The 72,089-nt window shown below is 41.8% G+C and overlaps 4 protein-coding genes across 4 annotated transcripts in view; all 4 read right to left on the bottom strand.

Annotated features, from left to right (window-relative positions):
* The window catches only part of LOC124113545 (methionine-rich protein-like), a 10,349-nt gene extending 4,211 nt beyond the window's left edge, over positions 1–6,138 (bottom strand). The window contains exons 1-2 of the mRNA XM_046473937.2: positions 5,924–6,138; positions 429–803 (exon numbers count right to left, since the gene is read on the bottom strand). Coding sequence (XP_046329893.2) covers positions 429–803; positions 5,924–6,044 — 496 coding nt within the window. The 5' untranslated portion in view covers positions 6,045–6,138. The remainder of the gene's footprint in view (positions 1–428; positions 804–5,923) is intronic.
* A 30,471-nt stretch (positions 6,139–36,609) lies between these two features.
* On the bottom strand, positions 36,610–40,115 carry LOC124113521. The gene is made up of 2 exons (XM_046473906.2): positions 39,311–40,115; positions 36,610–36,674 (listed from the first exon to the last, which is right to left on the bottom strand). Exons 1-2 carry the CDS (start codon positions 40,113–40,115, stop codon positions 36,610–36,612), a joined length of 870 nt encoding a protein of 289 aa, XP_046329862.2.
* A 13,445-nt stretch (positions 40,116–53,560) lies between these two features.
* On the bottom strand, positions 53,561–55,368 carry LOC124113522. Its single transcript, XM_046473907.2, has 2 exons — positions 54,565–55,368; positions 53,561–53,782 (listed from the first exon to the last, which is right to left on the bottom strand). The coding sequence occupies exons 1-2, from the start codon at positions 55,274–55,276 to the stop codon at positions 53,718–53,720; spliced, it is 777 nt and encodes a 258-aa protein (XP_046329863.2). The 5' UTR covers positions 55,277–55,368; the 3' UTR covers positions 53,561–53,717.
* Positions 55,314–71,433, bottom strand: LOC124113517 (flocculation protein FLO11-like). Its single transcript, XM_048401866.1, has 5 exons — positions 71,313–71,433; positions 66,736–68,475; positions 56,221–59,418; positions 55,462–56,066; positions 55,314–55,355 (listed from the first exon to the last, which is right to left on the bottom strand). Exons 1-5 carry the CDS (start codon positions 71,368–71,370, stop codon positions 55,314–55,316), a joined length of 5,643 nt encoding a protein of 1,880 aa, XP_048257823.1. The 5' UTR covers positions 71,371–71,433.
* Between the last annotated feature and the right edge of the window lie 656 nt (positions 71,434–72,089).

Genomic DNA, 72,089 nt, shown 5'->3' with positions numbered 1-72,089 from the left:
TTCGGGGCTTGAAAGCACAGTACGCGATGACACTATAAGGGTAACGCTATCTTTCAGGGCATTATCATTGGCAAAAGCCAGAGGTCTTCCAGAGGTTACCTTTATTTTAGCTAAAATGGATGGAATTTTGTATCAAATAAAAAGAAACAACAACATCGGTTTTGAAACATTTACTGCAATCAACACAAATGTCACTGACCCACGTTTACAAATATGGAAACGTCATAGAACAAACCAGATGACGTCACTATTTAACGTGACGTCACCTATGCCTATCCTATGACGTCACATAACAACGGGCGTGATAATGGCCCGTCGTCAAGCCATATGAGGGCATTATCAAGTTACAGTGGCCCACTGAGTCTTGATAACATGCGGGCGGTTTACTGATAATTCAATCCATTTTAGCTATAATGACAGTTACGCACCGTATGAAGGGCAGCACATGCCGATGGGTCCTGCTTGTACACATCTTCTTCCTGGGTACTTGAAAGGGCAGAAGTCATTGGCCGGGGAACACCCTCGGGGTAGGAGGTACCGCAGCATGGATTCCACGTCTATCCCGTAGGAACACCCCAGCTGCTTTGCCCCGAGGTATGATGGCGACCTTCGGAAGCTTGGCCTTCGTCTCCCAATCATACCAGCCATCATCCCCCCTGGCATACCGCCAATCATACCTCCTGGCATACTGCCCATCATACCTCCTGGCATACCGCCCATCATACCCGATGGCATACCTCCCATCATACCACCTGGCATACCGCCCATCATTGGGGAGGGGAATCCTGGCATCTGTGCTTCGACTGAAAGCAAGAACAAAAGTAATGATTAGCATATGACTACAGATCAACGTATTTATCATATGATGGGTGGGTTTCTCGGCAGGATAAAGCCAACGGTTAAAATCGATATCCGTTGGGGTTAATGCGGATAGAGATGCAAATATCAAAGGTCAAGTAGGGACTACTTTCAGTGTTATAATCAAACATGGCGTCGCCCTTGTCATTCGGCGATCGAGTCAGAATGAACCATCGGGAATCCTCAGAAACTACTGGGATAATTGCTATCATAATCAAAAGAACTGTCTAATATACTGAAAATCAGTGTCTAACTGTGACGTAACTAAGGCATTTTACAACTTTTGGCAACTTTTTAGATATAAATTGCGAAACAATCCCACATCAAGCTGACACGCCGTGATAGAACTGAAATACGTTTCAAAGCAGCATTAAACCCAACTCAATCACTCACTCCTCCTACATCAAGCTGACACACCGTGATATAACTGTAATACTGTTCAAAGCAGCGTTAAACCCCATTTATGCTTCCAGGTGTAACAGTGAATATTTTATGACCGTTTCAGCTACTTTTATCACCTCTCATATGTTCACATCAAGATGGAAAGGGGTAAATGTTTCAAACCCTGAACTGGGTTACATACTACGTCCATTAGCTACGTTGGTTATACACATACATTCCAGGGTGTATCCGGCGATAGACCAAGCGGCGTGAGTTATCCACGCCGAAACCGAATGTGTACTTGCGTTTGTTCATGCCAAAATGATGCAGAAAAGTATACACGTTCTTTTTCTAGACGTAGTTAATTCATCCTCCCGAGGCTAACTGTAAAAGTCCAGTTTTCTCCCTTGCCGAACTAGCCCGTAATTTCTGGGTTCAATCGTAGCGCCACCAGTGAATATTCCGAGTTATGTCCCTTATATATCCCTCTTATTGACCAATCAGATTTCACCTTTGATATTACATGCATTTTCTCCAAACAAAATGCCGGCGCCCGATCAAGACGATCGGATCGATAATCAAGATATGTAATGTAAAACACAGGTCTTACTTCGCGAAGTGCATCAAATCACGTGCGTTGCTAGATTAAAAACATGAAAAGATTTGGTATATACCTGCTGACGCTAAGTTGACGGTGCACATGCTTTGCAAATCCTGCAATCGACCGATATCTGCACGGAAGTTTACGAACCGGATGGGGATTTCGTTACGCGATTTTGTAGCCAAACTATATAACTCCATAATTCCTTCCTAGTTCGACAAGGGTGGAAACTGGACCTTTATGGTCAGTTAATTCCCTTGCCTCGGGAAGATGTAGTTAACTGTGTGATGAATTCCGAAAAGACCGCGGATCCAGGAACGATGCAAATCGTCCTGTTTCAACGAACAGTAACCTACCCTACAGCCAGTTGTTTGCCATGCCTTGTTGTTAACGCCCTTCTGGTTGGTTGAACTGGGTGCATTCGATAGTAATAACTGTACCTTGTCAACAGACATGACGTAAAGGTGGAGTCTTATCAACTGAGATAATCAAAACTTTTGAATTTGTGAAAATAATTCAGGAGTATTCATACTTTCAAACATATAGAGCCCCATACGTTTATCACGTTAATATATTTACATACATCTAAAATCTTATTCAGCAGGGCAATATGGTCAAAAACATCGTATAGAAGAAGAAGTCTTTTATTTGTACTATGGCCACTGGCCCAGGTACAATACATACATTTGAAAAAGTGTGGTATATTAAAAAAAGGTAATGTCAGGTACAAATTTACAGATTTACAGGCTTTTCATAATTACGTCTTCTTTCATAGCTGTAATACGGGTATTTACATAGTTTTCCAAGTAATTGTTAACATGAGGATGACAGCAGTTTTTTTAATTTATGCATATTTGATTTATGCAAAAAGTTGTTGGTAAGTATATTTGTCTAATATCGTTGTAATATTCACTTTCTAAAGTAAAATGATATTCATTCTCTATACTTGTTTCATATATAGGGCATGTTTATCTTTAGTCTTAGTAGCCCGGCTCTAAGCCTTAACATAATATTCGATATTTCAGCAACAAGGGAAAGGTATTTTTCTGGTTCCAGGAGACTTTTAAACTCTTTATACAGGATGTACCTAGAACTAGCCTAGATAGTACTATTCCATGATTGATAGAACATACTTATCAAAACGTTTTTAAAACTATTCATGAATGATGGTTTGACAGCTTGACTGAGCCAAACTACTCCAAATCCGTGAGAAAATAATATTGAACGAATAGAAGAAGCATAGTTATGATGACCACACTTGTCGTTATATACAAGCATATTATAAGATTTTCTTGGTATCCTATCTTGGTCCATTTCAATCACTTTTAGCCAATACTTTACACAATGACACATAGCATTCACATATAGTGGGTATTGACCGCATTCCCCATACACAATAGCATTTGGTGTTTGCAAACCAACGTTAAAAACTTCTTACAAGCCATAATATGCACTTGTTCGATTTTTTCAAATCTGTCTACACCCCATATTTTCGCACCATATAAAAGAATAGGTTGAATCTGAGTATCGGATATTTTAAAGAAAACAGAAGTGTCAACAAAACCAATCTTCCGTAGATTGCGAATATTGCATATGAATGTACAGTTACGTCAGGGAATGTAATAACGAGGTATCTCCAGAGAGATCCTCGTTATTACGCGCATGTCAATTACATTCTGTAACCTTTTATCGTAAATAGGATGAAGATATCGGTATCGTGATACAAGAGTGAGTGAGTGAGTGAGTGAGTGAGTGAGTGAGTGAGTGAGTGAGTTTGGTTTAACGTGTCAGCTTAATGTGGGAGGAAAGCCCGAAGCGATGCAGGTCTCAGACGTTTACCACTTCGGTGAAACCCACGAGCACGGGTATGGTGCTGACAAACCTAGAAACAAAATCGGGGCGAACCGGGATTCGAACCCACGATCAAAGGTTTCTGGCGTCCCCAAGGGACGCAACTCTGCACAGCGAATCGCGGGGCCTTAGTCGACTGGGACCCCTATAGTTATACAAGAAAGAGAGCGACCTTTAAATATACAGCAGAGTGTTTCAATAGTTTAAATGTACATTCCACAAACTACACTGAACAGAAAAAAGTTATATATCATGAGGTGAGGTGAAATGGGGATTAACGTCGCGTCCAAGATTATTGCACTTATATAGCGACGTGCATGTACGAGTATGTGTTTGTGTGGCTGCTTGTACTAGTCCAGACTGATGGCGATTTATAGTGCTAGCTCACTGAGATACCATGCCGCAGTTTAACATGAATACCCCACTCAGACACAGTATACTGACTCCGAGCCGACCAGTCCTTGTTTTAGCCCCTTAATGCCGAGCGCCAGACAGGGTAACAACAAGTACCATCTTTTAACGTCTGTCTTTTATGACGCGGTCGGGGATCGTACCCCGGACCTTGCGCTCTCCGGTCGGACGCTCTACCACTAGACCACGGAGGCGGTCTTGTAAATCAGGAATATGTTTGGAGATCTGTTACGTGGCGAAGACTGAGCAGACAATCTCATAAAAAATATCCCCCAGTTGATGATGTGATTGGGACAGTTGATGATATGGTCCGAGATGGCTGAGCATAAAACCTCCACCATCAAATCCGACAGCAAATCAGCCATCTCGGACCATATCATCAACTGTCCCAATCACATCATCAACTGGGACAACGTCCAAATCCTCGCCAACAACCTCCATGATTTCACCAAAAGAAAACTAACAGAAGCAGTCCACATTCGCCGCCACAACCCAACAATCAACAGAGATCAAGGCTATTTCATCCCATCCGCCTACTATGAACTCATCAAACAATAATCACCTGTTTATTGGCTTCATGCCCCATTGGCTTCTAGCTATGTGTTTTCTGTCCATCGTGTTGTGATAGCATCATCCTTGTTGTCACACCTACCTATGTTATCCCACTCATGTATGCCCTGTTAATCCTCTACTGTTAACCCTCCACTTGCTATATATATTCTGCACTCAGAATATATCCCTCCCGTGTGCGAAATACGCATCAGTCGGAAAGCGCACGTTAAATCTCCAAAGTAAGTAAGTAAGTAAGTATATCCCTCATTCAGTCTTGCTTGACAACGGTATAAGGATCTATACCGAAACGTCGCTTTTTTACAGTATTAAAGAAGTTGTTATCCATAAAATTGTGTCTATCTTGTCATCCGCCAACTTCTAAGTAATGCCTATCAAACAAGTTACTCTCTTTCGCGTCGTGCGTAGTCCCTTATTGAATCGGTTGGTCAGGTCTGGTCCCTTGGTCGATTGCCATGGTATCAAGTTGTTCATACTATCGACCTCTGGTTTGTCAGACATATTTGAACATGCAGCCGTGATACAGTTGAATCAAAACAGCAGGATCGATCAACTAGACTATCAAAAATACTAATTACATTCAATGTTATGTTCATTGTAATGTTAACTGTTAATGTTAACAATTCTGACGTCATACACTTTGGATAAGAGCCACAGCAGCATATTTGACAGTGGCAATACAATATAAAGTCACCACACAACAACATACGTGTATGTCACTTTTCACAGTACAGAAAACTTCTTTCTTCAACAAGAACTGTTATGTTAGCATCAGCCTCTGCATTCTTTCATATGTATTGTAAAAGTCGGTAAGAAGTATAAACTTAGTGCAAAAATATAATGTAGAGTCGCAATCCATTATTAAAAAACAACGAGGGCGTCGGAATAACTCTTGGTCAGTGTAAAATACATCTTTGTATGGTCAGCTTTGTCAAGGACAACTATTTTCTAAATACTTGTAAAATACATCTTCAATTTCGAAATTTAATGTTCTTTTCTTTTTCTTTTATGAAGCTTCACAATTACAATGATGTGTTATCTTTATTCCCAACAGCATCGTGTTTGTAACAAAAATATAATATTAATAAATGTCCATTGATTTTATTTATTCATTTTTTTAAATACCGTCGATTCGTCATATTTTTTTTTTCAAATTATGAATAATATACAAATATGTGTCATTTTTTTGTGCATTTAAAAGACCAGGTCTCAAACAATGTTTGATTCGTATAAATCCGGCAGTATTCTTACCTATGCATGCTGAGACCACGACGACCAAAATGAATGCGGAGAAAGACATCTTCCTTGCTGTGATCCGGCTGAAGTCAGTGGGCGGAATAACTTGTGACTCGCCATCCGGTCCTTTTATCATGGGGGTCGTACTCCCCTGTCACCGCCACGTCAGGCATGCGTCGTACGAAACCGGACCAACTTACCTACACATGCACAACCAACCTCACACGCCACGGGTTTCACGAAAACACAACTCTTAAGGAAACGTGGACATACGGATTTACGGTTTTCACATCAGTGGTTAGAGGGGGATTCATGGCGTCCATGGCAATTTACAGTCCTAACAGTCGTTAAACTCTCAAGTCGTTTAGGGGAGATTACGTGTCTCCAAACTCATTTATTTTTACATCAATCAAGCTAGAAGTATGTGACTGCAGTCATTAAATTTAATGCGGTGTGTCATTTTCACACGGATGCAGCATCTTCCTGACCTAGTCACGATTCTGTCTTATTTTTTGTGTCGTGTTTATTGTTTAAAAGACAGCGACATTCCAGTAACATGACGGCGGTTTATAGATAATCGAGTCTGCATCAGACAATCCAGTGATTGATGCACACACGAGGTTGGTTTGTTTGTTGTTTAACGCCGCACTCAGCAATATTCCAGCTATATGACGGCGGTCCGTAAATAATCGAGCCTGGACCAGACAATCCAGTGATTGATATCATGGGCATCGATCCACGCAATTGGGATCAATGACATGCATCAACCAAGTCAGCGAGCCTGACCACCCGATCCCGTTAGTCGCCTTTTACGACAAGCATAGTCGCCTTTTACGGCAAGCATGGGTTGCTGAAGACCTATTCTACCCCGGAATCTTCACGGGGCGCACACCCGAGGTACAATAACAGCAATCAACCAAGTCACAGTGCCTGATCACCGAGTACCCATGTCATTCCCTCGCACGACCTCGTTAATCTCCGACTAATGAAGTAGCAAAATGCAGTAATACCCATGAGGGTTAAAATATCGTCTTTAAGTTGTACTCAATATTTGCACATAAATATCATATGAAGAGCTCAGAGCCAAAAGGGGCCAAATGCTCTTTGGCCCTTTTAGCATATTATTGCATAAATAGCATCTATGACTTGTTGTCTACCTGTAAAAAAATATTGTATGTTTTCATGGATAATCTTTTGAAATGTAGCGACTTCAAATTCTGTAAAAGGGCCAAAGTCAAGTTCCAAAAGGGCCAAAGTTACTTTAATGGATTTTGGCCCTTTTAGCTCTCATTTCCGTGTGTGGTTGAGACTGGTTGATTTTGTCATCTTATTATTATGTTTCAACTATTTCAAGTTGGCATTAGTTTAAATCATTTAAAAGAGCTTTAATGGTATGTGTTTGTACTTTAAGTAGTAGTTTATCAATCTCACATGTTAAATCTCATGCAAATCCCTGAGGGTATAAAGAGCCAAAATACAGACATTGACCCTTTCCTACCTCAAACAAATTATAAACGTTAGTTTATGTCCCCTTTTGAATGTTTTTTTATAACAGCATTTATGTCTTTGCTGTCAGAATATGTTAATGTCTAGGAATTTATCGCTGAATAAAAAATATTCATGAACATACATATGGTTATTGTTTTCATCACTTTTCTCCAGTCAGACTCCACGTGACATTGGTCCTTATGCCCCTCAGCTCTTCATGAGCACTTTACTGATTCTCAAACCTAATTGGTTGAACTGTTCTGACGTCATACTGTAGCACGGTAGGAGTGAGTGAGTGAATATGGTTTTACGCCGCTTTTAGCAATATTCCAGCAACATCACGGCGGGGGACACCAGAAATGCCCTCTTACACATTGTACCCATGTCGGGAATCGAACCCGGATCTTCAGCGTGACGAGCGAACGCTTTAACCACTAGGCTACCCGACCACCCCAGCACCGTAAGACATGATGTCATCGGAACAGCTTTTCTTAAAAAAACTTTCATTTAATAAATTTAATAATGAGTGAGTGAGTTTGATTTTACGCCGCTTTTAGCAATATTCCAGCAATATCACGGCGGGGGACACCAGAAATGGGCTTCACACATTGTACCCATGTCGGGAATCGAACCCGGTTCTTCGGCTTGACGATCGAACGCTTTAACCACTAGGCTACCCGACCGCCCCTTAATAAATTTAATAAGTTAAAAATGTATATGTTTAAGTTTCTTATAATCACCGTGGATAATAAAAAAAATAACTTACCTTCTTGCATAAGGCGACCGCTGTCCCACACAAATAACTGGAGATGCTCCCTCGTTATAGGATCGAACTTACACCCTTATTTCTTGACGCTCATTGGCTATTCTCTATATTGTTTACAGGCAACGGTATACCCACAGCCTATCATTTCTCTTGTGTGTACTATATCATCAGCATTGCAGTTCTTTGATTAATTGACCGCCTCCTTGGTCTAGTGGTAGAGCCTCCGACCGGAGAGCGGAAGGTCCGGGGTTCGATCCCAGGCCGCGTCATACCAAAAGACGTTAAAAGATGGTACTTGTTGTTACCCTGTCTGGCGCTCGGCATTAAGGGGCTAAAACAAGGACTGGTCGGCTCGGAGTCAGTATACTGTGTCTGAGTGGGGTATTCATGTTCAACTGCGGCATGGTATCTCAGTGAGCTAGCACTATAAATCGGCATCAGTTCGGACTAGTACAAGCAGCCACACACACACGTACATACACGTCGCTATATAAGTGCAATAACTTTGGACGCGACGTTAAACCTAATTTCACCTCACCTCATCACCTCTTTGATTAATTATGGTAATGTACTCTCTACAAGGCAGGGCATAATGAAATATGAGTGTTGTCAGTCGTCAGAAGAAGGATAAGCTTGGATTAACTGATCCTCGTTTAAAAGGTGTTCGGCAACGAGGCTCACTTACACCTTGCCCATTATTAAAGTTTGCTAAATTCTAGAAATGTTATAAAGTAGAGAAACTTCTACAGACATTGACAATAACAAGGATTACATTCTGCTGAACTTCATGGCGAACGGTATTCTCCGAGCAATCACAGGTCAATATGAAGAGACTCCTTTATAAACTTACATTGATTTACATAATTTTTACAATGCAGTAAACAATGAGCCACATTGTTAAATTGAAAAAATAAGTTTTTACAAAATGTACAATTTGCAGAAATGTCTTTATTAAGAATATTGAGATGCCCGCCGAGACCCCAATGTCCGAGACGAAGTTTGGATAAGAGAAACTCTTCTCTTCAATTAGTTCATATCAGAGATATGTAATGTATTAATAAAAAGCTCGAAGCCATGAATATGGCGTCCTTTTAAGAATGATGCCCATGTCTGTTGCCATTGTGTTTTATCATGGCGATTTTTAACGAGGCCTTATTCTGCAGGAGAGTGAGTGAGTGAGTGAGTGTGGTTTTACGCCGCTTTTAGCAATATTCAAGCAATATCAAGGCGGGGGACACCAGAAATGGTCTTCACACATTGTACCCATGTCGGGAATATTTGTACAAGTATCACTTGTCCCCAACTTGATTTAATAAAGCTGTTTTCTATCAAAAATCAAGGGGGGACAAGTGTATGAGAAGTGTATGCACTATACCTAGTAACGGTATGTATGCAACTACCTGCCACCTTGCATGGTTCGCAAACACTCTCAACGTTACCATGACAGAGAAGTGTATGCCCTATACCTTGTAACGGTATGTATGCAACTACCTGCGGCCTTGCATGGTTCGCAAACACTCTCAACGTTACCATGACAGAGAAGTGTATGCACTATACCTAGTAACGGTATGTATGCAACTACCTGTCACCTTGCATGGTTCGCAAACACTCTCAACGTTACCATGACAGAGAAGTGTATGCACTCTACCTAGTAACGGTATGTATGCAACTACCTGCCATCTTGCATGGTTCGCAAACACTCTCAACGTTACCATGACAGAGAAGTGTATGCACTCTACCTAGTAACGGTATGTATGCAACTACCTGCAACCTTGCATGGTTCGCAAACACTCTCAACGTTACCATGACAGAGAAGTGTATGCACTCTACCTAGTAACGGTATTCATGCAACTACCTGCCACCTTGCATGGTTCGCAAACACTCTCAACGTTACCATGACAGAGAAGTGTATGCACTATACCTAGTAACGGTATGTATGCAACTACCTGTCACCTTGCATGGTTCGCAAACACTCTCAACGTTACCATGACAGAGAAGTGTATGCACTCTACCTAGTAACGGTATGTGTGCAACTCTGCCACCTTGCATGGTTCGCAAACACTCTCAACGTTACCATGACAGAGAAGTGTATGCACTCTACCTAGTAACGGTATGTGTGCAACTACCTGCCACCTTGCATGATTCGCAAACACTCTCAACGTTACCATAACAGAGAAGTGTTTGCACTCTACCTAGTAACGGTATGTATGCAACTACCTGCCACCTTGCATGGTTCACAAACAGTCTCAACGTTACCATGACAGAGAAGTGTATGCACTCTACCTAGTAACGGTATTCATGCAACTACCTGCCACCTTGCATGGTTCGCAAACACTCTCAACGTTACCATGACAGAGAAGTGTATGCACTCCACGTAGTAACGGTATGTATGCAACTACCTGTCACCTTGCATGGTTCGCAAACACTCTCAACGTTACCATGACAGAGAAGTGTATGCACTCTACCTAGTAACGGTATGTATGCAACTACCTGCCACCTTGCATGGTTCACAAACACTCTCAACGTTACCATGACAGAGAAGTGTATGCACTCTACCTAGTAACGGTATGTATGTAACTACCTGCCACCTTGCATGGTTCGCAAACACACTCAACGTTACCATGACAGAGAAGTGTATGTACTCTACCTAGTAACGGTATTCATGCAACTACCTGCCACCTTGCATGGTTCGCAAACACTCTCAACGTTACCATGACAGAGAAGTGTATGCACTCCACCTAGTAACGGTATGTATGCAACTACCTGTCACCTTGCATGGTTCGCAAACACTCTCAACGTTACCATGACAGAGAAGTGTATGCACTCTACCTAGTAACGGTATGTATGCAACTACCTGCCACCTCGCATGGTTCACAAACACTCTCAACGTTACCATGACAGAGAAGTGTATGCACTCTACCTAGTAACGGTATGTATGCAACTACCTGCCACATTGCATGGTTCGCAAACACTCTCAATGTTACCATGACAGAGAAGTGTATGCACTCTACCTAGTAACGGTATGTATGCAACTACCTGTCACCTTGCATGGTTCGCAAACACACTCAACGTTACCATGACAGAGAAGTGTATGTACTCTACCTAGTAACGGTATTCATGCAACTACCTGCCACCTTGCATGGTTCGCAAACACTCTCAACGTTACCATGACAGAGAAGTGTATGCACTCCACCTAGTAACGGTATGTATGCAACTACCTGTCACCTTGCATGGTTCGCAAACACTCTCAACGTTACCATGACAGAGAAGTGTATGCACTCTACCTAGTAACGGTATGTATGCAACTACCTGCCACCTTGCATGGTTCACAAACACTCTCAACGTTACCATGACAGAGAAGTGTATGCACTCTACCTAGTAACGGTATGTATGTAACTACCTGCCACCTTGCATGGTTCGCAAACACTCTCAACGTTACCATGACAGAGAAGTGTATGCACTCTACCTAGTAACGGTATGTATGCAACTACCTGTCACCTTGCATGGTTCGCTAACACTCTCAACGTTACCATGACAGAGAAGTGTATGCACTCTACCTAGTAACGGTATGTATGCAACTACCTGCCACCTTGCATGGTTTGCAAACACTCTCAACGTTACCATGACAGAGAAGTGTATGCACTATACCTAGTAACGGTATGTATGCAACTACCCGCCACATTGCATGGTTCGCAAACACACTCAACGTTACTGTGACAGAGAAGTGTATGCACTATACCTAGTAACGGTATGTATGCTACTACCTGCCACCTTGCATGGTTCGCAAACACTCTCAACGTTACCATGACAGAGAAGTGTATGCACTCTACCTAGTAACGGTATGTGTGCAACTCTGCCACCTTGCATAGTTCGCTAACACTCTCAACGTTACCATGACAGAGAAGTGTATGCACTCTACCTAGTAACGGTATGTGTGCAACTACCTGCCACCTTGCATGATTCGCAAACACTCTCAACGTTACCATAACAGAGAAGTGTTTGCACTCTACCTAGTAACGGTATGTATGCAACTACCTGTCACCTTGCATGGTTCGCAAACACACTCAACGTTACCATGACAGAGAAGTGTATGCACTCTACCTAGTAACGGTATTCATGCAACTACCTGCCACCTTGCATGGTTCGCAAACACTCTCAACGTTACCATGACAGAGAAGTGTATGCAATCTACCTAGTAACGGTATGTATGCAACTACCTGCCACCTTGCATGGTTCGCAAACACTCTCAACGCTACCAGACAGAGAAGTGTATGCACTCTACCTAGTAACGGTATGTATGCAACTACCTGTCACCTTGTATGGTTCGCAAACACTCTCAACGTTACCATGACAGAGAAGTGTTTGCACTCTACCTAGTAACGGTATGTACGCAACTACCTGCCACCTTGCATGGTTCGCAAACACTCTCAACGTTACCATGACAGAGAAGTGTATGTACTCTACCTAGTAACGGTATGTATGCAACTACCTGCCACCTTGCATGGTTCACAAACACTCTCAACGTTACCATGACAGAGAAGTGTATGCACTCTACCTAGTAACGGTATGTATGCAACTACCTGTCACCTTGCATGGTTCGCAAACACTCTCAACGTTACCATGACAGAGAAGTGTATGCACTCTACCTAGTAACGGTATGTATGCAACTACCTGCCACATTGCATGGTTCGCAAACACTCTCAACGTTACCATGACAGAGAAGTGTATGCACTCTACCTAGTAACGGTATGTATGCAACTACCTGTCACCTTGCATGGTTCGCAAACACTCTCAACGTTACCATGACAGAGAAGTGTATGCACTCTACCTAGTAACGGTATGTACGCAACTACCTGCCACCTTGCATGATTCGCAAACACTCTGAACGTTACCATGACAGAGAAGTGTATGCACTCTACCTAGTAACGGTATGTATGCAACTACCCGCCACATTGCATGGTTCGCAAACACTCTCAACGTTACCATGACAGAGAAGTGTATGCACTCTACCTAGTAACGGTATGTGTGCAACTACCTGCCACCTTGCATGATTCGCAAACACTCTGAACGTTACCATAACAGAGAAGTGTTTGCACTCTACCTAGTAACGGTATGTAAGCAACTACCTGCCACCTTGCATGGTCCGCAAACACTCTCAACGTTACCATGACAGAGAAGTGTATGCACTCTACCTAGTAACGGTATGTATGCAACTACCTGCCACATTGCATGGTTCGCAAACACTCTCAACGTTACCATGACAGAGAAGTGTATGCACTCTACCTAGTAACGGTATGTGTGCAACTACCTGCCACCTTGCATGGTTCGCTAACACTCTCAACGTTACCATGACAGACAAGTGTATGCACTCTACCTAGTAACGGTATTTATGCAACTCTGCCACCTTGCATAGTTCGCTAACACTCTCAACGTTACCATGACAGAGAAGTGTATGCACTCTACCTAGTAACGGTATGTGTGCAACTCTGCCACCTTGCATGGTTTGCTAACACTCTCAACGTTACCATGACAGAGAAGTGTATGCACTCTACCTAGTAACGGTATGTGTGCAACTACCTGCCACATTGCATGGTTCGCAAACACTCTCAATGTTACCATGACAGAGAAGTGTATGCACTCTACCTAGTAACGGTATGTATGCAACTACCCGCCACCTTGCATGGTTCGCAAACTCTCTCAATGTTACCATGACAGAGAAGTGTATGCACTCTACCTAGTAACGGTATGTATGCAACTACCCGCCACATTGCATGGTTCGCAAACACTCTCAATGTTACCATGACAGAGAAGTGTATGCACTCTACCTAGTAACGGTATGTATGCAACTACCCGCCACCTTGCATGGTTCGCAAACTCTCTCAATGTTACCATGACAGAGAAGTGTATGCACTCTACCTAGTAACGGTATGTATGCAACTACCCGCCACATTGCATGGTTCGCAAACACTCTCAATGTTACCATGACAGAGAAGTGTATGCACTCTACCTAGTAACGGTATGTATGCAACTCTGCCACCTTGCATGGTTCGCAAACACTCTCAATGTTACCATGACAGAGAAGTGTATGCACTATACCTAGTAACGGTATGTGTGCAACTACCCGCCACATTGCATGGTTCGCAAACACTCTCAATGTGACCATGAAAGAGAGGTGTATGCACTATACCTAGCAACAGTATGTATGCAACTACCTGCGGCCTTGCATGGTTCGCAATCACTCTCAACGTTACTGTGGCCCTTGTTGCTGTCTAGTCTGTACGAGCTATTGCCCTCACAAAGCGATAAACCAGCGTGGGAAGAACAGTCTGGCAAACCGAAGGATGAGTGTTGTGAAACACCGGCTCGGCGGTGATGAATGCGGCCCCCTAGGGGACATCAAGCAGCACGGATGCTGCTCTAGAACATTCACTTATAAATAGAATGGTTAATGTTGAGCCACACTGGAAAGGACTGATGTGTCTCTGTACATGTTCTGACTTAAGAGACCGCCTCCGTGGTCTAGGGGTAGAGCGTCCGCCCGGAGAGCGGAAGGTTCGATCCCCGACCGCGTCATACCAAAAGACGTTCAAAGATGGTACTTGTTGTTACCCTGTCTGGCACTCGGCTTTAAGAGGCTAAAATAAGGAATGGTCGGCTCGGAGTCAGTAAACTGTGCCTGGGTGGGGTATTCATGTTAAACTGCGACATGGTATCTCAGTGAGCTAGCACTATAAATCGGCAACAGTCCGGACTAGTACAAGCAACCACACAAGCACACATACGTACATGCACGTCGCTATATAAGTGCAATAATCTTGGACGCGACGTTAAACCCCATTTCACCTCACCTCTGACTTAAGTATGTACTCGTCTATTTTAAACCGTTTGGCCTTCCTTTGACAATAACTATAATGTAACAAAGTATTTTGTAATCATTATTTTGAATTGGTCAATAATATAAGCATTTAACCTAAAGCGCTGGGTTCCCAATTCAAATACAGTAAACTCCGGTTATAACGAACTCAAAGGGACCACTAATTTTAATTCGTTATAACCGTAGTTCGTTATAAGTTCGGAATATATACAGCAAATGGACAGGATAAAAAAAATAGTTCGTTATATCCACCAGTTCGTTATAAGCGTGTTCGTTATAATCGTACTTTACTGTAAGTGGTATTGTGAGTGAGTGAATATGGCTTTACGCCGCTTTAGCAATATTCCAGCAAAATCACGACGGGGGACACCAGAAATGGGCTTCACGCATTGGGGGAATAGTTACGGGTAGAGTACTACACATGTTGTTTGTTTGTTTGTTTATTTATTTATTGTTTTACGCCACATTCGGCAATAGTCCAGCTATATGACGGCTTTCTGTAAATAATCGAGTCTGGACCAGACAATCCAAAGGCGACTAACGGGATCGGGTGGTCATGTTCGCTAACTTGGTTGATGCATGTCATCGTGTCCCAACTGCGTGGATCGATGCTCATGATGTCAACCACTGTATTGTCTGTCCCAGACTCGATTAATGACAGACCGCCGTCATTCAGCTGGAATATTGCTGAGTGTGGCGTTAAACAACAAACAAACAAGACATACATGCATGGTAGTATCATGTGTCATATCTCTGTGATAGAAACACAATGCCGTAAACAGTCAGATACTCAGGTTCTTACAGAAGACGTCTAGTGGTGTGTCACGCTGTGTCATAGAAATACTCAAATCTTGAGCTATGATGGTTCTCTCTGGCCGACAGACGTAGGGCGATGTGGCTCTCATTCATGGATGTTATGTCAGGATCCGTGGCGACAAACAACGTAGGATTAACTTGTCCGGTGACGTGAGTTAAACCGTCACAGCCGGTGTCACCGACAACCACTTTGTCTCCTAAATAATTCATGAACAAATGATAATGGCACCCTCACGACACATCGCGCATAACACAATGCTGCATGATTCAAATACCCCAAGGTTTCACAAAACACCGATCAAACAAATATTACTATTTTTAACCTTATTTCTAATTAAGGTGAGGCGAAACGGAATTTACGTCGCGTCCAAGATTGTTGCACTTTTATAGTGACGTGCATGCACGTGTGTGTGTGTGTGTGTGTGAGTGTGTGTGTGTGTGTGTGTGTGTGTGTGTGTGTGTGTGTGTGTGTGTGTGTGTGTGTGTGTGTGTGTGTGTGTGTGTGTGTGTGTGTGTGTGTGTGTGCGTGCGTGTGTGTGTGTCTGCTTGTACTAGTCCGAGCTGATGCCGATCTATAGTGCTAGCCCACTGAGATACCATGCCGCAGTTTAACATGAATACCCTACTCAGACACAGTATACTGACTCCGAGCCGGCCAGTCCTTGTTTTAGCTCCTTAATGCTGAGCGCCAGACAGGGTAACAACAAGTACCATCTTTTAACGTCTTTTGACGCAGCCGGGGATCGAACCCCGGACCTTCTGTCCTACAACGGATGCTCTGCCCCTGTGGTTTTGACACAGAGGTCCATCCATGGTACGACCCAGAATATGTTGAGGGCGTCATTGAAAATGATAATTACAAAATTCTTTGGAATAAGCTCATATACAGCCTCAGACCTATCCTGCCAATAAACCTGATCTTGTCTTTTTTGATAAATCCAATGAAATCATTCATATTATTGAATTTTCTGTCCCTTTTGACACTAATGTGATTGACAAGATTTAGGAAAAGACATGGCAAATATGCGGACCTCGCTTTCGAAATGTCACGCTTGCATCCCAAGTTCCAAGTTGTCCGACTCTCCATTGTCCTCGGTGCCTTAGGTTTGGTACCTCCCAATCTGTTGACTGACATTGGCAGAGTACCCGGGTTTGCTACCAGGAATACAGCCCTTCTGACAATCTGGGTAATGCAGAAGACTGCAGTGTTGGGGAGTCTTCACATTCTCCGAAAAGTTCTGGGTAGGTTTGACTAGGCAGCGCTTCCTGGGAGAAGTCCCATTCACTGTCTGGGCTGCGTGTAGAGGGGGCAAAACCCCTGAGCTGATGATAAGCCTTACCATGACTGTGCCAGGATCACCCAAACCCTCCTTGCTGCATTTTTTATTTTAATCTGTAAATAATAATAATAATAATAATAATAACAACAACAACTACAACAATACTAATACTAATACTACTAATAATAATAACCAAACCCTCTTTGCTGCATTTTATATTTTAATCTGTAAATGATAATGATAATATTAATAACAATAATAATAACAACAAGAACAACAACAATAACAATAATACCAAAACCATCTTTGCTGCATTGTTTATTTTAATCTGTAAATGATAGTGATGGGGATGAGTAGATTTGCATGACACTAATTCCACATAAAGCATGCTAACATATCGTAAACGATGATGTTGAAAAGACACATATGTCACTTCATATTTCGTTTTGTGAAATGATAAGTTTATCAGCAACCGGTATTGAAAAGAACATTGTCATTTACGTGGTACGAAATATCCTAAAACTCTTTGTCCCAGGACATAACTCGAGCTACAAACTCCCCAGCTCGGCTGATGAATTGCAGGTTTCACAACACGGTCCGCCGTAATGGAAGTCTCTACTTCATCCCCGTTGGCTACTTTGTCATCCTTACGACTACCCCATGTCAGACAAACACGACCCAGACACGAGTCTTTCGTGTTGACATCAACTGCTGAGGTCCCATTACGATGTTTAATATGGAAACTCATTTGCATATTTTTTTATGATCAGTGTAATATATGTTGACCCATAGAACGTGTTGTAAAGCAATAATTAAAGAAGATATATAAGGTTTTATGACCCCTGCGGGAATTCCTGATGAGAATGGTTCGCCTCTTATCTTTGGGCTACAATGGGATCTCTTACAGTAACACTGAAACCTCTTTAGCTCTGTGTTCTGTGCGCCATCAGAACCACACTGAGTCCTCCGTTGTACGATACAAAAAGATTGCTGTCATTTGACGATGATGTCAGTGAGAATTGTATTGGGACAATAACTTACGAGAGAAAATATATAATGGGCTTAAAAGATCAGGAGTAGAATAGGTCTTCAGCAACCCATGCTTGCCGTAAAAGGCGACTATGCTTGTCGTAAAAGGCGACTAACGGTATCGGGTGGTCAGGCTCGCTGACTTCATGCTTGGTTGATGCAATGTCATCGATCCCAATTGCGTGGATCGATGCTCATGATATCAATCACTGGATTGATTGGTCCAGATTTACAGACCGCCGTCATTATTGAATATATGGAATATGCGGCGTAAAACAACAAAAACGCAGACAAAACAGATGTTATAAACAACTGCTTATTTCGGAAACCATTTCGTTCTTCTGCCAGTATATTTTTCATACCACACAAGTCACTCAACCTTGCATTGATGCGACGGAGGTGAGGTGAATTCGGGCTTAACGTCGCGTCCAAGATTATTGCACTTATATAGCGACGTGCATTCACGTGTGTGTGTGGCTGCTTGTACTAGTCCGAATTGATGCCGATTTATAGTGCTAGCTCACTGAGATACCATGCCACAGTTTAACATGAATACCCCACTCAGACACAGTATACTGAATCTGAGCCGACCAGTCCTTGTTTTAGCCCCTTAATGCCGAGCGCCAGACAGGGTACAAGTACCATCTTTTAACGTCTCTAGGTATGACGCGGCCGGGGATCGAACCTCGGACCTTGCGCTCTCCGGGCGGACACTCTACCACTAGACCACGGAGACGGTCGGTATACAGTACAATGAAAAGACATAAGTGTACAGATTGTTGGCATCAGGGCAGGGCTCAGCTATATTGACACAAAGGGATAGTATCTGAAACAGAACAGTCACACTCTCATCCGTGGTGTGTCCAACCAATACCTATCTAATCCCCTAATGCCGAGCGAGAGGCAGGGTGGCCACAAGTACCATCTCTGACTTCTTTTGGTATGACGCGGCCGGGGACGGAACCACTATCAGAACTTTTGACAGATGCTCTATCCACTAGACCAAGGAGGCTGTTTTTTGCTTATTTAACAATCCAGTTTCCTGTAACTGCTGGGTAGTGATTACGGGTCAGAATTTGTCCCCTGCAATCTTTCCTGGGTCCCATAAGGTCTGAAGAAAACGAATAATATGTACACAAACACTAGCCTCAAACAGTCAATTTGCTTCACTGAATGATCAGATCTCTCAAAATGTCATACTATTTCTGTCTCATGCATGCACACTTGCAAAAATCACTTGTCCTTGCTGTTTGATGGGATTACATCCGGGTAGAGAGATCTTGATGTCGCCGTCGCTGTTGTACCGTGAGGCGAGGGACGTTGCTGATAACATCACTGGTTTATCTGGGTGCCGTTATACAGAACAAGTTTAGCACAACGACTGTCGCAACTCTGTTATATTAAGATATTGGAGTTACGATCACCTTATCGCTAAGACCACTTCGCACAACGGATCCCTTGTCTTGAATAGATTACTTAGAGGCAGTACCAATAGAGCTGAAATGTTGCTGACTGCGGCGTAAAACAACCCACTATTTAAAGTATTATATCAATGTGATTATATATTAATGTGTTTGAGAACAGGGCGAACAGTGTGTGGCTGTGAATAGGCACCAAGAAGACTGGGACAGTTCACGTGCCAACGCGTGAATAATGATGACGATAGGTGGCCAACCTCGTACCAACACACTAATCAGACCTTCTGAACGTTATTGTCCTTTCTTTTATTGTTTATAAAAAGAAGTACCTGTTACATAAAATGGGCTTCCGACCAGGGCAGCAGAAAGCCCATGACGTGTATCACAACTTATCTGTACATCCTAGTTTTTTTATGGAAAATAACATACTTCTCACTCACACATTCACTGTAGTAGGTGAGGTGAGGTGAAATTGGGTTTAACGTCGCGTCCAAGATTACTGCACTTATATAGCGACGTTTCACTGTAGTAATACAAACATACTGCATATATCAAGTATGCATAAACTATTAAAGTGTCTATAGCATATTGCAGTACAGGAAAGAACATGGTCCAAAACAGTGAAGTCTTTAGTATAAAACTAAAATTATAATGAAAGCTGCCCCTCACTTTCGAAAATTTTATGATACAGCATCCAAGGTCCATGGAGTTTCTGCTGATTACCTGTCTTGAAAACAATATCTTTTTCTATGCTGTATCGTTAAAAAGCTTCAGTTTTCTAAACATGAAAACAAGGTTTTGTATTTGGGAATTTGCATCTATAAATATAGAATTTTACAATGAGTAAAAGTGAAATGAACACTTCGTCTGTTTTTATGTTCTCTTTAACTCCAAAAGGAATCAATTCTGCACAAAAATGTCATATAATAAATAAGAACACTAGTTTTTCCACAATGACACTTCATCCCAAAATTGTTTTATTATGTCACAGTCTCGTAACAAGAGATGCTATTTATTCACCATATAACAAAAACTGTCAGAAGGCACCTATGGAAACATATTCCTTGATGGCTGTAGACGCTGCAGTAAACTGTGTTATACAGCCCTACCTGTCATCTCAACATACCTCATCGTTTGTCATACTAAACTATGTAAATGTGGCGGATTTGTTCTCGTTTCCAAATCTGAATTTCAAAACAAATTCCTAAACCAAATGTATCGCTTTATTACGGGCCAGGTAAATAAATCAGACTCACGAGTAGTACGTCATGTGGTGTGACATGTAGTATGTCATGTTGTATGTCATGTAGTACGTCATGTGGTATATCATGTAGTACGTCATGTGGCATGTCATGTAGTACGTCATGTGGTATGTCATGTGGTATGTCATGTAGTACGTCATGTTGTATGTCATGTAGTATGTCATGTGGTATGTCATGTAGTACGTCATGTGGTATATCATGTGGAACATCATGTGGTACGTCATGTAGTACGTCATGTGGTATGCCATGTAGTATGTCATGTGGTATGTCATGTAGTACGTCATGTGGTATGTCATGTAGTACGTCATGTGGTATGTCATGTAGTACGTCATGTGGTATGTCATGTAGTACGTCATGTTGTATGTCATGTAGTACGTCATGTGGTATGTCATGTGGTATGTCATGTAGTACGTCATGTTGTATGTCATGTGGTATGTCATGTAGTACGTCATGTGGTATATAATGTGGAACGTCATGTGGTACGTCATGTAGTACGTCATGTGGTATGCCATGTAGTATGTCATGTGGTATGTCATGTAGTACTTCATGTGGTATGTCATTTAGTACGTCATGTGGTATGTCATGTAGTATGTCATGTGGTATGTCATGTAGTACGTCATGTGGTATATCATGTGGAACGTCATGTGGTACGTCATGTAGTACGTCATGTGGTATGCCATGTAGTACGTCATGTGGTATGTCATGTAGTACGTCATGTGGTATGTCATGTAGTACGTCATGTGGTTTGTCATGTAGTACGTCATGTGGTATGTCATGTAGCACGTCATGTGGTATGCCATGTAGTATGTCATCTGGTATGTCATGGTGTACGTCATCTGGTATGTCATGTAGTACGTCATGTAGTACGTCATGTGGTATGTCATGTAATACGTCATGTGGTATGTCATGTAGTACTTCATGTGGTATGTCATGTAGTACATCGTGTGGCATGTCATGTAGTACGTCATGTGGTATTCATGTAGTAGGTCAAATGGTCTGTCATGTAGTACGTCAAGTGGTATGTCATGTAGTACGTCATGTGGTATGTCATGTAGTACGCCATGTGGTATGGCATGTAGTACGTCATTTTGTATGTCATTTGGTATGTCATGTAGTACGTCATGTGGTGTGTCATGTAGTACGTTCTGTGGTATGTCATGTAGTACGTCATGTGGTATGTCATGTGGTATGTCATGTAGTACGTCATTGGTATGTCATGTGGTATGACATGTAGTACGTCATGTGGTATGTCATTTGGTATGTCATGTAGTACGTCATGTGGTGTGTCATGTAGTACGTTCTGTGGTATGTCATGTAGTACGTCATGTGGTATGTCATGTGGTATGTCATGTAGTACGTCATTGGTATGTCATGTGGTATGACATGTAGTACGTCATGTGGTATGCTATGTAGTACGTCATGTAGTACGTCATTTGGTATGTCATGTAGTACGTCATGTGGTATGCCATGTAGTACGTCATGTGGTATGACATGTAGTACGTCATGTGGTATGCTATGTAGTACGTCATGTGGTATGTCATTTGGTATGTCATGTAGTACGTCATGTGGTGTGTCATGTAGTACGTTCTGTGGTATGTCATGTAGTACGTCATTTGGTATGTTATGTAGTACGTCATTGGAATGTCATGTAGTACGTCATTGGTATGTCATGTAGTACGTCATGTGGTATACCATGTAGTATGTTATGTGGTATGCCATGTAGTACGTCATGTGGTATGCCATGTAGTACGTCTTGTGGTATGTCATTTGGTATGTCATGTAGTACGTCATGTGGTGTGTCATGTAGTACATTCTGTGGTATTTCATGTAGTACGTCATGTGGTATGTCATGTGGTATGTCATGTAGTACGTCATTGGTATGTCATGTAGTACGTCATTGGTATGTCATGTAGTACGTCATGTGGTATGTCATGTAGTACGTCATGTGGTATGTTATGTATTATTTACGTTACTTCAAGAAGAGACAGATATTAACAATCTCAGTCATGAATGCATTCTACCAAATTAAAATCATCTACTTTTTACAATACATAATATTATCAAAATGTATCTATAAACTCAATCTCTTTTCTAAAAAACAAGAAATAAATGTGTGATTCTTCTCCTATTAATGCTTGACACTGAATGTCGATATAGCCATGTGTGATTCTTCTGCTATTAATGCATGACACTGAATGTCGATATAACCATGTGTGATCCTTCTCCTATTAATGCATGACATTGAAGGTCGATATAACCATGTGTGATTCTTCTCCTATTAATTCAATGCATGACACTGAATGTCGATATAACCATGTGTGGTTCTTCTCATATTAATGCATGACATTGAAGGTCGATATAAACTCGTGTGATCCTTTTTTATGAATGCATGACACTGAAGGTCGATATAACCACGTGTGATTCTTCTCCTATTAATGCATGGCACTGAATGTCGATATAACCATGGATGATTCTTCTCCTAATAATGCATGACACTGAATGTCGATATAACCATGTGTGATCCTTCTCCTATTAAAGCATGACATTGAAGGTCGATATAACCATGGATGATTCTTCTCCTATTAATGCATGACACTGAATGTCGACATAACCATATGTGATTCTTCTGCTATTAATGCAATGCATGACACTGAATGTCGATATAACCATGGATGATTCTTCTCCTATTAATGCATGACACTGAATGTCGATATAACCATGTGTGATCCTTCTCCTATTAAAGCATGACATTGAAGGTCGATATAACCATGGATGATTCTTCTCCTATTAATGCATGACACTGAATGTCGATATAACCATGTGTGATCCTTCTCCTATTAAAGCATGACATTGAAGGTCGATATAACCATGTGTGATCCTTCTCCTATTAATTCAATTCATGCCACTGAATGTCGATATAACCATGTGTGATTCTTCTCCTATTAATTCAATGCATGAGACTGAATGTCGATATAACCATGTGTGATTCTTCTCCTATTAATGCTTGATATTGAAGCTCGATATAAAAACTCGTGTGATCCTTTTTTATGAATGCATGACACTGAATGTCGCTATAACCATGTGTGATTCTTCTCCTATTAATGCATGGCACTGAATGTCGATATAACCATGTGTGATTCTTCTCATATTAATGCATGGCACTGAAGGTCGATATAATCATGTGTGATTCTTCTCCTATTAATGGATGACACGGAATGTCGATATAATCATGTGCGATTCTTCTCCTATTAATGGATGACACGGAATGTCGATATAATCATGCGGTGATTCTTCTCCTATTAATGCATGACATTGAAGGTCGATATAACCATGTGTGATTCTTCTCCTGTTAATGGATGACACTGAATGTCGATATAATCATGTGCGATTCTTCTCCTATTAATGCATGACATTGAAGGTCGATATAAACTCGCGTGATCCTTCTCCTAATAATGCAATGCATGACACTGAATGTCGATATAACCATGTGTGATTCATCTCCTATTAATGCAATGCATGACATTGAAGGTCGCTATAACCATTTGTGATTCTTCTCCTATTAATGCAATGCATGACACTGAATGTCGATATAACATGTGTGATCCTTCTCCTATTAATGCAATGCATGACACTGATTGTCGACATAACCATATGTGATTCTTCTGCTATTAATGCAATGCATGACACTGAATGTCGATATAACCATGCGTGATTCTTCTCCTATTAATGCATGACATTGAAGGTCGATATAACCTTGCGTGATCCTTCTCCTAATAATGCAATGCATGACACTGAATGTCGATATAACCATGTGTGATTCTTCTCCTATTAATGCATGACATTGAAGGTCGATATAAACTCACGTGATCCTTCTCCTAATAATGCAATGCATGACACTGAATGTCGATATAACCATGCGTGATTCGTCTCCTATTAATGCAATGCATGACACTGAATGTCGCTATAACCATGTGTTATTCTTCTCCTATTAATGCATGGCACTGAATGTCGATAGAACCATGGATGATTCTTCCCCTATTAAGGCATGGCACTGAATGTCGATATAACCATGTGTGATTCTTCTCCTATTAATGGATGACACGGAATGTCGATATAATCATGTTCGATTCTTCTCCTATTAATGCATGACACTGAATGTCGATATAATCATGTGTGATTCTTCTCCTATTAATGCATGACACTGAATGTCGATATAATCATGTGCGATTGTTCTCCCATTAATGCATGACACTGAATGTCGATATAACCATATGTGATTCTTCTGCTATTAATGCAATGCATGACACTGAATGTCGATATAACCATGCGTGATTCTTCTCCTATTAATGCATGACATTGAAGGTCGATATAACCTTGCGTGATCCTTCTCCTAATAATGCAATGCATGACACTGAATGTCGATATAACCATGTGTGATTCTTCTCCTATTAATGCATGACATTGAAGGTCGATATAAACTCACGTGATCCTTCTCCTAATAATGCAATGCATGACACTGAATGTCGATATAACCATGCGTGATTCGTCTCCTATTAATGCAATGCATGACACTGAATGTCGCTATAACCATGTGTTATTCTTCTCCTATTAATGCATGGCACTGAATGTCGATAGAACCATGGATGATTCTTCCCCTATTAAGGCATGGCACTGAATGTCGATATAACCATGTGTGATTCTTCTCCTATTAATGGATGACACGGAATGTCGATATAATCATGTTCGATTCTTCTCCTATTAATGCATGACACTGAATGTCGATATAATCATGTGTGATTCTTCTCCTATTAATGCATGACACTGAATGTCGATATAATCATGTGCGATTGTTCTCCCATTAATGCATGACACTGAATGTCGATATAACAATGTGTGATTCTTCTCCTATTAATGCATGACACTGAATGTCCATATAACCATGTGAGATTCTTCTCCTATTAATGCATGACACTGAATGTCGATATAATCATGTGCGATTGTTCTCCCATTAATGCATGACACTGAATGTCCATATAACCATGTGTGATTCTTCTCCTATTAATGCATGACACTGAATGTCCATATAACCATGTGTGATTCTTCTCCTATTAATGCATGACATTGAAGGTCGATATAACTTGTGTGATCCTTTTTTAGGAATGCATGACACTGAATGTCGATATAACCATGTGTGATCCTTCTCCTATTATTGCAATGCATGACACTGAATGTCGAGATAACTATGTGTGATTCTCCTCCTATTAATGCATGACGTTGAAGGTCGATATAATCATGTGTGATTCTTCTCCTGTTAATGCATGGCACTGAATGTCGATATAACCATGTGTGATTCTTCTCCTATTAATGGATGACACTGAATGTCGATATAATCATGTGTGATTCTTCTCCTATTAATGCATGACACTGAATGTCGATATAACCATGTGTGATTCTTCTCCTATTAATGCATGACACTGAATGTCGAGATAACCATGCGGTGATTCTTCTCCTATTAATGCATGACATTGAAGGTCGATATAACCATGTGTGATTCTTCTCCTATTAATGCATGACACGGAATGTCGATATAATCATGTGTGATTCTTCTCCTATTAATGCATGGCACTGAAGGTCGATATAACCATGTGTGATTCTTCTCCTATTAATGCATGACACTGAATGTCGATATAACCATGTGTGATTCTTCTCCTATTAATGCATGACATTGAATGTCGATATAACCATGTGTGATTCTTCTCCTATTAATGCATGACACTGAATGTCGAGATAACCATGCGGTGATTCTTCTCCTATTAATGCATGACATTGAAGGTCGATATAACCATGTGTGATTCTTCTCCTATTAATGGATGACATTGAAGGTCGATATAACCATGTGTGATTCTTCTCCTATTAATGCATGACACTGAATGTCGATATAACCATGGATGATTCTTCTCCTATTAATGCATGACACTGAATGTCGATATAACCATGTGTGATTCTTCTCCTATTAATGCATGACACTGAATGTCGATATAACCATGTGAGATTCTTCTCCTATTAATGCATGACATTGAATGTCGATATAACCATGTGTGGTTTTTCTCCTATTAATGCATTACACTGAAGGTCGATATAACTTGTGTGATCCTTTTTTAGGAATGCATGAAACTGAATGTCGATATAACCATGTGTGATCCTTCTCCTATTATTGCAATGCATGACACTGAAAGTCGAGATAACCATGTGTGATTCTCCTCCTATTAATGCATGACGTTGAAGGTCGATATAACCATGTGTGATTCTTCTCCTATTAATGCATGGCACTGAAGGTCGATATAACCATGTGTGATTCTTCTCCTATTAATGCATGACGTTGAAGGTCGATATAATCATGTGTGATTCTTCTCCTATTAATGCATGGCACTGAATGTCGAGATAACCATGTGTGATTCTCCTCCTATTAATGCATGACGTTGAAGGTCGATATAATCATGTGTGATTCTTCTCCTATTAATGCATGGCACTGAATGTCGAGATAACCATGTGTGATTCTCCTCCTATTAATGCATGACGTTGAAGGTCGATATAACCATGTGTGATTCTTCTCCTATTAATGGATGACACGGAATGTCGATATAATCATGTGTGATTCTTCTCCTATTAATGGATGACATTGAAGGTCGATATAACCATGTGTGATTCTTCTCCTATTAATGGATGACACGGAATGTCGATATAATCATGTGTGATTCTTCTCCTATTAATGCATGGCACTGAATGTCGCTATAACCATGGATGATTCTTCTCCTATTAATGCATGACACTGAATGTCGAGATAGCCATGTGTGATTCTTCTCCTATTAATGCATGACACTGAATGTCGATATAACCATGTGTGATTCTTCTCCTATTAATGCATGACATTGAAGGTCGTTATAACCATGTGTGATTCTTCTCCTCTTAATGCATGACACTGAATGTCGATATAACCATGTGTGATTCTTCTCCTATTAATGCATGACATTGAAGGTCGATATAACCACGTGTGATTCTTCTCCTATTAATGCATGGCACTGAATGTCGATATAACCATGTGTGATTCTTCTCCTATTAATGCATGACACTGAATGTCGATATAACCATGTGTGATTCTTCTCCTATTAATGCATGACATTGAAGGTCGATATAACCATGTGTGATTCTTCTCCTATTAATGCATGACATTGAAGGTCGATATAACCATGTGAGATCCTTCTCCTATTAATGCATGACACTGAATGTCGATATAACCATGTGAGATTCTTCTCCTATTAATGCATGACATTGAAGGTCGATATAACCATGTGAGATCCTTCTCCTATTAATGCATGACATTGAAGGTCGATATAACCACGTGTGATTCTTCTCCTATTAATGGATGACATGGAATGTCGATATATCCACGTGTGATCCTTCGCCTTATAATGCAAAGATACACCACCTTGGTTTTGATATTGTTTATGAATTTATCCACAACCTAACATATACTTCTACAGTCATATTTTGTAAGGGTTAACTGAGGTCATGCTTCAGGGCCTGTATCAGTCAACGAGGTGAAACGTTAGTACTGAGATAAAAGGAACTTGCCTCAGATTACCTGTCGGATTAAACTGTCACGTTGACGGGAACTGTTCCACTGTCAACACTGGCTACTATCCTATAAAGACATCCAGTCTGATGATACTAAACACCATGTAATAGTCCCCAAGTATTAAATCTACTGTATCGTGATGAAGTGTTTGTGTCTTGAGGTGTGACAGACCGCTCGATAACACTGGTCTTTCGGGACAGGAATAAAATACACCACATGTTTATTCGGCAAGACAGCTACTGCTGTTAGCAGGTTAACAAATAATATCTTAAAACTACCACATTTGCTAAGTATGGTATTAATACTATTATTACTGCTGCAACATATGTGGTGTCCATATTAAACGTTTTGGTACTAAACACAAAAGCATTGTCAACTTAAACTATTATTAACCGAAGTGATTGTCAAACGTTCAGCTGTAATACATATATCGCCTTAAAACAATTTCCATCTATTATTATACAGATGAAAATAAATAAATGCAGGTTTGGGTGATCCTGGTACAGTCAGGCTGGTTAGGCTCATCATCAGCTCAGGGACCCTGCCCCCTCTACACGCAGCCCAGACAGCCAGTGAGATACTATGTTTGTGTCAAAACACTGTGTCCACTGACAATGTGTTTGATAACCATCATATCCATCAACAAGTATGACCTCCTGAACACATATATTTGTGATATTGTGCAAATTATACTTTGTGATATATTTATCAACAAAACTGTCCTTGTTACGACATGGATGAGGTTCTAGGGGTGTGACGTTAACTTTTAACTCATTCATTCACTCCGGAATGCAAACAATGCCCATTATCATTACGTTCTGACCACCAATATAGGCGAAGCATTAACAACCAGAGGCGGAGGACATTATACAAAGAAAAACGCCAGATTCTAAATCAGCCATAAAGAGCTCACAATCCTGTTCCCCCTCCATCACAGTCATATATTCTTACGTCTTCCAACAATTTCAGGCCACTCAGACCGTAAACCGGATGTATTAAGCATATGGACCTCTGTGTCAAAACCACAAGCATGCGAGGACAGCAATAAAATGATCGAGCCACTCTTTCAGGTAGATATATATGTTCTCTGCCTCACAACATTTATTCACCTGATGAAGGAGTAAGTATATACATTAAAGTACGGTTATAACGAACTCAAAGGGACTACTAATTTTAGTTCGTTATAACCGTAGTTCGTTATAAGCATACATGCAGTATAATAACAGCAAATTGTCGGGACCAAAAAGTAAGTTCGTTATATCAGTCAGTTCGTTATAAGCGTGTTCGTTATAACCGTAGTTTACTGTACTACGAAACGTTATGCTCCTCATAATAAAGAAGTTGACATCCATAAATTTATTTGGCTTGTTTGACCAGATCGTGTTTCATTCATGTCCGTGTTCTTATACATTGTTTACTGGGCTTGCTTGACCAGATCTTGTTTCAGATACGTCTGTGTCAGTGTACATAAGTCTCAACCCTAGTTATACAGGGGTCATGGTAAACAGATGTTCTTGTTTGAGGAACGAGGCACGGATTCAGATTTATGTCTCTTAATTACCATGTATTTTACACAATGCTCTGGGTGCCGTTGTACAAAACAACCTTAGAGCTAAGGTTACCTTATATCCTAAAGTTTTAACCTTAGGCCTTTACTAAGGTTGACCCCCTGTTGCATGAAACTACCTTACGCTAAGGTAGCCTTAGTTAAGGTGAAAATTTTAAGGTTGGTCAGACCCAACCTTAGCCACGCTAAGGTTGATACTTCATTGAATTTCAACATGGCTACTTTCTTGTTGATGTGTGAGGAAACTGAGAGAAGTTTGAGGAAACAGCGTGTTTTCCGAGATCGCACCATGCAGCTTGAGACACTGACAGACTTGGACCTGATATCGCGTTATCGCCTCACTCGCGAAGCCATTTTCTGTCTCGTAGACAAAGTTCGTCCTTTGGTCGAAAGACCAACACAGCGTTCGTACGCTATGACAGTGGAATCTCAAGTTTTGTTTACGCTGAGATATTTAGGAAAAGGGGGATTTCTTTCTGAAATTGGAGATTTGCATGGTTTGGATAAATCAAGTGTGTCGAGAGGTTTTCATTCAACGGTAAATGCAATATGCACGGTTTTAGACAATATTACTTTTCCCTGGTTGTCCAAAGGTAGTTTTGTGCAACGGGCGTAACTTTTTGATAAGGTTACCTTAAGATTAACCTTAGTAACTAAGTTCAACCTTAGTAAAGGTTGATTTGTACAACGGCACCCTGGTTGATATATATCGTCAACACAAATTGTGTGACACAATTGTCAATCTCAAACTCATTTATTCTCAGAAAAAAAACACCCACGGTGGTACATGAAATACAATTATATGCAATGTTTATTATGTACAAAATGACAGCATTTAACAAGAATAATAAAAATAGGATACGTGGTTACTAACACAATTTACCAATTGTATTGTACACCTTGTTAAGGAATTTAGATAGTCCTTTTAGATCTCTTACACTGTTAGTGGTCATAATTTTCTTAAATTGGAATATGTTTGGAAACTTAAGATATTGCTTATTTAAGAGTTGAAATCGATGTTGGTGGAAAGCTTCACGTCGGATTAATAGAGAAATTAATCTCCCACAGCGATAGAATCACAGAGTGGACACTGTCGGTCTTCCCTGGGAATGTTCAGCTATCGACCAGTTTCAACGGGTAATCTATGGCTGTTCTGACGGAATTGAGATTTATATATATTTTCAACCATTAAGGCCAATCATGGCGTGAAACATACCGATGGGTTTTGAAATACATATGATAGACCGCAATTATCTCATACGTTCTTTATAAATTCAACCACAGGACATTTTCAACTTCTAAATGGATAGTATACATGTATTTGTAAAGTATTTGGGATGGTTTATGATATACTTCTGAGGTAGCAAGCTTATGCCAAAAGGAGATAAATCGTGTATAAACGTTTATACTTAGTGGTTCTCTTCCCAATTCGCCATATAACATAAAGTTTGGAGTTGCGTTTTTCAGTCCAGTGGCTAATTTAAGACATTTTAGATGAACTCTTTTTTTAATAGTTAGATTCTCGTATCCCCAGATCTCGACACAATATAATAGTATAGGGACGACGATGCATCAAATGAAGATAAGAGGCAATGTAATGGCAAAGAAACATTTCGGGACTTCATGAGTAGGCTGAACATGGCTTTAGTTGCGTTTTCTGACAGAGATTTGACTGCTTGTATACATCGTATATTCCTGTGTAGTCTTAGGTTATATGAATCTACAGTTTCGACAGGGTCGGGCCAATAGTGAAACATAGTTTCGACTTGTTTGCAGGTCCGGCACCAAAGATCACAACTTTTGTTTTTGTTAGATTAACATTTAGCTTCCATAAAAAAACCGGATTTAACGATTTTTATAGGTCTTAAGAGTTATCACTTATTATAACAGTGTCATCAGCACAGAGCAGTATTAGGAGCTGGCAAAATACAATCAGGTAAGTATCGTTTAGATTTCCAAGGTCAACACCTTTACATTCATTGTTGAGCAGATATTGTTCAAGATCAATAATGTAAACAGGAGAGGGGAAAGGTTTTCACCCTGTCGGACACCATCATGACAAATGAAATCGTCAGAGAACTGATTATTAATGCTAAAATTGGATTTGATGTTGTGGTATATATTCTTGACCAGGGTGAAAAACCTTCCTTTAATTCCATGTTTTTGAAGTTTATGCCATAGATCAACTCTCCATACTTTATCGAATGCTTTAGTGAGGTCTATAAAAGGAATATAATTTCCTTTTTGATATTTTCATTACTTGCATGCGCAGCATTTAAAAACGTATTATCATCAACAAATTTACTTAATCTGTTATTTAATATTCGGGTGAAAAGTTTGCCGAAGAACATCAATATAGTTATAGGTCTGTATGAATTTGGGTCAAGCCATCGTGTCCTCACCAGCACTTCATCCTTGATGTGTCCGGTCTCTGGGGAGCCAGGTGATGTAGGAGGGAGGCAGAGGACTAGCACCCTACTCCAACGCTTCATCAGTGATGTATCATCAGCATCAAACACACTATGATGGACGCGTGGGATGAAGTTACACACGTAACTAGGCCTTCCTGTTTTTGATCGCGAGCAATGTTTCGGAAACTGGAGTTACTTATACGCTTTTAGATGCACGCGCATACACGCGTTTTTAAGCAATTGTTGGTAAGATGAATTAAAGTTTTTTCGGAGGTAAAGACAAGTCAGAGTGAGTGAGTGAGTGTATGAGTGAGTGAGTGAGTGAGTGAGTGAGTGAGTGAGTGTATGAGTGAGTGAGTGAGTGAGTGAGTGAGTGAGTGAGTGAGTGAGTGAGTGAGTGAGTGAGTGAGTGAGTGAGTGTATGAGTGAGTGAGTGAGTGAGTGAGTGAGTGAGTGAGTGAGTGAGTGAGTGAGTGAGTGAGTTTATGAGTTTATGAGTGAGTGAGTGAGTGAGTGAGTGAGTGAGTGTATGAGTGAGTGAGTGAGTGAGTGAGTGAGTGAGTGAGTGAGTGAGTGAGTGAGTGAGTGAGTGAGTGAGTGAGTGTATGAGTGGTGAGTGAGTGAGTGAGTGAGTGAGTGAGTGAGTGAGTGAGTGTATGAGTGAGTGAGTGAGTGAGTGTATGAGTGAGTGAGTGAGTGAGTGAGTGAGTGAGTGTATGAGTGAGTGAGTGAGTGAGTGAGTGAGTGAGTGAGTGAGTGAGTGAGTTGGGTTTAACGACGCTTTTAACAGTATTATCGCGTGTTAATTGAGGGTGTAATTTGAGGACAAGTTGTCAGTGCTTAAGAGTAAATCAGTAGCTTCCGGTTGTTCATTGACGCTTTGAACAGCTGTGCGTGGCCGTGGATGTTTAGATAGGCAGTTGGTGAGGAGCATTATCGTTGACAGACTACACACGGGACCCAGAAGGTGAGTTCGCTATATCCGTTTTTCGTTATGAGTGTGTTTGTTTTAACCATCACTTCATATGATTAAATATATGGCAAATGACCAGGACCAAAAGAACAGCTCGCTATATCCGTCAGTCCATTATAAGCGTGTTCGTTATAAACGTTGTTTACTGTATTTAGGTCTAACTAAACCAACTGATTATCAGAAAGGAGGTAACTCGAGTGAGTGAGTGAGTGAGTGAGTGAGTGAGTGAGTGAGTGAGTGAGTTGGGTTTAACGCCGCATTTAACATTATTCCAGTTTTATCCCGGCGTGTCAGCTTAATGTGAGAGGAAAGCCCGCAGTTAGTGAGTGAGTGAGTGAGTGAGTGAGTGAGTGAGTTGGGATTAACACCGCATTTAACAGTATTCCAGTTATATCACGGCGTGTCAGCTTAATGTGGGAGGAAAGCCCGAAGTGATGCAGGTCTCAGACGTTTACCACTTCGGTGACACCCACGAGCACGGGTATGGTGCTGACAAACCTAGAAACATAATTGGGGCAAACCGGGATTCTAACCAACAATCATAGGTTTCTGGCGTGCCCAAGGGACGCAACTCTGCACAGCGAATCACGGCGCCTTAGACGACTGGGCCACCCATGCCTCCTAGGTGTCAAAGAAACACATACGAGGTTTCGTTTCTTTTGTGGTTTTCTTCAAGTGGGTATTGTTTAGTATTATTCCAAATTTAAAACATATTCTATCATGACATTGAAGAATGCTCGATTCTGATAGTTTGAAAAGAGGTTTCCTTTTTTTTCTACGGAAACCCCTTATAAATATGTTCTTCCTTTTCACACACAAACCTTGGATATGATTACAAGGATAGCCTACACATCGATTCATAAAAAAATGGCTGCCGATCGATCACACATGGGAACTGTAGAACGTATGTATATTTCTAACACGCGCTGGGTCTCTAATACAAGCCAGGTCTCTAACACAAGTCAGGTCTCTAATACAAGCCAGGTCTCTAATACAAGCCAGGTCTCTAACACAAGTCAGGTCTCTAATACAAGCCAGGTCTCTAATACAAGCCAGGTCTCTAACAAAAGTCAGGTCTCTAATACAAGCCAGGTCTCTAATACAAGCCAGGTCTCTTATACAAGCCAGGTTTCTAACACAAGCCAGGTCTCTAATACAAGCCAGGTCTCTAACACAAGCCAGGTCTCTAATACAAGCCAGGTCTCTAATACAAGCCAGGTCTCTAAGACAAGCCAGGTCTCTAACACAAGTCAGGTCTCTAATACAAGCCAGGTCTCTAAGACAAGCCAGGTCTGTAATACAAGCCAGGTCTCTAAAACAAGCCAGGTCTCTAATACAAGCCAGGTCTCTTATACAAGCCAGGTCTCTAACACAAGCCAGGTCTCTAACACAAGCCAGGTCTCTAACACAAGCCAGGTCTCTAACACAAGCCAGGTCTCTAATACAAGCCAGGTCTCTAACACAAGCCAGGTCTCTAACACAAGCCAGGTCTCTAATACAAGCAAGTTCTCTAATACAAGCCAGGTCTCTAATACAAGGTCTCTAATACAAGGTCTCTAATACAAGCCAGGTCTCTAATACAAGCCAGGTCTCTAATACAAGCCAGGTCTCTAATACACGCCGGGCCAACGGCTCTCGCGAGTGAGTGAGTATGGTTTTACGCCGCTTATATTCCAGCAATATCACGGCGGGGGACACCAGTAATTGGCTTCTCACATTGTACCCATGTCGGGAATCGAACCCGGGTTTTTAACGTGACGAGCGAATGTCTTAACCACTAGACTACCCGACCGCCCCTCTAGTGGAGGAAATACAGTAGTTTGATATGAGTTACCAGATTAAAGACCCTGGCGAAGATTAAAGAGACTTATATTGTTGAGGACATTTCCAAATGTGACATGGTGAGTGTGTCACTTCTCTTACCGCGATATATATGTAGAGTGATATAAATACATGAAGATATGTCACATGGTCATGGCAAGGGATGTGTTGCCTCTTTTGATTGCATTATCACGTCTAGTTGTTTAGGGGGGCACGGGTGGCCCAGTCGTCTAAGGCGTCATGATGTGCAGAGTTGCGTCCCTTGGGCACGCCAGAAACCTGTGATTGTGGGTTCGAATCCCGGTTCGCCCCGATTATGTTTCTAGGTTTGTCAGCACCATACCCGTGCTCGTGGGTTTCAGCGAAGTGGTAAACGTCGGAGACCTGCATCACTTGGGGCTTTCCTCCCACATTAAGCTGACACGCCGCGATATAACTGGAATACTGTTAAAAGCGGCGTTAAACCCAACTCACTCACTCACTCACTCTAGTTGTTTAGAATTATAGAACAACAACATTCACGTTCTTTTCTTTATTTGATACCCTGCCGTACATACAACTTGTGAAAATCCAAACACAGGACGGTGTAGTTAATACTCACACACAGAATATTCACATCTCTTGAAATTGTCCACGGAACAATTATGGGCAAAGTATTAAAGAAGAGGAATCTGACAACTGTGTTAAATTTCGGAAACGTAAAGTGATGTGTACTATTAAAACAATCTCATTAAAAGCAGATCTTAGTTCTCGCTACCGCTAAACAAAGATCTGAGGACATCCCATTACGGGTCACGTCAGACCGACCTTGCGCGAATTTTGACCGACCAATGGAATGACCAATCAGAAGGCAGCTTTCTCGCGCTTTACGACACTATTTTCAAATTGGCGACAACGCTTCGAGACATATTTTGCAAATTCACGATTACAAATTTGAAACCTGAACAAAAATACATTCTGGATTCGCTAATAGATGGTCTAGATTGTAAGGATTCAGTCGTCAAACCCATAACTATCGTTCGGAATACCCCATGTTAAAGTTTTCGAGATTGCATGATTAGAAATCACATTCCGACTGTCACTTTCATAATCTGGTAAGCGACGCACTGATTGGTCGGATGAAAGTTCGTTCTGACGTGACCCCTAATGGGATTTCTTCAGATCTTTGTTTAGTGGTAGCGAGAACTAAGGTCTGATTTTAATGAGATTGACTATTAAAAAACAATGGCCAAGGTGTTTTACCTGAGGTAGGTAACAATATCGTAATTTCGCTGTTTGAAATCCTAACACAACAAGGGAGCAAACCACCCCTTTTCGCCAGAACCAGTCTGCACGACTCAGAAAGAAAGAAGGCCCGTCACTAGTTGTCATACAAGATGTTCGTTATTTCGTTCTGGGCTTCTCTCTGGATCATCCTGTATGTCACTGGAACAAAACACAAACACATCAAACTTCCACCAATCAGAACTTCGGATCAATCAGAAAGAAACACTCACACCTAAGGGCAACAATATGAACGTTTATACTTCGTATTCAATCTCAAATTAAACAGAGACCCCGCCGTGATATTGCTGGAATATTGCTAAAAGCGGCGTAAAACCAAACTCACTCACTCACTCACTTCAACAGAGACATCATCTCAGGGCGGAGGAACCAAGAAATGGGCTTCTCACATTGTACCCATGAGGGGAATCTAACCAGTATTCAGCGTGACAAGCGAACGCTTTAACATCTAGACTACCCCACCGCCGCAGGAAGAAAGCGTACCTCTTGGGGCATCTCCCGTAACATCGCATATACTCCTATCTGAAGATATCACTATTATTCAATATATTCGTACGGTTACGGGTGCTATCACTCAATAAAATCGTACGGTTATGGGTACTATAACAAGATAAATTCGTAAGGTTACGGGTACTATAACAAGATAAATTCGTACAGTTACGGGTACTATAACTAGATAAATTCGTACGGTTACGGGTACTATAACTAGATAAATTCGTACGGTTACGGGTACTATAACTAGATAAATTCGTACGGTTACGGGTACTATAACTAGATAAATTCGTACGGTTACGGGTACTACAACTAGATAAATTCGTACGGTTACGGGTACTATAACTAGATAAATTCGTACGGTTACGGGTACTATAACTAGATAAATTCGTACGGTTACGGGTACTATAACTAGATAAATTCGTACGGTTACGGGTACTATAACTAGATAAATTCGTACGGTTACGGGTACTATAACTAGATAAATTCGTACGGTTACGGGTACTATAACTAGATAAATTCGTACGGTTACGGGTACTATAACTAGATAAATTCGTACGGTTACGGGTACTATAACTAGATAAATTCGTACGGTTACAGGTACTAAAACTAGATAAATTTGTACGGTTACTGGTGCTATAACTAGATAAATTCGTATGGTTTCGGGTACTTTAACTAGATAAATTCGTACGGTTACGGGTACTATACCTAGATAAATTCGTACGGTTACGGGTACTAAAACTATATAAATTCGTACGGTTACGGGTACTATAACTAGATAAATTCGTATGGTTACGGGTACTATAACTCGATAATTTCGTATGGTTTCGGATACTATAAATAGATAATTTCGTATGGTTTCGGGTACTATAAATAGATAATTTCGTATGGTTTCGGGTACTTTAACTAGATAAATTTGTACGGTTACTGGTGCTATAACTAGATAAATTTGTACGGTTACTGGTGCTATAACTAGATAAATTCGTACGGTTACGAGTACTATAACTAGATAAATTTGTATGGTTACGGGTACTATACCTAGATAAATTCGTACGGTTACGGGAACTATAACTCGATCATTTCGTATGGTTACGGATACTATAAATAGATAATTTCGTATGGTTTCGGGTACTTTAACTAGATAATTTCGTATGGTTATGGGTACTATCACTCGATATATTCGTACGGTTACGAGTACTAAAACTATATAAATTCGTACGGTTACGGGTACTAAAACTAGAAAAATTCGTACGGTTACGGGTACTAAAACTATATAAATTCGTACGGTTACGAGTACTATAACTAGATAAATCCGTACGGTTACGGGTACTAAAACTAGACAAATTCGTACGGTTACTGGTACTATAACTAGATGAATTCGTACGGTTACAGGTACTATAACTAGATAAATTCGTACGGTTACGGGAACTATAACTCGATAATTTCGTATGGTTACGGATACTATAAATAGATAATTTCGTATGGTTTCGGGTACTTTAACTAGATAAATTCGTACGGTTACGGGTACTATAACTAGATACATTCGTACGGTTACGGGTACCATGACTCGATATATTCGTATGGTTACGGGTACTATCACTCGATATATTCGTACGGTTACGAGTACTATAACTAGATAAATTCGTACGGTTACGGGTACTATAACTAGATACATTCGTACGGTTACGGGTACCATGACTCGATATATTCGTATGGTTACGGGTACTATCACTCGATATATTCGTACGGTTACGAGTACTAAAACTATATAAATTCGTATGGTTACGGGTTCTAAAACCAGATAAATTCGTACGGTTACGAGTACTATAACTAGATAAATCTGTACGGTTACGGGTACTATAACTAGATAAATTCGAACGGTTACGGGTTTTAAAACCAGATAAATTCGTACGGTTACGAGTACTATAACTAGATAAATCTGTACGGTTACGGGTACTATAACTCGATATATTCGTACGGTTACGAGTACTATAACTAGATAAATCCGTACCGTTACGGGTACTAAAACTAGATACATTCGTACGGTTACGGGTACTATAACTCGATATATTCGTACAATTACGATTACAAGATTAACCTGACGTAAAGTTAATGAATGAATTAGTAAACTCGTCAGCGGAAGCACATCGATACATTTCAGTTATCTGGAGCTTGTGCTAGAGATAGAATTTGGGGGCTCTAAAACAGTGCCTTTTTCTCCCGTGAAGGTAGGAGCCGGGGAAGGCCGCGTTTGTATTCCACTTGTCGCCCTTAAAATGACTTACCTCCCTGGGGGCAGCAGAAGGCAACGTGAAACACCGTCTTGCAGGACATGGAGACGGGGCAGGTGTCGTCATCGCAGCTCATGGAGCGGGAGGTACGTCCCCGCCGTCCCTTCAGAGAAGCCACGGTCTTGCAGTCCAGCGACCTAGCGGCCTTAATCTTGGCCCCAACGTCAATCAGCTTCATCATGATGGTTTGTTGGAGCTGAGATGCAGACAGGGAGCGGAGCTGGGCAAGTCTGCTGGGGTTGATGGTGTTGAGTTGATTTCCAGGGACAGCAACGCTGCCGAGAGGACCATACAAGCTTGATTGTTGAGGGGTGTTGATCATATTAGCTCCCAGGCCTTTTGAGGTGGGGTAGCTCGGATTGTAAGCCGGTGGTGCTGCTACGGGTGGTTTTGCCTTCGGTGGAGAGCTTTGAACGTACCCCGATAACAGAGCACGTCCCAGCTTTGTAAGACTGTTTGCGGGCGCTGGTACTGTTTGTTGACGCGGACCTACCAGCTCCACTGGTGCCTGTTGGCCTGGAAGCCGGGCAGCTCCATACGGAATTGGATCAACCACAGCGTAGGGCAGGAGAGGAGCAGATGGAGCCACCAGTGCTTTGAGAAGAGCGGCTACCCTTGTTGCGTTGTAGGATTCGCTTCGAGCCGGTGGTGTTGCTGTAGAGTTAGAAGCAGCTGGGGCAGATGTCCCGTTCGTGCTTGACCCAGCCGGCGATGATTGAGAACTTGCGCCAGATGGCTGACTTTGTGCGTTTGTGTAACTTCCGACCCGAGCTGTCCCTGTCTGGACGCTTGTCCTCATGCCAGTTTGATATGGTCTTGTGTAACTGGTACCCTGTTTGTTTGCATATAACGCGGGTAAGATGTTGCCCAAGAGCTTAAGATTATGCTGGAAAACAGCATTTGTTGTTCTTGGTTGCCCGTTAGGATATATACCCAGAGGAACATTGCCCGTGTAGCCTTGCAAGGGATTCAGTCCGTTTAAGATCCCATTTGAAAATGAAACTCGTTGTCCGTTAGCGTGCGTGCCTTGGTAACCCATGTTTGCAGGTCCGCCGGCATACCCATTGACCATTGACTGACCGTTAGCATTGGTCTGTTGATAACCACCTGCTGAACTACTAACAGGCTTATCGTTAGTATACATTCCATTATATCGGCCACCAACTATCAGCCGCCAGGGGGCGTCACCGCCAGTAGTTTGAGGTCCAGCATGATGTGTCCCAGAATGCCCTGTGCCGGATGTTCCGCTAGGCGGGACGCCATGCTGTGCGACCCCGTTGTACCCTGTACCTCCAGTAGTTTGCGGTCCAGTATGATGTGTCCCAGAATGCCCTGTGCCGGATGTTCCGCTAGGCGGGACGCCATGCTGTGCGACCCCGTTGTACCCTGTACCTCCAGTAGTTTGCGGTCCAGTATGATGTGTCCCAGAATGCCCTGTGCCGGATGTTCCGCTAGGCGGGACGCCATGCTGTGCGACCCCGTTGTACCCTGTCCCCGTAGACCCCGAGGCAGCTTGCCCCGACCGGGGGAGAGGTGGTGGGGTGGAGGACGAGAATGCGCCGCACCCTGAAACAGTTGGTACATGTGTGTATATCTTTGTTTGTTTGTTTGTTTGTTTGTTGTTCAACGCCGCACTCAGCAATAATCCAGCAATATGACGGTGGCCTGTAGGTAATCGAGCCTAGACCAGACAATCCAGTCATTGACATCATTAGCGTCGATCTAGTACGTCTCGACACAAGTATTCAGCTTTTCAAACTGGTGAATTATGACTTACATGTAAATTGTAATGAACATCTCTATTTAATTTTGAATATGTATACAGTAGAATATTATTGAAGTACTATCCACATGTAATATTTTTTCGAAAACATTATTGCAATTCATTGACTTGTGTAAGATCACTGTCCATTATGACTCCCAAAGAGATCATTTCAGCCTCATCTTAAGATATACAACATGTGCAATGGTCCAGTTACAAGAACGTATAGTATATTGACTCCGAGCCGACCAGTCCTTGTTTTAGCCCCTTAATGCCGAGCGCCAGACAGGGTAACAACAAGTACCATCTTTTAACGTCTTTAGGTATGACGCAGCCGGAGATCGAACCTCGAACCTTCCGCTCTCCGGGCGGACGCTCCACCACTAGACCACGGAGGCGGTCCACATAATTTTGAAACAATAGTACGATATGAAACGAGCAAAAACGTTCCTGGTTATTCATTCATTTGTTTCTTTGTTAGTGTATTGTTTTACGCCTCACTCAGCAATATTCCAGCTAGATGACGGCAGTCTGTAAATAATCGAGTCATGACCAGACAGTCCAGTGATTGACATCATGAGCTTCGATCCACGCAATTGGGATACGATGACATGCATCAATCAAGTCAGCGAGCCTGGCCAAACGATCCCGTTAATCGCCTCTTACGACAAGCATAGTCGCCACCACAGCAAGCATGGATTGCTGAAGACCTATTCTCTACCCGGATCGCCACGGGTAGGTGATTTATTTACAACATTCAATATGAAATATTTTGTATAAACATTTCTCGCTTTGACAGGTTTCATTTGTACTCTTCATGTCAGTCAAATGTCACGAAAGCGATGGTGAGGTAGAACAGTACTTTATCGTTGAGTTCAAGATTATTGCACTAATAAATCTAGCGACGTGTGTGCCTAGATTCGTGTACTTGAGTCGGTTGTAGAATGCTAGCCTAGGTTAAATACTTGTATCACAGATAAAAGTCAGACACTATTCATCAACTCACGTTACCTTAAAGGAAGACATGTGTTATTCTATGTTAACATACAACACAAAACTGTGAACAAATACCCCGTGCTTTAAATGAGTGAGTGAGTATGGTTTTACGCCGCTTTTAGCAATATTCCAGCAATATCACGGCGGGGGACACCAGAAATGGGCTTCACATTGTACCCATTACGGGAATCGAACCCGGGTCTTCTGCGTGACGTGCGAACGCTTTCACCACCAGGCTACCCGACAGCCCCCACGTGCCTTAAGGAAACACGATATTGCTTTTTATGGCCTGGTGTATCAATATCTGGTCACAGTGTCCAATATATATTTTCAATCTGAAGATCTGAGTAAGAGTGATACCGTAGTATTACTTTTACATCCTAGCGTTGATGCCAGTGACGGAGGTGACAAAAGGTCGGGAATTCGATCAGCGGATCCTGATGAACTAAGGAACGCAACTCCGTCCCTGTTAAATTGCGCATGGAATTAACTTCCAGTGCACAGGTCAACCTAAGTATTGTACCAATTACAGTACCGATAGTCACATAGGTTCCGTTACAAACGCAAGAACAACAGTGTTGAAGCAAGGTCTTACCTGATATCAGAATACATGCAGCCAAACTGGATACGAACATTTGAAAAACGGAGGCGCACATGGTGAGTGACTCTGCGATAACGTCTGGCTGAGTGAGGGAGGCATGGCTTTATATATACCTTCCTTTACGTGCCGTTTTCACCCCACGGTCCGCCATAGCGCAATGACCTTCATTTGACCTCCTCCATGTCATTCCTCAACATAAATGGTCACCGGGATGGACAAGGGTGTTTTTTGTGGACTTGCTTACCTTTAGTCTTGACATTGAGGTGTAATCAGAACTGCAGTGACAGAATAATGTCCTGGCTTTATGGCCAGGTAAAATATACACTGGTGACACTTGAACTGAACAAAGGATGGTGGAGAATGTAGAACTAGTTTTTTCTATTAGTAATGTGTTAGTACTTAGTTTTGTGGAATGATTACATGGTAAATGAAGTTCCTTGTAACGTAATGTGTAGAAATGTGATCGTGTGTTTTTTTCTGTTTTTTAAGGATAACATTTGTTTTGTTTTTTGTTTGTTGTTTAACGCAGCACTCAGCAATATTCCAGCTATATGACGGCGGTCTGTAAATAATCGAGTCTGGACCAGACAATCCAGTGATTGATATCATGAGCTTGGATCCACGTTATTGGGATCGATGACATGCATCAACCAAGTCAGCGAGCCTGACCACCCGATCCCGTTAGTCGCCTCTTACGACAAGCATAATCGCATTTTATGGCAAGCATGGGTTGCTGAAGACCTATTCTACCACGGGTCTTCACGAGTCTTAAAGATAAAAAACGTGTTATCTTTAACACAGTATGTAAAAACATCTTATAGTTTTTACAAACATTTTTATCTTGATTGTTTTTGTGTGATACTATTCTATTTAAGTATTTCAGAATCTATAGTCATTCATTTTTTTGGTAAACGCAAGTATTCACTTGAAAACTAAAACGCTATCAAAGGTGTACATTATTTTGCTCGTCAGTTTAGGTTTTGTTTTGATGTTTTGTAAAGAATTCTCTTTCTCTGTGTTGATTGGTTCGTTTGATGCTCTTTAGATCTCTTTAGAAACATGTTTCATCGCTCTCTGCTCATAAGGCGTTTGTACAAACAACATGGACGATAAAGTTACGAGACAATGCCAAGTACAATCGGCGCCGCGTATTTATGAGTGAGTGAGTGAGTGAGTGAGTGAGTGAGTGAGTTGGGTTTAACGCCGCTTTTAACAGTATTCCAGTTATATCACGGCGTGTCAGCTTAATGTGGGAGGAAATCCCCAAGTGATGCAGGTCTCAGACGTTTAACACTTCGGTGAAAACAACGAGCACGGGTATGGTGCTGACAAACCTAGATCCATAATCGGGGCGAACCGGGATTCGAACCCACAATCATAGGTAGGGACAATCATGCCTAAGGGAAGCAACTCTGGGCTGCGAATCGCTGCGCCTTAGACGACTGGGCCACCCGTGCCCCCCTGTATTTATGAATCACTATCAAATAGTGATAATACCAGGTGGTCGCGAAAAGGAGTGTGAATCCTGCCTTCCAGTGGTGGCACTCGTCACAAACACATGCAAGGGCAAGTCAAATGTTCAACTTAACAAACACGGAAACTTAAAGCACAGGTAAACACAATGAATTGCATCTTTTGTTCCCTAATGCGTCAAATTTGGAAATATCTTTCACGTGTGTAACATACAATTTTTTGTAAGTTTTTTGAAATCCTGATCAAACAACTTTTGCGCAAGCGTCGGATCTCGCTCTTTGAAATTTTCATAGAAAGAGCATTGTGAAATATGGACACCAAATGATGGAGCTGATGGAATGCTTACATACAATGAATGTTGACTTTTGGAAAGTTGAAGTCATCACTCTTGTCATTCAGACTTGTTGATTATCTCTATTTCTTGTGAGTAAATCAGTGGAAGAAAATTTGCTACTTGACAATTATTGGACGATATCAGATCACCGATAACTTGAAGCTTCAGGTAAACGTTCTGGCCAAATTCACTTCTTTTGATTCCAGTCCGAGCCAAAATCTCGATATAGAAACAGATCACCAATCTCTCACTGAATCTATTTACATATGTGCGATCATATTGATTAGGAGAAGACCTTGAACGGTTGCGTAGCTTAACGTTTCAGTTTCAACAAAATAAAAAAATAATTCCGATTGTGTGACTGGATTTCTGGCCCAACATATGATTGTTTGGTTTGTTTATATTTCGACTATTTTCACTAACATTACATTACATTACATTACATCACATCACATCACATCACATCACATCAGATCACATCACATCACATCACATCACATCACATCACATCACATCACATTACATCACATTACATCACATTACATTACATTACATTACATTACATTACATTACATTACATTACCACCCGCGAAGATCCGGGGTAGAATTGGTCTTCAGCAACCCATGCTTGCTGTAGAAGGCGACTGTGCATGTCGTAAGAGGTGACTAACGGGATCGGGTGGTCAGACTCGTTGACTTGGTTGATGATTGTCATCGATCCCAATTACTTGGATCGATGCTCATGATATTATTCAGTGGATTGTCTGGTTCAGACTCGATTATTTACAGACCGCCGTCATATAGCTGGACTATTGCTGAGTGCTGCGTTAAACAACAAACAATCAAAACATTACATTACACTATACGATAGTATCTTTTGAAGATTGAGTTCTCGGCATATATTTGTGCCAGCGGCTGGCTATTAGTTGAAATCGTTGGTAATAAACAATCTCGGCAGTACGTCTCGTTCAGGGCGACAGAGACAGTGTTGAATTAGAAATGATAGATAACACGTGATTTAACTACTTATATTTTTTGTGTTCGAAAAGCTGTTTCAGTATGGGTAAGTTTCTGTTCTTGAAAGTCTACTTACATCATATGCAATCTCGACACAACATTTCTCAAGACCGGGGTCTGAAGATTCCGGGGTAGAATAGGTCTTCAGCAACCCATGCCTGCCGTAAAAGGTAACTATGCTTGTCGTAAAAGGCGACTAACGGGATCGGGTGGTCAGGGTCGCTGACTTGGTTGATGCATGTCATCGATCCCAATATTAATCACTGGATTGTCTGGTCCAGACTCGATTATTTACAGACCGCCGTCATATAGCTGGAATATTGCTGAGTGCGGCGTTAAACAACAAACCAACCAACCACAACAATTCACCATAAAGACCCTCGGCTAAAGTAACCTCACCACAGAGTCTCCACAGATCTAACAGAGCGTTGGTATGACGTTGAATAATGTTACTAGCATACTCGTATATACATCGGGTCGCAGTACGGGTCTCGGTAGAGAGCGATAACGTCAAGTCGATGGCTTGCGGTACAGCACGAAGCACAGATGCAGCCAGCTGAACGAATGGTGAAGCGCAGTAAACGTGTTCTGTCGTCAATGCAGATTGGCGACAATGTTACTGTCCCAATTCCCCATATTGATCGTGGCCGTTCCGTTCCTAGAAATATCAAAGGTGTTGTGATTGGATGCAGTGACAATGACTTGTACACAATAGCTGTGACAGGTGGCGTAGTAAATGGGAAGTTCTCTCGTAACTAGTTTGATGTTTGTGCTACAGCACTGTACTCGACTGAAGACGTTGTCTCTGACAAGAACATGTCACTTCGCCAGACTGTGCAGTTTGAATCCGACTGTGGAGGACAAGGTTTCACCCGGTGTAGCTGTGCTGGTACAACGAAATGTCAGACCAACAGATGTAGATGTTTCAAGGCTAAGCTGCTTTGTAACTCAAGGTGCCACTCAAGTCTGACATTTGTTTGTTAAGTCTATCCTATGTTTGATGAAGCATTCTTTTGATCACAGTGAAGACTCATTGTTAAGTTAAGTGAAAGGTAATTGTTATCAGGTCAGATAAATTTGTCTTCTCATAATTTTTTAGTTTTTTTTATCAAGTTTGACCATGTAAGAGCCTCAAAAGTAATTTCAAGGAATATGTCTAAAAAAACTTGATGTTAAATCAGGGAATATGTACAATACCTGAAAATTTTAGGGATTATGTATATTCCCTGAGTGAATCAGACATTAAATATATTCCCTGAAAATATCAGGGATTATACATATTCCCTGATTATACATATTCCCTGTAACATATGCAAGTTCACTTTACACTTTGTAGATACAAGCGTGGTCTAGTGGTAGAGCGTCCGCCCGCCCTGGGTTCGATCCCCGGCCGCGTCATACCGAAAGACGTTAAAAGATGGTACTTGTTGTTACCCTGTCTGGCGCTCGGCATTAAGGGGCTAAAACAAGGACTGGTCGGCTCGGAGTCAGTATACTGTTTCTTAGTTGGGTATTTATGTTAAACTGCGGCATGGTATCTCAGTGAGCTAGCACTATGAATCGGCATCAGTCCGGACTAGTACAAGCAGCCACACAAACACACACACGTACATAAGTACACGTACACCTATATAAGTGCAATAATCTTGGACGCGACGTTAAACCCCATTTCACCTCATCTCACCTTGTAGATACAAGAAAAACTATGTGCCAGGTCAGCACAGGGTGATTGTAGTGATGGAGTTTCTAGACTGAGGGTAAGACTCTCTCTCTCTCTCTCTCTCTCTCTCTCTCTCTCTCTCTCTCTCTCTCTCTCTCTCTCTCTCCTCTCTCTTTCTCCCTTTCTCTCTCTCCTTCTCTCTCCTCTCTCTCTTTCCTCCTTTCTCTCCCCTCTCTCTCCCTTTCTCTCCCTCTCTCTCTTTCTCCTTTCTCTCACTCTCCTTCCCCCTCCCCTTCTCTCTCCTCTCTCTCTTTCCTCCTTTCTCTCCCCTCTCTCTCCCTTTCTCTCCCTCTCTCTCTTTCTCCTTTCTCTCACTCTCCATCCCACTCCCCTTCTCTCTCCTCTCTCTCTTTCTCCCTTTCCCTCCACTCTCTCTCTTTCTCCCTCTCTCTCTCCTTCTCTTTCTCCCTTTTTCTCCCCTCTCTCTCTCTTTCTCCCTTTTTCTCCCCTCTCTCTCTTTCTCCCTTTTTCTCCCCTCTCTCTTTCTCCCTTTTTCTCCCCTCTCTTTCTTTCTCCCTTTCCCTCCACTCTCTCTCTTTCTCCCTCTCTCTCTCTCTCTCTCCTTCTCTTTCTCCCTTTTTCTCCCCTCTCTCTCTTTCTCCCTTTTTCTCTCCTCTCTCTCTTTCTCCCTTTTTCTCCCCTCTCTCTCTTTCTCCCTTTTTCTCCCCTCTCTTTCTTTCTCCCTTTCCCCCACTCTCTCTCTTTCTCCCTCTCTCTCTCTCTCCTTCTCTTTCTCCCTTTCTCTCCCCTCTCTCTCTTTCTCCCTTTCTCTCTCTTTCTCTTCATCTCTTGACCAAGGCTTATATGGCCAAGGTCACCGGGATTAAGTAATAAATATATGACAGATCTACTTTAATCATAGGTTGACAGATGTAATATCTCCACAAACAGCCTCAACATATATGTTTTGAACATAAGCAGTTTCAACATATATACCTTCAACATTAAACAGTGAAGCACGCAGTATACAGTCTACAGAGTAGTTGACAGAAAGGTCAAGCTTGCACACTGTTGATGACCAAACCACTGCGGACGTAAGTGATGTCATGCAGAGGACAAAACAGATTCTTTTCAATGTTTTCACCAGTAAAGGTAAACGACATTTTTGTGTGTCATTGACATTCTGAAAGGCCATATTGGTGTTATGCAGTAACGCCTTATCAAAGTGAACAAAAACGCTTATTTAACAGTTTCAATTGATAGTAATCTCTCTCTAGTTTGCCCTTCGAACTGGTACTCCTTCTAAGCACAAACTATAAGGCAAATGCGTTTACGCAGCAGACAACGAGTTCCAGTCTAAATTTAAACGTTCCATTTAGAGGTCACCGAGTGCATCTGCTGAAGATGTCAACATAGTTAAGGCCGATGAAAAACAGAGTTTCACGTCGAATATTTGCCAGTATATACTACCAGAGTATACACTATCGGAAATGGTTCACAAACAGTTTTCAGGATGTTCCAAACGATACCTGCGACTCGTGTGTGTGTATTGAGCCGAGTTTAAGTCACGCTCAAATATCTGACGCTGACATCCTTCCCGTCTCTCCCGCTGCAAGACCGGGATGATGCTAGATAGAAACAACCGTGTACCACGGTCTATGCGATAAAAGTAACTAGCAGCCTTACATTATGTGTTCATTGTTAATTAATGATGTACACTTGAACGTAAAAGTTTTCATGAACTTGGAGCTCGGCTCAAGATGTATGCACGTGTTAAAACCATTAATGTCAATAGAGCACGTGTTGCTCGTCGATGCTTTTAAGAACATTTATTTAATGTTAATTACTGATTATGTACTCTTGAACGTAAACGTTTTAATGAACTTGGAGTTCGGCTCAAACCAGTATGCAATTTTAAAAATCATTAATGTCAAAAGAGCACGTGTTGCTCGTCGATGCTTTTAAGAACATTTATTTAATGTTAATTACTGATTATGTACACTTGAACGTAAAAGTTTTAATGAACTTGGAGCTCGGCTCAAAATGTATGCACGTGTTAAAATCATTAATGTCAATAGAGCACGTGTTGCTCGTCGATTCTTTTCAGAACATTTTGGGGAAGAATTGTTTTTTCTTTGGGTATTTGCATAATTTGTTTGTCAGTTATGGGGAAGTAGCTCAAACGTGTAGTCTGGGGAAATCAGAAATGGGCTTCACACATTGTACCCTTGTCGGGAATCGAACCCGGGTCTTCGTCGTGAAGAGCGAACGCTTTAACCACTAGGCTACCCGACCGCCCCGAAGTGGTATGTAATTGAGTGCGTGAGTTTAGGTAGGTCAAATCCGATTTTCCTTGACAGAGGAAGAGATCCCATTGGGACACAGCCATCGACCATTACTGCTTCTTCCAGGCCGCAATCCAGTCAAACCTAGGACTTGAACCCATTACCAGCCGATGCTGACTTGACCAAGGGACATAATCCTCCACAGCGAGGCAGAATTAGAAAATGTTATACGTGTTAATGCAAAGTGGACCATCGTTTCACCCTTTAAAGGCAATGTCCATAGGTCGATGACATTTGCTTGACGGGGTGGTGGGGAAGGTCCCGGCTGGAATCCCAACCAGGGTACAATGTGTGATCAAGTTCCTTTGCTAGTCCCCAGAGTCACAGTGTAGGCTTTCCTCACATAATATAACATGTACATGCGGAGCTTAGGTATTTGATATCCAGTATCAGTTCGATATGGGGAGCACGGGTGGCCCAGTCGTCTAAGGCGCAGCGATTCTCTGTACAGTGTTGCGTCCTTTGGGCACGCCAGAAACCTATGATTGTGGGTTCGAATCCCGGTTCGCCCCGATTATGTTTCTAGGTTTGTCAGCACCATACCCGTGCTCGTGGGTTTTTACCGAAGTGGTAAATGTCTTAGACCTGCATCACTTCGGGCTTTCCTCCCACATTAAGCTGACACGCCGTGATATAACTGGAATACTGTTAAAAGCGGCGTTAAACCCAACTCACTCACACACACAGTTCGATAAGATTATAATGGTATCATTAGAGCCAACCTCAGGGGTCGGGTCCTCGAGTGCTTGTTTTCGCATGTTGACCTCTTCAAGAGTAGACATTCGTTTTGTTATACCGAAATTAACTTGAACGTTTATGAAGCCTTAAACCGTCCTCTGTTCCATCACAGTAACTTAGCTGCGAACCAAAATGTTCGTACAGTCGCAATCTTGTTTTCTAACAGACGAGTCAATGTTCATCACGTGACAATGGGCGATCCTTTTCAATTTATCTTCCCTTCACTAACCCGCTAGGTGCGCTGACCCAGACGGTCCAACCTTAAACTGACGGCGCATGTGCTATGCGCGATACGAACACTACATGTTACTATGACGCCTATAGACAGTTAACTAGTATAACCTTCACCTCTGTCGGCAACGGTCATGCTTGTGTGTGGACAGTATATCTTTTCGCCTAAACAATGATTTATCTATTGCCATGTCCGGAAATAAATGTTCCTTGATTTAATGATACATCAGGGATGATCACGGCTGATCATATTGTATAGTTAACCACTAGATTGGCGTTCGAAGCGATGCGGTGAGATCAGCTAATCGTTCATCCCAGGTCGCTTTGTTGACGTTTTGCAATCGGTACTGAAAGTGTTGCCCTTGATACATGAATATCACACTTTTAAACATTAAGTAGATTTTGTATACGTTCCTATATTTATGTTGTAGGATCGCCGAGCAGGCTACATCATATGCATGCATTTCAGTATGTACAGCGGTGAGGCGATACGGTACGTACGCGAAATGTGAAGGTTGCATGCAACGTTGCCCGTAGCCTCAATGTTGTGAATATTGACAGCAACACATGTAAGTATTTGTCAGATATATAACAGAGAGCAATGAGAAGTGTTCTCAAGAAAATTGTAAGAGTAACAGGCACTGTAAAATTACGTCATCAACTAGATATCATGATAGAATGTTCAAAATAAAAGAAATGGAAATTACTGAAATCTGTTTTGATATTTAAGGGTTAATTGGTGCATGTTGTATAAAAGGATGCTATGTATATGATTGTTAGCTGTTTGTTGCCAAATTCTGCCGGGATTATATTTCAATATGATCAATGAAAGATTTATATTATTTTGGCCTTTTTTGAATTTTACAAAGTAGAAAAAAAAAATTCAGACACAGAGGACCCTATATTTTAGTTACAATACATATTCAAGAGTATTTGTACCAACTACAATTTTTATAAAATAAAACAATATAATTATACTAATTGTCAATCTCTATAATAATGCAGTGTCTACATCCAGTATGCATTGACAATAATCATATGATTGTGACACAAATAAAGCTGATTCTTAACTTCATTAGGCACGGGTGGCCCAGTCGTCTAAGGCGCCGCGATTCGCTGTGCAGAGTTGCGTCCCTTGGGCACGCCAGAAACCTATGATTGTAGGTTCGAATCCCGGTTCGCCCCGATTATGTTTCTAGGTTTGTCAGCACCATACCCGTGCTCGTGGGTTTCACCGAAATGGTAAACGTCTGAGACCTGCATCACTTGGGGCTTTCCTCCCATATTAAGCTGACACGCCGTGATATAACTGGAATACTGTTAAAAGCGGCATTAAACCCATCTCACTCACTCACTCATTAGGCCTTGCTTGTTATGTTTCTTTGTTCTAAACTTATGTTTCAAATTCCAACATAAACAAATTATTAATGTTATTCTTTTTTCTCTTCACACCAAAAGATATCTGCATTGCACAATGACTCTTATTATTTATTTAATATCTTGACACACTTGTGCATGTGTACTAGTATTTGATTACACAGGCATGCCTTTTTAGCAGTCATCTGTTTCTGAACTGAATATTATGCCAATAAAGATAAGTAACATAAAAAAAGGGACTCTGGTATTCTTTCAGGTTTGGAAAATCAATCAATTCATTTTGAAAACATTGTTAATTTCTTACATAAGTTACTTTGATCTTGATAAGATCAAAAAAGATCCAAATTAAATTGAGGAGATTAAATTTTGGAGTCTAATTCATTTCAGCCAGTCTGTCTAAAATCCGGTCATATTTTTCAGGAAATAATAAATGAATGAAAATTTAAGAAAAAATATACCTTGCCTGAGTGAATCAGTCAATGGGCATATTGACTGAAATTTTCAGTCAAAATACATATTGGGCCTTATTATAGACACTGACTGTAACATATGTAAGTATAATCTGTGATATGCAAAAACAAATAACATAAATTAATCAATTTATCTTCATGGAAGGACTGTGGGGTTCAATTTGCACTATTTAATCATCAGAAAATTTTAAGATAAACTTTCTAAATTCATATTTGCTATATGATAATAATATCTGCAAAATATACTTTATACCACAGGTGTCTTGAAGTACTGTTGAATGAAAATCAGGATACTTAGATACGGCAGGGTAGTGTGTGGGTTTGTATGGGAAATAATTTGTCGACATTAAAATAAATATAATGTTACTAAAACAAGAAGATAAAAATATGATTTAGATCTATTTATGCATCATACACATTTTGTGGGGTAGTCAGTATGATTTGTTGTTTGTTGGGACAAATCTCTGTAATATACTACTATTTTAAGAGCATGAGTATCAGAATTCTGTAAGAAATGATGGATCAACACCTGTGATGACTCGGAGCACCCAATGGTGGGACAAATGTTATAAGGGGCAGAATAATATGGGTAAATCTCTTATTTTCAAAGTATGATGAGTGGTATGTATATTGCAACAGAGTAACTGAGTGCTTAATAGATGCATGGTAGATGTTCATGTGGCCTATTTCTAAAAAAAAATAATATAAATTTAAATATGCAGATACAACTTTAATTTTGATAAAAAAAGTAACATTTAAAATCAGTTGTTTTATCATCATTGAACGTTATTTCTTCTTAAAATATTTGAAAAGGCACGGATGTATACTTACTATAGATCTATAGATCATTGGTAAAGGCCTGTCAAAGATGTCTGTGTGCTGCAAATGTTGGCGTATCACTAATTTTATTACATTGAAGTCCATGGTAGTATTTGTTGAGATTCGAATGCTTGAATTGTTGTGGGAAATAACACAAAGGTTGATAAATAAAATGAGTTTGCATTATTTCATCGATGCAATATGTTAGCCCAAACTGACTGTTTTCTGACGTATTAAAATACCGTGGCAATAGACCATTTTTCATGACGTTTTTCCCTCTATATTCTCTAGTGACAATTCGTCTTGTAGTTGAAGTTCATTGATCCAACTTAAGGAACCAAACACACCATGATTGCTTTCCAACTTTATTAACTAGCCATCTCCACACAGAATACCTAAACAAAACACAATACAGGGTACATATGCATGTGTCCTACGACACAATATAACACTATTAACGCCTCATGAAAACCCAGATAACACGCCCATGGACTCGGCAGAGATTCTGAGTCAAGTCGTGATAGTCCACTGTGAAATAGCCTTTCTCTGATATCGGGACGTTGGTTTCTTGTTCGGGGTTACTGATTCACCAAGAGCTCCATTCTCTCCGCGTATGCCTTCACCCGGATCAAGTTGTCTGTCACTAAAAAAATATATAAAACGATCATTTTAGAAACTATACAGATATAAGAAATGCCTGTGCGCGTGTGAATTGTTGCCGTTGTTGATTGTAACTGAAAGTGTGGTGACACAAAGGCGGACTTCCCGTTCGGCGCTAAATGATAGTCACATGTCGTCATTATTTTCCTAGAGAAGTCACATGAGGACATTAGTTAATGTTCCTGGAAAAGTCACAATGTAACATTAATTTATGTTCGTCGAGAGGTCACATGGCGACATTAGGTTATTTTCCTGGAAAAGACGCATAGCAAGATTAGCTAATGTTCCCATAGAAGTCACAATATGACATTAGTTAATGTTCCTAGAGAAGTCACATCGCGACAGGTTATTTTCCTAGAGAAGTCACAATGTAACATTAATCTATGTTCGTCGAGAGGTCACATGGCGACATTAGGTTATTTTCCTGGAAAAGACGCATAGCAAGATTAGCTAATGTTCCCATAGAAGTCACAATATGACATTAGTTAATGTTCCTAGACGAGTCACATTGCGACACAATACAACTATAGACCTATATGGAGTGCCTGTTTTAGCGACCCCCCCAAAAAAACAAAAAAACAAAACAACAAAAAAAACAACAAAAAAAACCAAAAAACAAACAAACAACAATACTAATCTTAATATTCATATTTAGATTTTGCGTTATTCAAAGGAATAAGAACGGCGTAAGTGATTCTTGCTATCATTAATTGAACCCGCCCTTTTTAATCTTATTTGACAACAATATATGTTACATATAATTACCTGGCAGGGGACAACAGAAGGCAACATGACCCGCCTTCCTACACGTCATCATGGGCGGGCACCTGTCATCACAGCTCATAGGGAAGAGGGCTAGATGATCCAGCCCCATCAGCTCAGGCACCGTCTTGCAGTCAAGGGATCGGGCTGCCTTAATCCTGCTCACAACCTCGATAAGCCGCATCATGAAGTCCAGTGGAGATGGAGATCTGGTTGCAGATGCTGCTTGTTGTGGATGACTTGTATTGGAAGCATACTGTAGCAGAGAACCAAGGGGAGAGGGAGGAAGTACCATGTTTCCTGAAACCCCGAACCCCCCCGATTTGTGAGAAGGATTCATCATGTTCTTAAGGGGCGATGCTTGTTGCCTTACTGATGGGGCTCTTTGTGCTGCTTGCCATGTCCATCTGTTGGTCGATGGGAGGACTTGTTTATGTACGTAGTTTGGTTGTTGTGCTCTGTAGATAGATGTCCGTGACTGCTCGGATATCTTTCGCTGAGGAGCGACATGTCCACTTGCTTTTGGACCTTGAATGTAATTAGATGCATGTGTTTTTATAGCTGATAATTTCGGAGATGTATTCGATTTGTTAGGGCGTTTGGTATAACTTGACGTTAAAGTAGTTCTGCCATAAGATGCTTGTCCGACGTGGACTGGAGCTTTTTGGATAGGGAATGTTTGTGTATTTGCTCGTTGAGAAGGAGTTCTTGGCATAGGGGCAGACCGTACAGGTGGTTGTTGAGAAGGAGCTCTATAGACAGGAACACTTTGTGAAGGTGCTTTTTGAGGAGCTCTATAGGCAGGAACACTTTGTGTAGGTGCTTTTTGAGGATGAGTTCTATAAACGGGAACTCTTTGTGAAGGTGCTTGTTGAGAAGGAGTTCTGTAGGCAGGAACACTTTGTGTTGGTGCTTTTTGAGGAGGAGGTCTGTAGGCAGGGGCTCTTTGTGCAGGTGCATTTTGAGGAGAAGTTCTATAGGCAGGAACTCTTTGTGCAGGTGCTTTTTGAGGAGAAGTTCTATAGACAGGAACGCTTTGTGTAGGTGCTCTTTGAGGAAGAGTTCTATAAACAGGAACTCTTTGTGAAGGTGCTTGTTGAGAAGGAGTTCTATTGGCAGGAAATCTTTGTGCAGGTGCTTGTTGAGAAGGTATTCTATGGGCAGGAAATCGTTGTGCAGGTGCTTTTTGAGGATGAGTTCTATAGGCAGGAACACTTTGTGTAGGTGCTTGTTGTGAAGGAGTTCTGTAGGCAGGAACACTTTGTGTAGGTGCTTTTTGAAGAGGAGGTCTGTAGGCAGGGGCTCTTTGTGCAGGTGCTTGTTGAGAAGGACTTCTGTAGACAGGAACCCTTTGTGCAGGTGCTTGTTGAGAAGGACTTCTGTAGGCAGGAACTCTTTTGACAGGTGCTTGTTGAGAAGGACTTCTGTAGACAGGAACCCTTTGTGAAGGTGCTTGCTGAGAAGGACTTCTATAGGCAGGAACTCTTTGTGCAGGTGCATGTGGACTGTGAGAATCCGTTGCACCATATGGAAGAGGATGAGTCACCGCCAGCTTCAGGACTGAAATGGACGATGGTAGAAGGGCCTGTATGAGTGCTGCTACCCTTGTTGAATTGTATCGTGGTGGTGTATTTCTCCCGACAGCCACAGATGTATCACCATTCCGTGTTCGGTGAACTCCAACAGGGTCAGTTTCAGTAGGATCATCAATGGTTCCAAGTTTAGTAACTGTCCCAGTATCTTTGGCCTCGGAAGTTCCATTTTGCAATGACCTGGAAGGGTAATTTCCAGGAATTGGTATCTTGTTGGGTGAATATGATCCTGACTTAGCGAGGAAAGTTGGTGTATTTGTCGTCCCTGGTGACCCTATACTCCTGGTTGCCAACGTAGGTCCAACGACATTGGCATATGTCTCCGTATTAATTGGCCCATCCGCACTCTGCCCGCTAGTATATGTGCTTGTGTACTTCCCATCGTCCAGTTTCCTTGTGTCATAATGTCCTTTATCTGGGTACTGGCTTACCGGCTTGCTGGGAATAGAGTTACTATACATCACTGAATTGTCTGTGAATTGTGGTTGACTGTTACTATACATCCCTGATTTGTCGGTGATTGGTGGTTGACTTTTACTAAACGTCGCTGAATGGTCGGTGATTGGTGGTTGGCTGTTACTATATATCCCTGATTTGTCTGTGATTGGTGGTTGACTGTTACTATACGCCGCGGAATTGTCGGTAATTGGTGGTTGACTGTTACTATACGTCACTGAGTTGTCGGTGATTGGTGGTTGACTGTTACTATACGTCACTGAGTTGTCGGTGATTGGTGGTTGGCTGTTACTATACATCCCTGATTGGTCGGTGATTGGTGGTTGGCTGTTACTAAACATCGCTGAATTGTCGGTGATTGGTGGTTGACTGTTACTATACGTCACTGAGTTGTCGGTGATTGGTGGTTGGCTGTTACTATACATCACTGATTGGTCGGTGATTGGTGGTTGGCTGTTACTAAACATCGCTGATTGGTCGGTGATTGGTGGTTGACTGTTACTATACATCGCTGAATTGTCGGTGATTGGTAGTTGACTGTTACTATACATCCCTGATTGGTCGGTGATTGGTGGTTGACTGTTACTATACATCGCTGAATTGTCGGTGATTGGTGGTTGACTGTTACTATACATCACTGATTGGTCGGTGATTGGTGGTTGACTGTTACTAAACATCCCTGATTGGTCGGTGATTGGTGGTTGACTGTTACTATACATCGCTGAATTGTCGGTGATTGGTGGTTGGCTGTTACTATACATCCCTGATTGGTCGGTGATTGGTGGTTGTCTGTTACTATACATCACTGAATTGTCGGTGATTGGTGGTTGACTGTTACTATACATCACTGAATTGTCGGTGATTGGCGGTTGACTGTTAATATACATTGCTGAATTGTCGGTGATTGGTGGTTGACTGTTACTATACGTCCCTGAGTTGTCGGTGATTGGTGGTTGGCTGTTACTATACATCACTGATTGGTCGGTGATTGGTGGTTGGCTGTTACTAAACATCGCTGATTGGTCGGTGATTGGAGGTTGACTGTAACTATACATCGCTGAATTGTCGGTGATTGGTGGTTGGCTGTTACTATACATCCCTGATTGGTCGGTGATTGGTGGTTGGCTGTTACTATACATCACTGAATTGTCGGTGATTGGTGGTTGACTGTTACTATACATCACTGAATTGTCGGTGATTGGCGGTTGACTGTTACTATACATCGCTGAATTGTCGGTGATTGGTGGTTGACTGTTACTATACGTCACTGAGTTGTCGGTGATTGGTGGTTGGCTGTTACTATACATCACTGATTGGTCGGTGATTGGTGGTTGGCTGTTACTAAACATCGCTGATTGGTCGGTGATTGGTGGTTGACTGTTACTATACATCGCTGAATTGTCGGTGATTGGTAGTTGACTGTTACTATACATCCCTGATTGGTCGGTGATTGGTGGTTGACTGTTACTATACATCGCTGAATTGTCGGTGATTGGTGGTTGACTGTTACTATACATCACTGATTGGTCGGTGATTGGTGGTTGACTGTTACTAAACATCCCTGATTGGTCGGTGATTGGAGGTTGACTGTTACTATACATCGCTGAATTGTCGGTGATTGGTGGTTGGCTGTTACTATACATCCCTGATTGGTCGGTGATTGGTGGTTGGCTGTTACTATACATCGCTGAATTGTCTGTTAATTGCGTTTGACTGTTACTATACATCCCTGATTGGTAGGTGATTGGTGGTTGGCTGTTAATATACATCACTGAATTGTCGGTGATTGGTGATTGACTGTTACTATACGTCACTGATTGGTCGGTGATTGGTGGTTGACTGTTACTATACATCGCTGAATTGTCGGTGATTGTTGGTTGACTGTTACTATACATCCCTGATTGGTCGGTAATTGGTGGTTGACTGTTACTATACATCGCTGATTGGTCGGTGATTGTTGGTTGACTGTTACTATACATCACTGATTGGTCGGTGATTGGTGGTTGACTGTTACTATACATCACTGATTGGTCTGTAATTGGTGGTTGACTGTTACTATACATCGCTGAATTGTCGGTAATTGGTGGTTGACTGTTACTATACATCCCTGATTGGTCGGTGATTGGAGGTTGACTGTTACTATACATCGCTGAATTGTCGGTGATTGGTGGTTGACTGTTGCTATACGTCCCTGATTGGTCGGTGATTGGTGGTTGACTGTTACCATACATCCCTGATTGGTCGGTGATTGGAGGTTGACTGTTACTATACACCCCTGATTGGTCGGTGATTGGTGGTTGGCTGTTACTATACATCCCTGATTGGTCGGTGATTGATGGTTGACTGTTACTATACATCACTGATTGGTCGGTGATTGGTGGCTGACTATTACTATACATCCCTGATTGGTCGGTGATTGGTGGTTGAATGTCATCATACCCGTAGTAACTTCTAGCTAGTTCACCTGTTCGGGTTTGCACATCCGTACCAGAGGGACTGACTTGGAGCGATCCAATGCTAATATATGGAAGATGCACCTCAGGTGGAGTTGACGATGTCGTGTCAGGTGGAGTTGACGATGTCGTGTCAGGTGGAGGTGACGATGTCGTGTCAGGTGGAGTTGACGATGTCATGTCAGGTGGAGGCGACGATGTCGTGTCAGGTGGAGGCGACGATGTCGTTGTTGTACCCCATGTTGGAACCGTGCTTTGTGTCGTCACGCTGTATCTTGTACTGGTTGCCTGCGTGACGTCGGCCACGGTCGATGACGTTGCTGTGGATGTAGTTGACGAGCTCTGACACCCTGTGCCTAAATAAAGAACGTGGTTCCGTTTTAATCTTGCAGTGATGTATCATAGTAAGGATCAGCTATGAGGATGAACAACTTCTTTATTACAATTAGAAGTGACGTTTCCGTGTAGGTTCTAACACCGTTATCAAGTATGTTATCACTTGCTTGATAACGATGTTAGAACCTACACCGAAACTTGCTTGATAACGATGTTAGAATTTACACCGAAACTTGCTTGATAACGATGTTAGAACGTACTCTGAAACTTGCTTGATAACGATGTTAGAACTTACACCGAAACTTGCTTGATAACGATGTTAGAACCTACACCGAAACTTGCTTGATAACGATGTTAGAACCTACACCGAAACTTGCTTGATAACGATGTTAGAACGTACACTGAAACTTGCTTGATAACGATGTTAGAACCTACACTGAAACTTGCTTGATAACGATGTTAGAACGTACACTGAAACTTGCTTGATAACGATGTTAGAACCTACACAGAAACTTGCTTGATAACGATGTTAGAACGTACACTGAAACTTGCTTGATAACGATGTTAGAACGTACACTGAAACATGCTTGATAACGATGTTAAAACCTACACAGAAACTTGCTTGATAACGATGTTAGAACCTACACTGAAACTTGCTTGATAACGATGTTAGAACCTACACTGAAACTTGCTTGATAACGATGTTAGAACGTACACTGAAACTTGCTTGATAACGATGTTAGAACCTACACAGAAACTTGTTTGATAACGATGTTAGAACGTACACTGAAACTTGTTTGATAACGATGTTAGAACGTACACTGAAACATGCTTGATAACGATGTTAGAACCTACACAGAAACTTGCTTGATAACGATGTTAGAACCTACACTGAAACTTGCTTGATAACGATGTTAGAACCTACACTGAAACTTGCTTGATAACGATGTTAGAACGTAGACCGAAACTTGCTTGATAACGATGTTAGAACGTACACTGAAACTTGCTTGATAACGATGTTAGAACGTACACTGAAACTTGCTTGATAACGATGTTAGAACCTACACCGAAACTTGCTTGATAACGATGTTAGAACGTACACTGAAACTTGCTTGATAACGATGTTAGAACCTACACTGAAACTTGCTTGATAACGATGTTAGAACCTACACAGAAACTTGCTTGATAACGATGTTAGAACCTACACAGAAACTTGCTTGATAACGATGTTAGAACGTACACAGAAACTTGCTTGATAACGATGTTAGAACGTACACTGAAACTTGCTTGATAACGATGTTAGAACGTACACTGAAACTTGCTTGATAACGATGTTAGAACGTACACTGAAACTTGCTTGATAACAGCAGGGTTCCCAACAAGGACAGAGACTCCCCGCAGGGTTCCCGACAAGGACAGAGACTCCCCGCAGGGTTCCCAACAAGGACAGAGACTCCCCGCAGGGTTCCCGACAAGGACAGAGACTCCCCGCAGGGTTCCCAACAAGGACATAGACTCCCTGTAGGGTTCCCAACAAGGACATAGACTCCCTGTAGGGTTCCCAACAAGGACAGAGACTCCCCGCAGGGTTCCTAACAAGGACAAGGCCGGACTTGACTCCCTTCAGTGTCCCCAACGGAAACATGTGTTTGAGATTATAAGCATCGATCTACCCCTTGGGTACGGCGACCAAATCGCAATTTCTAACCATCCATCTCCAGCTATTGTAATCAAAGAGCCAGTTATATATAGCCCAATGATTACAAATGATAATATGCTTACGATTTGGACAGAATGTCTCATCCAAACTGACAGGCAAAAGAAAGTATACTTGATTTAGCCAAAAAATTACAAATGTTAAGTGACTGAAAAAGACTCGCCGAAACATTGAAAATTTAAGGTTCGAAACATAATTATGATACCCATATCGAATAGCTATTTCTTGTTTGCGTCAGTTTTTGCGTCAGGGGTTACTTTTATGAGCAATGTCTAACACTGCAAACAAACAAGTCACCGAACCGCACTCAGCAACATTCCAGCTGTATGATGGTATCCATAACTAATGAAGTCTGGACCAGACAATCCAGTGATTGACATTATGAGCATCGATATACGCAATTGGGATACAATGCATCAACAGAGTCAGCGAGCCTGACCATCCGATCGCGTTACGATCGCCTCTTACGACAAGGAAAGTCGCCTCTTACGACAAGGAAAGTCGCCTCTTTCGACGAAAATGGGTTGCTGAAAACCAATTATAATCTATAAGAGATGGATCCAGGTTTTTGTTAAGGAATTTTACAGTTAGTTACTCTTCAGTGGAGGGTAGGGGTGTCACCTTTTGAATTTTAATCTTCATTATACTTGGCCTTTTTAAATTCAGTCATTGGAGTTTATATGCATTTTTAAAGAGGGATAGGTCGGACCAACTGACTCTCCACCTGGATCCGCCACTGTCAAGGAGTGAGTGAGAATTGTTTTACGCCGCTTTTAGCAACATTCCAGCAATATCGCAGCAGGGGACACAGGAAATGGGCTTCACACATTGTACCCATATGGGAATCGAACCCGGATCTTCTGCGTGACGAGCGACAACTTCAACAACAAGGCTACCCCAACGCCCTCACTCTCTAGGAATACGGTAGGACTTACCTGCCACCCACAGACAAACCACGCAGGAAAAGACGAGATGGCGTATCATTTCTACGCTGCTGATTGTGTTCCTGGAGAGGTACCAAACACATTGTGCGCTGCCTCTTTATATACCCACCACTAGGCGATTTCCACCAAAATGAACTGTGCCCGACCTCAGAGCTTGAGTTCTTCAGAAGTCCCTTCATAAACGTATCTCGCTCGTGGCAGGTGATTGGGATATCGCCGCACTAAAAATCACGACGTCTTTGATGACATGATCTTTGCTTGACCTGGATCATTAAGTGTCTTGTTTGACACGGTGATTGTATGCAGTAAATGTGCTGTGACAGTCCATATTACGTTGTTTCAACACTTTATCGTTTTTAAGATAATTTTGACGAGTAATTAATCAACTGAGACTTTTTCCCACACACATAAACATTATTGATATCTGCGTGCTCAATACTACTTCGCCACGAGAACACCAGAAAAACATCGTCGGATTTGGTGTTAAAGGAGGTGAGGTGAAATGGGGTTTAACGTCGCGTCTAATATTATTGCACTTATATAGCGACGTGCATGTACATGTATGCGTGGCTGCTTGTACTAGTCTGGACTGATGCCGATTTATAGTGCTAGCTCACTGAGATACCATGCCGCAGTTTAACATGAATACCCCACTCGGACACAGTATACTGACTCAGAGCCGACCAGTCCTTGTTTTAGCCCCTTAATGCCGAGCGCCAGACAGGGTAACAACAAGTACCACCTTTTAACGTCTTTTGGTATGACGCGGTCGGAGATCGAACCACGGACCTTCCGCTCTCCAGGCGGACGCTCTACCATTAGACCACGGAGGCGGTCGGTGTTAAAGGAGAAGAAAAGTGATGCGGTAATCTTTAAAACTGTGTTTTACCTTGGACAAAGATCAGTGTGATTGACATTAAATGTTCACTTAAGAGAACACGTGTTGGTCTTTGCCTTATTTTTGGCTGTTACTGTGTTTCTTGTAAATTGTTTTAAATGAACAAATATTTATTTTCTGTGATGTACTATACTTGGTGGCACGTGGTTCTGTGCGAGGCGCACAGGTCACAAATCAGGCGAAGTTATGCAGCGTCGGTCTCGGAGAGGAGGTGGATGGGTGACCACGTTCAGCAGCTTGACTCCTGAGAGTTTCTAGGGCTTCGGTCCTGCCCCACACTGAAACACATGTAACACATGTGGTGTCTCCTGAGGCAAGTGACTTTGTTAGAAATGTGCCTCTGTGGCTGTTAACCTTCTAGCGCAACACGGGCATTTTGGGTTACATACTCCCCAGGGAGCTGAGAATGAAACTCAAGTGCACACTGATCTATTGGCCGGGGTAATAATAAATAATAATAATAATAACAACAACAACAACAACAACAACAACACTACTACTACTAATAATAATAATGTAATCTGGCGCATTAAAAATGCACATACCATTATTATTAATAGTAGTAGACGTACTCACTCACTCACTCACTCACTCACTCACTCACTCACTCACTCACTCACATATGCAGATAACCTCCTTGTGTTGGACATTGTAATTGTAGATTTAAACGATGAGAGTTAATTCAATTAGATTAGCTATTGTTTCGTAAATACTTGAACTATTTTTATCCAACAAAGTTATTTTGTTGTTCACACGGCCGGAAGAAGTTAACAGTTCATATTCGTGAATACAGGTTATTTGTGGTGCATGTTGTAGGGCTTGGTCACGTTTATCAAGTGGGACATATGTTGCAGAAGGCAAGAACATCAATTACATACCAGCATGATGAATTGTGATGTATTTTGAGAGATGTCAAAAATCATAAAAAGCTAAAACTCTATTGCAACTCTACATGCAAACTCTCTTTTTAATTCAAAGCGTCGGGCGTGAGTGACAACATATGCCATGCTATATACATGAACATCTGCAAGGGGAACACGCAGAACTACATCACACAGACAATTATGCAACAGAAGCTATAGATCCACGATGTTAGACAGCTCAGTTGACACATGGTGCATCATTCCGATGACGTTTATATCTACACATATGTGAGGTCAGGTGAAATTGGGTTTAACGTCGCGTCCAAGATTATTGCACTGATATAGCGACGTGCATGCACGTGTGTGTGTGTGTGTGTGTGTGTGTGTGTGTGTGTGTGTGTGTGTGTGTGTGTGTGTGTGGGTGTGGGTGTGTGTTTGTGTGTGTTTGTGTGTGTGGCTGCTTGTACTAGTCCGGACTGATGCAGATTTATAGTGCTAGCTCACTGAGATACCATGCCGCAGTTTAACATGAATACCCCACTCAGACACCGTATACTGACTCCGAGCCGACCAGTCCTTGTTTTAGCCCCTTAATACCGGCGCAAGACAGGATAACAACAAGTACCATCTTTTAACGTCTTTTGGTATGACACGGCTGGGGATCGAACCCCGGACCTTCCGCTCTGCGGGCAGACGCTCTACCACTGGACCACGGATATGAAATCCTGCAATGAAACAAGTTTCACATTTATCTCCACTGTCAGCGTCTGCTACACAAGCCAGACCAGAGGTACTCGAGAGAATGATCATCAAGGAAATAGGAAACGCCAACGCCAGTCTCGAGTATCTTTAGATTCCATGAGGCGTAATGGGCAAACTGCTGGTGAAATTATATAAATAAGATCACTGAAAATCCGTCATGACAACGGTGTTCGCGAAAGGAAGGTGTGTTGTGTACCGTGAAATGTTCAGAACATGTTGGTTTGTTGGTTTATTGTTTAACGCCGCAATCAGCAATATTCCAGATATATGCGGCGGTCTGTAAATAATCGAGTCTGAACCAGACAATCCAGTGATTAATATCAAGAGCGTCGATCCACGCAATTGGGATCGATGACATGAATCAACCAAGTCAGCGAGCCTGACCACCCGATCCCGTTAGTCGCCTTTTACGACAAGCAAAGTCGCCTTTTACGGCAAGCATGGGTTGCTGAAGACCTATTCTACCCCGGATCTCAGAACATGTGGAGAGTATGGCATAATGGTTTTGTTTTCTTGTAGAACAGAGGCAGTACCGTTCTTGGACATACAAACGCTGTCTTGGTAGGTCAGTATCTCTGGTCCATGACTACGGCGTTGTCATGGTTCTCAGCTGTGCCTCACGTAGATAATGTTGCTTCGCTTATTATAATGGGTATTTTAATGTAATGTAGGTACTTGTCTCCGATAAATACTAACTCGTTCCTGATGGAAGTTGAAAGAAGAAAACAATTTCCATGTGCACTTCATACCTTGATTTTTATATTCATATACTTAACCAACGTGTGGGTGAGTTGGGTTTAACGCCGCTTTTAACAGTATTCCAGTTATATTACGGTGTGTCAGCTTAATGTGGGAGGAAAGCACGAAGTGATGCAGGTCTCAGACGTTTACCACTTCGGTGAAACCCACGAGCACGGGTATGGTGATGACAAACCTAGAAACATAATCGGGGCGAACCGGGATTCGAACCCACAATCATAGGTTCCTGGCGTGCCCAAGGGACGCAACTCTGAACAGCGATTAGCGGCGCCTTAGACGACTGGGCCACCCGTGCCCCTACTTAACTAACGATTACTGATCGCAGTAAAAATACAACCAATCTACCCATGTACATGTTTAATGCCCTAAAGTTGACGATAGCGATTTAGTGCTGACATTAGGTCAATGTCAAATGTACAAGGTGCATGGAAAGCCTCTACCACATCTAACAAGTTATTGTGCAGTGATTCTCCCAGGTATCATGACTGATTGGTCGTACACATGTTGAAATACATGGCTGACAGGTGTATTATTCGCCCTGTCGAAGGGCCATTGGCGGCTATGTTTTTGTCACACACGAACTGACATACATGACGATTAAGTAAGGATAAGAATTTATGGGTGAACAACTTCTTTATTACAATTAAGAGCGACGTTTTGATGTAGGTTCTACCACCGTTATCAAGCAAATGATGGCACCTATTATTTGTGGGTTCGAATCCCGGTTCGCCCGATTATGTTTCTAGGTTTGTCAGCACCACACCCGTGCTGTGGGTTTCACCGAAGTGGTAAACGTCTGAGACCTGCATCACTTCGGACTTTCCTCCCACATTAAGATGACACGCCGTGATACAACTGGAATACCGTTAAAAGCGGTGTTAAACCAACTCAATAAAGAAGTTGTTTATTCATAAATTCTTATCCTTACTTAATACTCCAACTTCTAAATGCCTATGAAATACGTTACATGAACATTCTCTGCTTTCAAATGTGAGTACAGCTCTTGTAGTGATCTGTACGTTACCATCACACCATGGTATTCACTCCACCTTCAAAGTACCTTGTCTTAAAGAAGGAAATCAAAATGTCTTCTAAGAGAAAAGGCTGATTTGTGTCGGCAAACGGTGCTCTTGCGGTCCAATCGCTGACCTGTTCGCCTTGTGCGTATGACACATCCACTTCACGAATGACAGGAGATCTCCCTGCCAATAGAAAGGGTTCCCCATGAAGAAGATTATTCTGGTCCGTCTCTTCTGATGGAATAGTCGACGGTTTGGAACTTGGAAATACTGGTTCTCTGCTAGGATATGATTTACTTTTTGTTGTCGGAACGTGTGTTTCGCCTTTGATTAATTCAATACCCGACTGTAATATTTGTTCTGTATGCGGTATACCCTGAAACGATTCCATGAGGAAATGCGCTCCTGTAGGGATGATTGTATCCGATACAGAAGATGCTTCGATATGAGCTTCATTGCTTATAAGATGGTGATTCACTGATGATGAAAGATGACGTTTGGCTTGATCTCGTTTTGACTCCTGTCCAGTTGCTACGCCTTCAGAAGTTGGAACTAGGTTGTCCATCACATTGCTGGGTATAGCCATTTCGTGTCCTGTGCTCTCCATGCGTTCCGCATAGGGTTCTCTGTTTGTCTGCCTGAAGTGGTACACCCACTCCCTGTGTGGTTCGACGAAGTCTGGGGTGTCCAGCGGTGTGTCGGTTGGTGCGGGCGGTGTATATGAATTCTGGGTGCTGCCTGGTGATTCCGGGGGTAGCGGAGGTGGGACGTATCTGTTGACAAATCTGCCCCACCCTGACAGGCCAGGGAAAGGAGAAAACGCTCTCTGAGTACCTCGTCCATATAGAGGGTAAGTAGTTCCGCCATTCGGAGGGGATGTGGGTGCCCTTGGAGGAAGGTTCGCATTTGGTATATTTGGTGGAGGATTCGCATCGGGTGTACTTGGAGGAGGGTTCGCATCGGGTGTATTTGGAGGAGGTTTCGCATCGGGTGTATTTGGAGGAGGGTTCGCATCTGGTGTATTTGGAGGAGGATTCGCATCTGGATTAGATGAAGGAGGGTTGGCATCTGGTATATTTGGAGGAGGATTCGCATTTGGTGTATTTGGAGGAGGATTCGCATCTGGTGTATTAGGAGGAGGGTTCGCATCTGGTGTATTTGGAGGAGGATTCGCATCTGGTGTATTTGGAGGAGGGTTCGCATCGGGTGTATTTGGAGGAGGATTCGCATCGGGTGTACTTGGAGGAGGATTCGCATCTGGTATATTTGGAGGAGAATTCGCATCGGGTGTAGTTGGAGGAGGGTTCGCATCGGGTATATTAGGAGGAGGATACGCATCTGGTATATTTGGAGGAGAATTCGCATCGGGTGTACTTGGAGGAGGGTTCGCATCGGGTGTATTTGGAGCAGGATTCGCATCGGGTATATTTGGAGCAGGATTCGTATCGGGTGTACTTGGAGGAGGGTTCGCATCGGGTGTACTTGGAGGAGGATTCGCATCGGGTGTATTTGGAGGAGAATTCGCATCGGGTGTATTTGGAGGAGGCTTCGCATCGGGTGTATTTGGAGGAGGCTTCGCATCGGGTGTATTTGGAGGAGGGTTCGCACCTGGTGTATTTGGAGGAGGGTTCGCATCGGGTGTAGTTGGAGGAGGATTCGCATCGGGTATATTAGGAGGAGGATTCGCATCTGGTATATTTGGAGGAGAATTCGCATCGGGTGTACTTGGAGGAGGGTTCGCATCGGGTGTATTTGGAGGAGGATTCGCATCGGGTATATTTTTAGCAGGATTCGTATCGGGTGTACTTGGAGGAGGGTTCGCATCGGGTGTACTTGGAGGAGGATTCGCATCGGGTGTATTTGGAGGAGGATTCGCATCAGGTGTATTTGGAGGAGGATTCGCATCGGGTGTATTTGGAGGAGGATTCGCATCGGGTGTATTTGGAGGAGGGTTCGCATCGGGTGTATTTGGAGGAGGGTTCGCAGGTGGTGGATCTGCACGTGGTGTATGGGGGTTGTCCCGGGGAAGAGGGTTTCTTGGGACCGGAGGGCGTGGCACAAATCCAAACAGTGACGGGTAGGGATAGAGTCCTCGTTGGGCGAACATCTCACACCCTGCAACAATGAAAATACGGATGTATAACATGTAACCAGTTAGTGTATGGCATGTAACCAGTTAGTGTATAGCATGTAACCAGTCAGTGTATGGCTTGTAACCAGTAAGTGTATGGCATGTAATCAGTTAGTGTATGGCATGTAACCAGTAAGTGTATGGCATGTAACCAGTTAGTGTATAGCTTGTAACCAGTCAGTGTATGGCTTGTAACCAGTAAGTGTATGGCATGTAATCAGTTAGTGTATGGCATGTAACCAGTAAGTGTATGGCATGTAACCAGTTAGTGTATGGCATGTAACCAGTTAGTGTATGGCATGTAACCAGTTAGTGTATAGTATGTAACCAGTTTGTGTATGGCATGTAACTAGTCAGTGTATGACATGTAACCAGTCAGTGTATGGCTTGTAAACAGCCAGTGTATGGCATGTAACCAGTCAGTGTATGACATGTAACCAGTCAGTGTATGGCTTGTAACCAGTCAGTGTATGGCATGTAACCAGTCAGTGTATGGCTTGTAACCAGTAAGTGTATGGCATGTAACCAGTTAGTGTATGACATGTAACCAGTCAGTGTATCGCATTTAACCAGTAAGTGTACGCCATGTAACCAGTTAGTGTATGTCATGGAACCAGTCATTGTATGGCATGTAACCAGTTAGTGTATGGCATTTAACCAGTCAGTGTATGGCATGTAACCAGTTAGTGTATGGCATTTAACCAGTCAGTGTATGACATGTAACCAGTTAGTGTATTGCATGTAACCAGTTATTGTATGATATAAAACCAGTAAGTTTACGGCATGTAACCAGTTAGTGTATTGCATGTAACCAGTCAGTGTATGGCATGTAACCAGTTAGTGTATAGCATGTAACCAGTTTGTGTATGGCATGTAACCAGTTAGTGCATGACATGTAACCAGTTATTGTATGTCATGTTACCAGCTAGTGTATGGCATGTAACCAGTTAGTGTATGTCATGTTACCAGCTAGTGTATGGCATGTAACCAGTTTGTGTATGGCATGTAACCAGTAAGTGTAATGCATGTAACCAGTTAGTGTATGGCATTTAACGAGGTAGTGTGTGACATGTAACTAGTTAATGTGTTTCCAATTTATTCGCAAAGTTTGGTCTCTTGAAAACAAAACAATAAATTTATTCATTAAAAGTGCATATATTATTTGATTTTGCATATCTCTCGAAAACATCAAGGACTACTTCTTGCATGAGATTTTTGGTCATTTTGTTTGTGAGAGAAGAATATTCCCGCCACAATGCTCCTGTCATTGTCATCCATCATATTCCTCGTCTAATGTCAACACACAAACCATGAAAACAATACGACATGAAGGAGATTTATATCCTCACGTGTTAATTTTAATGTAAACATGTTGATAACGTTCTACACAGGATGCGTTTGATAAATTAGTGTTGCCCATAATTCACGAGAATACAAACAACGCGCACTGTCGCCTTGCTTTTGATGTATGCTGCACAGTGGAGGCCACACACTTACACGCATACCGTGACCCATACAATTCAGATAATCTTCTGGCAATTGTTCAAATGGATTTCTTATAATGTAGATATGTTCGTTGACACAAATGTGTGTACATGATGCAGAAATGTATCATGAATTACAAAAAATGTTTTGGTCTAGATGGATGTTAATAACATTTCATGTAGAATTGCATGCTGTCTGAAATAACGGCCGAAAAAAGAGAGTCAGTCAGGAAAACAGTATGTGCACAAAATGACAATAGACGAATCCTGACCAAGTGTACTTTGTGTGGAGGTAGGTGGAATCAATGAGCAGATAGCAGAGATTAATCTGTGAAACGTCACGGATGTGGAGGTGAGGTGAGGTGAGGTGAGGTGAAATTGGGTTTAACGTCGCGTCCAAGATTGTTGCACTTATATAGCGACGGGATGCACGTGTGTGTGTGTGGCTGCTTGTACTAGTCCGGACTGATGCCGATTTTTTCGTGCTAGCACACTGACGTACCATGCCGCAGTTTAACGTGAATACCCCACTCAGACACAGCATACTGACTCCGAGCCGACCAGTCCTTGTTTTAGCCCCTTAATGCCGAGCGCCAGACAGGGTAACAAAAAGTACCATCTTTTAACGTCTTTTGGAATGACGCGGCCGGGGATCGAACCCCGGACCTTCCGCTCTCCGGGCGGACGCTCTACCACTAGACCACGGAGGCGGTCCTCACGGATGGCAACAGAAACTGTCTGAAAATATTTGTGAAATCGCGTTGGAGTTAATAGTAATTTACTGATGCTGATGTGGTTGTGTATGATTTCCAGTCAGGTTGATGGGCTGGTTTACCCAAATCAACATTTTGAAATCTAACAGCTTCATTATTTCTATCGACATCAACTGCCTGGTATAGAAAGTATACACCCATGTTTGGCTAAAATGGTAGAAACAAGAAACTTGCAGTGATAGTGACACGCTTGGTCATTGACTTGCCTTTGCATGTGTTTGTGACGGGTGCCATGGGTGGGGCAGGATACGCTCACCGTTTCGCGAACACCTGGTATCATCACTATTTGATAGTGATTCATAAACACATGCTAATGATACAGTTGGAATTGTACAATCGGCTCTGCTTATGCAGAGATTTCTATTGGGTGTGGAAAGGGTTTTGTCACTTTATTTTCATATTTTCAAGGTGTATACTTTTCTTTGCCAGACAGTTGATGTCAAACAAGCGCGATCTATGAACACACATATAAGTCCCCTGAAACTGGAATATATTTAACATTAATAATTAAAGACAACTACCGCTTCAGCAAAATATGTTCAATGAAAGTTATGAGAAACCTACCAGCAATTGCACTGTATGTCAGCAGAGCGATGCACGCGACTCTATCAGAGATGTCCATTCCGATGGTGGGTAGAGATGAGTCTTTGTATGAGCAGACTTGCAGCGATGGTGACACGCTTGGTCATTCCCCTTGACCTGTGTCCGCGGGGGCAATGACCGCTCACCATGTTTGTCAACTTAACCAACATAACACTAGCTGCAGGCCAATCACTTGTCAAACATAGTAAAAACTAGATGGAGGGTCGTCGAACTTAATATCAATTCAGAAGACAGCTTGCAGGGTATGTATTAGTTTGCAAGCAACCCTTATTTCTAAAATATATTTAACGCATAATATCATAAATCGGACATTGGTCTTATCCTCTCCCCTGGTGTTACGATATGCATAAAAAACCCTGGAAACAAATGTTTTGGGGAGGAACAAATGTTGCAGATTTAACTGTTTTTTTATTTCTTGTTTAAGGTTATTTGAGTCATCATGCAACGGACTCAATAATACAACGGAGACTGATCGAGTTCCTGTATTCCTTTATGTACGTATTCACGTATTCATCGTGAGCTCATTTAGAAGGAGAATGTGCATTTTAAATTTAAAATTTAAATTTAACTATATTTCTAATGACCTGCTTTCAGTCTATCTCAATAACTATATTTCTAATGAACTACTTTCGGTCTACCTCAATAACTATATTTCTAATGACCAGCTTTTAGTCTACCTTAATAACTATATTTCTAATGAACTGCTTTTAGTCTACCTCAGTAACTATATTTCTAATG

This window comes from Haliotis rufescens, unplaced genomic scaffold (genome assembly GCF_023055435.1).
Source record: "Haliotis rufescens isolate VD_foot unplaced genomic scaffold, xgHalRufe1.0.p SCAF_24, whole genome shotgun sequence".
Classification (NCBI taxonomy): domain Eukaryota; kingdom Metazoa; phylum Mollusca; class Gastropoda; order Lepetellida; family Haliotidae; genus Haliotis; species Haliotis rufescens.
Note: the sequence above shows the minus strand (reverse complement) of the source record. Positions and strands in the feature narration are given on the sequence as shown.

Excerpts from the sequence above, each read along its gene's own strand:
- LOC124113517 (XM_048401866.1), bottom strand. The coding sequence starts at position 71,370 with ATGGACATCTCTGATAGAGTCGCGTGCATCGCTCTGCTGACATACAGT. Across the intron at positions 59,419-66,735 it reads CCTCATGGAATCGTTTCAGG|GCACAGGGTGTCAGAGCTCG; the intron begins GTATACCGCATA and ends TTCTTTATTTAG. Across the intron at positions 56,067-56,220 it reads AGTTCACCGAACACGGAATG|TCCACATGCACCTGCACAAA; the intron begins GTGATACATCTG and ends GGATTCTCACAG.
- LOC124113521 (XM_046473906.2), bottom strand. The coding sequence starts at position 40,115 with ATGAGGACAAGCGTCCAGACAGGGACAGCTCGGGTCGGAAGTTACACA. Across the intron at positions 36,675-39,310 it reads CTTCTGCTGCCCCCAGGGAG|TGACATACAGGATGATCCAG; the intron begins GTAAGTCATTTT and ends GTTTTGTTCCAG.
- LOC124113522 (XM_046473907.2), bottom strand. The coding sequence starts at position 55,276 with ATGCCAAGAACTCCTTCTCAACGAGCAAATACACAAACATTCCCTATC. Across the intron at positions 53,783-54,564 it reads CTTCTGTTGTCCCCTGCCAG|TGACAGACAACTTGATCCGG; the intron begins GTAATTATATGT and ends ATATTTTTTTAG.